The sequence below is a fragment of the Eutrigla gurnardus genome (assembly GCF_963514095.1).
Source record: "Eutrigla gurnardus genome assembly, chromosome: 6".
NCBI lineage: Eukaryota > Metazoa > Chordata > Actinopteri > Perciformes > Triglidae > Eutrigla > Eutrigla gurnardus.
Window position 1 is genome coordinate 19,408,523 of NC_139920.1, and position 57,876 is coordinate 19,466,398.

The 57,876-nt window shown below is 43.3% G+C and overlaps 3 protein-coding genes across 9 annotated transcripts; 2 read left to right on the plus strand and 1 right to left on the minus strand.

The window, feature by feature from the left end:
- The first annotated feature begins 1,823 nt into the window (after positions 1–1,823).
- Positions 1,824–24,031, plus strand: efna2b (ephrin-A2b). The gene is made up of 4 exons (XM_084012358.1): positions 1,824–2,561; positions 21,320–21,612; positions 22,549–22,614; positions 22,943–24,031. The coding sequence occupies exons 1-4, from the start codon at positions 2,365–2,367 to the stop codon at positions 23,080–23,082; spliced, it is 696 nt and encodes a 231-aa protein (XP_083868484.1). The 5' UTR covers positions 1,824–2,364; the 3' UTR covers positions 23,083–24,031.
- A 10,209-nt stretch (positions 24,032–34,240) lies between these two features.
- Positions 34,241–45,662, minus strand: LOC311014298 (uncharacterized protein). Its single transcript, XM_084010839.1, has 5 exons — positions 45,158–45,662; positions 38,977–39,073; positions 36,268–36,421; positions 35,923–36,074; positions 34,241–35,169 (listed from the first exon to the last, which is right to left on the minus strand). Coding segments are annotated over exons 1-5 (723 nt in total). The 5' UTR covers positions 45,476–45,662; the 3' UTR covers positions 34,241–35,167.
- Positions 45,663–53,985: 8,323 nt separating this feature from the next.
- LOC311015097 (uncharacterized protein) lies at positions 53,986–56,450 on the plus strand. Of its 7 annotated transcripts, XM_084012162.1 has the most exons (7): positions 54,055–54,148; positions 54,315–54,379; positions 54,522–54,658; positions 55,150–56,118; positions 56,173–56,209; positions 56,248–56,266; positions 56,394–56,450. In XM_084012162.1, the coding sequence occupies exons 2-4, from the start codon at positions 54,345–54,347 to the stop codon at positions 55,446–55,448; spliced, it is 471 nt and encodes a 156-aa protein (XP_083868288.1). In that variant the 5' UTR covers positions 54,055–54,148; positions 54,315–54,344; the 3' UTR covers positions 55,449–56,118; positions 56,173–56,209; positions 56,248–56,266; positions 56,394–56,450. The 7 variants fall into 7 exon arrangements, with proteins under 7 accessions (XP_083868290.1, XP_083868288.1, XP_083868284.1 ...); XM_084012164.1 differs by having other exon boundaries at positions 53,986–54,148; positions 55,204–56,099; positions 56,155–56,303; XM_084012158.1 differs by having other exon boundaries at positions 55,150–56,099; positions 56,155–56,303.
- The last annotated feature ends 1,426 nt before the right edge of the window (positions 56,451–57,876 follow it).

Here is a 57,876-nt window from a genome sequence, read left to right on the forward strand (position 1 = left end):
ATTAGTTTTAGTGGTAGTATAGTACTAGTAGTATAGGGGTAGTAGTAGAAGCAGCAGTTGTTGAAGCAGTACAATAGTACTACTAGTAGTAGTAGCATTACTAGTACAAGTAGTATAGTAGTAGTAGAAGTAACAGTATTAGTAGTAGTAACTGAACTAAAGTACTGATAGTCATTAACTGAAAACTAGTATCCAACAAGTAAAACTAGTAGTTAATAACGAAAGTACCTCTCCAGATGTGTGATGAGACCAGTTCCTGTTCCAGATGTTTCACCCAGATGATGTAATGTCCTCCCTCTCTCTCTCTCTCTCTCTCTCTCTCTCTCTCTCTCTCTCTCTCTCTCTCTCTCCCTCTCCATGGTCAGTGGATGTTGAACGCCCGGTGCTCTCTGCATTTATTCATAGAGCCACTGAAAGTTTAATAGAGCAGCTCCATTAATCCGGGAGGCTGTTTTAAAAGCAAGAATTAAAGATTCATCTGTCTCTCTCTCCTCTGTCTCTCTCCTCTGTCTCTCTTTCCTCTGTCTTTCTCTCCTCTCCTTCTGAAAGATTCATGATTCATGGGGGGGCTACTACTCTCTGTGGGATAGTGCTGTAGCTAAGTTTAAGGAGGAAGAGGAGGGGGAAGAAGGAAGAGGAGGAGACGAAGAAGAAGAGGAGGAGGAGGAAAGGAAGAAGGAGGAGGATGAGGAGGAGGGGGGGGAGGGGGAGAAAGAGGAGGAGAGGAAGAAGAAGGATGAGGAGGAGAGGAAGAAGAAGGATGAGGAAGAGAGGAAGAAGAAGGAGGAGGAAGAGGAGGAGAGGAGTAGGAGAGAAGGAGGAGGAAGAGGAGGAGGAGACTCATCGTCACACAGGAAGCTCTGTCCTGCCATTAAAGTTTAACTTACTGTTCTGAAACATGTCACATGATTCTTCAGAGTTCTTTCTTTCTTTAAATCACACTTAATTTAACACTTCCTGCTGAGATGTTTCACAATAAAAGCTTTCCAGAGAATATTACACTTTGATTCAAGTGATGTATTTCATGTTGTTCGAATGACAAAGAGACGTTTAGGCAACACAGTTGGTCAACTCTCCAAGTAAACGTGACTTCTCTTCTTATAGGCTTTTAATGTGAAACATCAGCAGGAAGTGATGCGTTTCACTGACAGCAGTAATTAAAACCATCAGGGTGTTGCGTCTGTGAGCCACCAGCAGGCGGCGCTCACTGACCTGCAGACTCACTGAGTCCACTCCTCTACATCAAACACCTAGTACAAGTACAAGTACAAGTACAACACCGGCAGCATCCTAGTACTGGTCCTCACTTTCTGTTTGAGGTTCTATGAAGAACAGAGTTCACTGATGTGGTTTACGAGGACCAGATTCATGAATGAGGGGTCCTCATGAAACCAGTCTAACTATCAGGAACCATTAATGGATCACTGGTTCATTTTGTTGGTTGAAGACCAGGTGAGACCTGGTCCCAGACTGCCAGATCGGCTCCAAGACAAGATGAGACCTGGTCCCAGACTGCCAGATCGGCTCCAAGACTAGATGAGACCTGGTCACAGACTGCAGTTTTACACATTTAAAATATTAATTGAGTCCATTATAGACTTTCCTGAAGGTTTGGTTTCTTATTTAATTATTGATGTATTATTATTGTGATAGAAGCTCGTTTACATGTTTGTCTTCAGTGATTTCAGTTCTAATTTCATGTTGAACTCAAGAGGGAGAGAGAGAGAGAGAGACAGGCAGAGAGACAGGCAGAGGGAGCCCCAGGAACGAAGCCCCGCCCCCGCCGCGAACCGGCAGCAGCAGTGAGGACGGAGCCGGTGACCGAGACGAACGCTCCTCCTGCAGCTCCTCCAACTTTCTGCTCCTTTGTCCTGGTCTCTGGTCCGGCTCGGTCCGGCTCGGTTCTGCAGAGAAAAGTTTGAGCCCTGGATCCGGGAGACCCGTTCCTGTCTGCGGGTCTGAAGTTCCGGAGCGGCGGGGAGACTCGCGGAACCCTGGCAGGGCTGCGGGTCTGAGTCCCCCAAAGAAGAGGAATCCTGAATGAGAGCCCCGGGACTCTGATCCGGACTGCGCCAGACCAAGTTTGGTTTAGCTGGACGCACATGGACGGACCGGGTCTTTGGGTGCACGCGGTCCCGCTGCGGGTCTGATCCGGTTCTGACTTAGCGAAAGCATGAAACTTTTGGACAGTTTGTCCCCCCGGAGGCGGATCCGGACCCGTTCTGCGCTCCCGACTCAGATGGATTATTGCCGCGGAGCCTCCTGGGAAATAACCCGTTAAATGAATCTAATCATCTGAATATTGATTATTGATCCAACGAGATTGATTCCACATTAGTGTCTGCGGGCGCCTCGGGGTCTTTCATGAGTTCTGGTCCTGGTCCCTGCGGGTCTCTGGTGTTCGGCGGGACGCCGCGCGCCGCGCCGCCGCACATGGGGCTCTCCGGGCGGCCGCTGCTGCTGCTGCTGCTCGGCCTGCTGATCCGGATCTGCGCCGCCGTCACCGACGACCGGCTCATCTCAGACCGGTACGGGGTCTACTGGAACAGCTCCAACCCCAGGTAAGACCCGGTCCCGGACCGGAGGCAGGGGAGACCGGGGAGACCGGGATCAGGTGGAACAGCTGAAACTTACGTTGTTGATGAAGATTCCACTGAACTCAGATCAGTTTCACCTTCAGACGCGTCACTTTAGTTAATCAAGATTTAAATAATCAAGACCACATAATCAATAAAGTTTATCAGGAAAAATACATCAGAATTAATATTGAGACACATAAATATTATTATTATTACTGTTAATATTATTATTCATATTTTTCATTATTATTATTATTGTTGTTGGATGTGAGATTATAATCCAAATCCAATGGTCACATCTTCCTGATATTTTATTAATATTAAAATATAAATGAAACTGTGAAAGATTTTAATTCTAGCTTTAAGAGGGTCGGACCCCTCTGGAACCCCTCTGGACTCTTCTAGACCCCCTCTGGGCCCCTCTGGACTCTTCTAGACCCCCATGTTATCAACAACATCAACCAAACAGTCCAGACGAAGCTGCAGATGCATTTAAAACAAGTGTTTGTGTTGAAACTGATCAGCTTGATTGATTACTGATTGATTATTGATCAGATCAGATTGGTCTTCCACCTGACCTCGGTCTCCCCTACTGTCCAGCTCCTGCTTTGACCTTTAACCTCCATGTCGGTGTTGTCTCTTCTTCTGTGGTTTTATCATATTTCAGTGTCCGTGCTGTTCTGCTCTCTGATTGGCTCTCTGCTGTCTGAACCGGCCAATAGGAGGCTGTTTGAAGGTTTCTGGTTTTATTTTGGAAGTTTTACAACAGGAAGCAAATAAATGAGAGAAATTAAAGTTAAAGCACAAACACATGTTTTATTCTTCAGTGTGTGTGTGTGTGTGTGTGTGTGTGTGTGTGTGTCTGTGTGTGTGTGTGTGTGTGTGTGGGGTCTTCCAGATGTGACTACAGCTGCATCATCGCAGTATTTTCAGCAGTATTTTCAGCAGTATTTCTATAGTATTTTCAGCAGTATTTCTACAGTATATTCAGCAGTAGTTCTATAGTATTTTCAGCAGTATTTCTACAGTATTTGCAGCAGTATTTCTATAGTATTTTCAACAGTATTTCTACAGTATTTCCAGCAGTATTTCTGTAGTATTTCCAGCAGTATTTCTATAGTATTTCCAGCAGTATTTCTGTAGTATTTTCAGCAGTATTTCTACAGTATTTTCAGCAGTATTTCTACAGTATTTTCAGCAGTATTTCTGTAGTATTTTCAGCAGGATTTTGAGTGTATTTTCAGCAGTGTTTCTGTAGTATTTTCAGCAGAATGTTGAGAGTATTTTCGGCCAGAAGAACCCCAAAGTTCCTGACGAGTTTCTGAAAACCAGAAGTGAGAATTTAAGAAAACATTTGTTCAAATACAACAAAGAATACGAACCGTGTATCAGTACTGCAGTCTCCTCGTAGTACCTCCCTCTGTGTGAAATGTTGTATTTGTACAGGGTTTCTCTGTCCCATCGACGCTGTGGGACAGAAACGTGATTAATATTATTAATATGAATATAATTCATATTAATCTGATGATTTAATGCACAAATAAAAACACAAAATAAATGAACAATTTAATTATCGTCACTCATTTCATCCAATAAAAACACAAATACTGTTTTATATTATGATGTAGTACAAATATAACATAAGTAAATATATAATATAACGATATATTATGATATATTGTTGGATTATATAAAATATAATAATATAAAACAAAATGAATATATATATATATATATATATATATATATATAATATATATTATATATTGATGTATTGTAAAATAATATAAAATATGATATAATAAAATATATAATATAACACAACAATAAATTCTATTATATCATGATATGTAATATATGATATAAGGTATCATATATATTATATAATAATGTGTAAAACAAAGAAGCGTTTCGTGATTCGACATCTTCGTGTTTTTATTCGTCGTTCTTCTGATTCCGTTCGATGCTTCAGGAACTTAAAACTGACCTCAGAGCAGAGCATTCAGAAAAGTTACTTCAGTACTTAATCAGATACTGTGTACTGTGATACTGTGTACTGTGTAGTTTCTGCTGCCGATGCCGTCGATGAGTAGATTAACAGAAGAAGCGACACAATTCAACATCAAACTACAAACATTTGTAGTTCGTTTGATTTTTTTTTAAATTATTTTTTATTATATATTTTTATTATATATATATATATATATATATATATATATATATATATATATATATATATATATATATTAATAAAGATTAATCACCATTTGTAAATATACCCTAAACATTCCCATTTCCTCTGTATATTGTTGTGAACAGAAAGATAAATGACAGAAGGCGTATACATATATATATATATATATATACACACATATATATATATATATATATATATATATATGTGTGTATATATATATGGAATGTGTACATATCAGATCTTGCCAATACCGAGTACCGATATGTACTTAATAATACCATTACAGCTCTAGCTTTGAAAACATCCAACCTTGTGTTTTACTGAAACAAACAGTAGAGATATTAATAATTAATGTTTAACCTGCCGTCAGTTACACAGATAAAATAAATAATAAAGATAAACCCTCAGAGACCCAGAGGAGCAGCTCATCACTTAGAGGAGAATAGTGCTGGTCCACCTTAAAGGTCAATCCGCCTTAAGTGTTGCTAACTACCGTGCGCAATCGTAACATACGCTAACGCTAACGCTAACATAACGTACGCTAATGTAAGGTACTCGGCAGCTAAATTAAGTGATGTGGTGGAGACTCAGGAGTATACATACATATATACAGTATATATGTATATATATATATGCATGTTGTGTTTCCTCCCATGATGCTGTGAGGAACTACTGCCTCCTCTGATTGATCGGCTGATTCACTGTGATGATCAGTGTATTGGTTTAAGCCTGAAACAGCTGTGAGCTTTGTGTTTTTTTGCTGTTTGGATGAGAAGCTTTTCTTCCTGGAAGTGTTCATCTTCACATGTGGTTCCTGTCGCCGTGACGGCACTGCTGCGAAACCACGGAGCCCCGCCTCCTCTTTGGGTCGGTGCTCTTAGCCAATGAGGTGTCAGCGTGGCGTCAGCAGGGAGACTCTGTCACAGCCTCCAGTTATTTATACTCTCTCTCCCCTCGTGTCTCAGCACTTCATCATGCTCTCTCTCCCCTCATGCATTTTAATGTGTGACCCACATTCACACACACAAACACACACACACACACACACACACACGCGCACACACCAGGAGACTTTGAAGTCCTGGCTAGAGCTCAGTGAGGAGGAGGAGGATGAGGAAGAGCTGCATTAGAACGAGTCGGTAGGTCGGAGCATGAGACGAGTAGAACGGCAATGCAGCAACCACTCAAGATTTTAGTGTTGCTCCTAGCTTAGTACAAAAAGCTTCGCACAATTAGCTTAGCATAAATAGCTTAACACAAATAGCTTAACACAAATAGCTTCGCACAAATAGCTTTGCACAAATAGCTTAGCACAAGTAGCTTAACACAAATAACTTCTCACAATTAGCTTAGCACAAGTAGCTTAGCACAAGTAGCTTAGCACAAGTAGCTTATCGCAAATAGCTTCGCACAAATAGCTTTACACAAATAAATTCACACAAATAGCTCAGAGCAAGTAGCTTAGCACAAATAGCTTAGCACAAGTAGCTTTGCACAAATAGCTTACAACAAAGAGCTTTGCACAACTAGCTTAGCACAAAAAGCTTACCACAAATAGCTTCGTACAACTAGCTTAACACAAATAGCTTATCACAAATAGCTTCGCACAAATAGCTTTGCACAAATAGCTTAGCACAAGTAGCTTAACACAAATAACTTCTCACAATTAGCTTAGCACAAGTAGCTTAGCACAAGTAGCTTATCGCAAATAGCTTCGCACAAATAGCTTTACACAAATAACTTCACACAAATAGCTCAGAGCAAGTAGCTTAGCACAAATAGCTTAGCACAAGTAGCTTTGCACAAATAGCTAACCCCAAATAGCTTTGCACAACTAGCTTAGCACAAAAAGCTTACCACAAATAGCTTCGTACAACTAGCTTAACACAAATAGCTTATCACAAATAGCTTCTTACAACTAGCTTAGCACAAGTAGCTTAGCACCAAGACTGAAACAGAGTCTAAATGTGTAAACAGATGTAAAATCATGTTAAGGATTCATACGAGAACATCAGCGAGTTCTCAAAGTAAAGCAGTGAAACTGACCTGAGACCAGGGAAATGTTCAACCGGCTACGTGTTTAAAGGTGATATTGACAACATTGATAACATCCAGCCACTAGATGTCTCACTTGCACTCCCCCCTTCCATTGCATCACGTCACAACACAGCTGTTGCTCGACAAGGTCATGTAACAGAGTGGAAGGAGGAAATACACTGTCAGTGTCAGTAACTGCTAGCTAGCTAGCTTTAACGATATCCTACCAGTCAAGAAGAAAAGTAGCCACCTTCGGTCGTTGAAACTCCTTCAGCTGACTCCGACGATCAAACACTGAACCAATGTTCACTCCTCCTTTTGTCACTTAGCACTTGGGACTGGTACCGAAATGCCGCCATTTTTATGTTTTTTCCACACTAACTGGCAACCCCAAAGACTCTTGACCCCTGACTACGCAGAGATACCACGTGATACCAACGTCATTATTCTATTGGCTGAGAACCCTTGCTAGAAGCTGCAGCCACACGTCACACATCTACACAGACGTAAACAAAACATTCATCTTGGACCCGTCAAATTTTTTTTAAATGATTAATTCACAATCAAAAAATTTTTCACTAGAAGTGATACTTTGATTCTGCACCTTTCTAAACGCTCTGTGGATGTATTTTTTTTAATTATTTGTTTCCATAAAAATGTTATCAATATGACCTTTCATGGAGTTCTGCAGAATGTTTTCACATCTTCAGTCAGTTTGTTGCTTCACATTATTATTTAGTTGGCCCGGGTTCCTTCTGTGTGGAGTTTGCATGTTCTCCCCGTGTAAGCGTGGGTTCTCTCCGGGTTCTCCGGCTACCTCCCACAGTCCAAAGACATGCAGGATGGGGATAGGTTCATTGATGACTCTAAATTGCCCGAAGGTGTGAATGTGAGTGTGAATGGTTGTTTGTCTCTACATGTTGGCCCTGTGATAGACTGGCGATCTGTCCAGGGTGTACCCCGCCTTCACCCAATGACAGCTGGGATCGGCTGAAGCCCCCCCGCGACCCTGAATACAGGATAAGCGGTAGACAATGGATGGATGGACATTATTATTTACTCTTAATGTTGTGAACAAAACAAACAAAGGACCAGAATAACACAGAAACATGTTTTATTAACAATAGTTCACAGTTAACAATAATATTTTATGATTTCAGAACTCAAACCTCCAAAACGAGACGTTTATTTTCCAGAATCCGATAAAAGCAGAGATAAAAAAATCATCGTTTATTTGTATGAACAAAACCAGCAGGTCTACACCAGGAGGTCTACACCAGGAAGAAGCTTTCTTCCCTCCTCCTCCTTTCATTCATCCACTAGCCTAACAGACACTAGATCGGCCTCCTCTCTTTCCCGGAGCCAGATCGGCAGCAGTGGCGTTGTAGTGGCATTGGTGTTGGCATTGTCGCGATGGCATTGCCGTGGCTTTGACGGTGACGTTGATGTGGTCACGTTGCTGTGGTGGCATTGCCGTGGTGGCATTGCCGTGGCGTCGGCATTGCCGTGGCAGTAGTGTTGCCATGGTGCCGTTGCCGTGGCGTTGCTGTGGTATTGTCGTTGTCATGATGGCGTTGTCGTGGCATTGCTGTGGCATTGTCATGGTGGCATTGTCGTGGTGCCGTTGTAGTGGTGGCGTTGCCGTGCTGGTGTTGACGTGGCATTGGCGGTGGCGTTGTGTGGTGGCGTTGCCGTTGCTTTGGCGGTGGCGTTGACGTGGTGGCGTTGCCGTTGCTTTGGTGGTGGCGTTGACGTGGCGGCGTTGCCGTGGCTTTGGCGGTGGCGTTAGCGGTTGCACCTCCACAGTTAATGGGATTATGTAGATGGCGGCACTCTAAAAGGCCGTTTCAAGTGTCGGTGGAGATTATGGAAATGGAGGATCGACTGAATGAAACAACGACACAAAGAGAAGAAAGGAGCAGCTGCTGAGACGGCCGTCTGTGATTGACAGCTCCATGCCTGGCTCTACGGCACTACGGCAGGCAGAGACGTGCTGCTGTTACATGGAGAAACTCTCTAACCTTCCTGCTGTTTCTCGAATCACAGACCTCCAAATCTGATCAACCTGATTAACCTGATCAATCTGATCAATCGATGAGCAATCGATGGTGACATGACGGATTTTACAGACAAACATCGTTTAATCTGAACCTCTTAGTTAGTTCGTGACTGAACAGTTCGGGACTTACGGTGTCCAAGTCCTGTTGGTGGACCCCCCCCCCACCATCACTAGTCTGAGCTGGCTGGAGTTTGATCCTGATTAACTTTATATTAACGTAGTTTTAGAGCTGAGACACTAAATGAACATGACATATTTTATAATATTAATATAATATATAAATAAGGAGCTGCTGTGAGAAACATTAGAGGGTTTCGTTCACATGTTATTTTTAACGTTACGTATTTTAGTTACGAGCTGCAACTCACATTCATGTTGTTGGTTAATGGTAGATCTCTTTATTAACATTTCCTCTTTAATATCGTGATATTTCTCCACACAGACAAACGAAGTATCCATTAAAGAGACTTAATAATTATAATATAATATAATAATATAATAATAATCATTCAAGGAGACAAGGAAAGGAGACAGGAGAGGTGTTTGGCCCCCGGTTACTGAGATCTCTGCTCTCTGATTGGCTGACTGTGTGGGGGCTCTGTGATTGGCTGACTGTCTGCCGACTGTCTCACAGCAGCCAGTAATAATTGATGGAGCGTGTGTGTCTGTTTTCCATCGTCTTTCTTTTTCTTTGTTTCCTTCCTTTTCTCTTCTCGTTCTTTCACACATTTCTGTTTATCTGGACTTTAAAGTCCCTTTAGTTGATTGATTTTCACTTTTATTTATTTTTTTTAATAATAAATAAAACATGAAGTGTCAAAGGAGAGGACATGTTTGAGCTGGTGATCTAAAGGTTTGATAAATGGCAAATATCCATCACTTATTAAATACAGCAACTTTGTATAATAATATAATATATTATTATAATATAATATAATCAATCATATCATCAACCAATACGATCACGACAATAACTTATCAATATAAAAAACAACATGCACAAAGGTTCAGCAGGAATGTAGTTTGAGAGTTTCTAAATATATTCACAAATGTTGTGATTCCATTTTAAGTTTTACCCATATTTTGATAATAATGATAATATCTGATTATTTTGGCAGTTTTATTGTGACATGAAAATCATTTTGATGCTTTGAGATTTTGGGCTGATGTAACTTTTAGTTTCCTGTTTCCTGTCCTGTGGGGATGTGGCGACTTCCTGCACAGAAAGATGTTCATGAGGAAAGCACCTCACCTGAACCGGCTCCTTGCGGGGTTAGCGTTAGCTGTCGCCATGGCGATGTCCTAGCCTGCTGCCGAGGCGATGAGCTGCAGACAGTTCAGGGTTCTTCCTCTGTGTTCCTTCTTTTTTCTCAAGGCCTGCCTTCTTCCTTCTCTGAGCCCTGAGGCACACTGGGAGCTGTAGTCCTCCTTCAGGGAGACGAGTCAGCAATGTGATGATGAGGGTTATCAGAACAGTTCCAAACAGAACAGTTCCACACAGAACAGTTCTCCAGGTTCTGAAAGGGTTAAGGGTTTATGTAACCACGGCTGTAACCGGAGAACTCTGAAAACCTTGACAATGGTTCTGAGGAGGTTCTGTCCTCCAACAAAGGAACTCTTAGTCCACTGACATGATGAGTTGAATCTATCAGGAGGTCTGTTTCTCCACAGATAAGCACAGAAACATCATTTAACATTGTGTTTAGCAGAGATGAGTTCATAAAGTCCTAAACATGGAAAAGCCTAAAAACAGGATCTTACTTGGTCTACAAATAGAAGACTGATAAGGCGACTAGTCGACTTAGAGGTGGCACCACAAGTTCTTGTCATGACGTGGGTTTTTGTTTAGTTTATTTCTTGTTTTATTTTGAAGTTCCCTGCCTCTTGTGTCCTTTGTTTGTATGAATTCATGTCTCCTTTTCTTCTTTTTTGCTCCCGTCAGCCTTGCTCTGCATATTTTGTGTCCACCAATCTGTTTCCTGTCTGCCCTCCTGCCTCTCCATGTCTTTCCTCCTGTCTACCCTCATGTCTGCCCTCATGTCTGCCCTCATGTCTTCCCTCCTGTCTGTCCTCATGTCTGCCCTCATGTCTGCCCTCATGTCTGCCCTCATGTCTTTCCTCCTGTCTGTCCTCATGTCTGCCCTCATGTCTGCCCTCATGTCTGTCCTCATGTCTGTCCTCATGTCTGCCCTCATGTCTGCCTCATGTCTGCTCTCATGTCTTTACTCCTGTCTGTATTCATGTCTGCCCTCATGTCTGCCCTCATGTCTGCCTTCATGTCTGCCCTCATGTCTGCCTCATGTCTGCTCTCATGTCTTTACTCCTGTCTGTCCTCATGTCTGTCCTCATTCTGCCCTCATGTCTGTCCTCATTCTGCTCTCATGTCTGCCCTCATGTCTGTCCTCATGTCTGCCCTCATGTCTGCCCTCATGTCTTTACTTCTGTCTGCTCTCATGTCTTTACTCCTGTCTGTCCTCATGTCTGCCGTCCTGTCCGTCTGCCTGTCTGTCTCATGTCTGCCCTCATGTCTGCCCTCATGTCTTTCCTCCTGTCTGTCCTCATGTCTGCCCTCATGTCTGCCCTCATGTCTGTCCTCATGTCTGCCCTCATGTCTGCCCTCATGTCTGCCCTCATGTCTTTCCTCCTGTCTGTCCTCATGTCTGCCCTCATGTCTGCCCTCATGTCTGTCCTCATGTCTGCCCTCATGTCTGCCCTCATGTCCTTCATTTCCATTATGTTAGGTTACGTAGTGAGATGATTTATAGTAAAGACATTATTTAATGTTAATGATGAACCACTTCTGTTTAAAAGTGATTCTCTGATCGTCTTCAGATCTGAAGTGTTGTTTATGCTGAGCCGACCAATGACAGTGAGCCTCTGGTCCCGGGTCTTCATCATTCAGCTGCATGTTTTATCAGGTTCCATGAATACGAATGGATCTCCTGTGATCCACATGAATATCAAACAAACAAACACTTTCTGTTTCTGTTCCCCGGTCGTCGTCGTCTTCTTCTTCTCTCAGCTGATTACTGCAGCAGGAGGCGGCCTGATGCTGCTCCTCTACCCATCATGCCCCTGGGGAAACGTTTACCATCACAGTGGTCATCGTGGTGGAGGAGCCGCTCACCACTGAAGGATGAGCTTGTTAGACTCCAGATAAGACGCACTCTCCTCTTCCTCTCTGAGAACCGGCATCGGCTACGCCCCGTCCTGTGTGACCTTCGCCCCGTTCTGTCCTGTGTGACCTACGCCCCGTCCTGTCCTGTATGACCTACGGCCAGTCCTGTCCTGTGTGACCTACGCCCCGTCCTGTCCTGTGTGACCTACGCCCCGTCCTGTGTCACCTACGCCCCGTCCTGTGTGACCTACCACCCGTCCTGTCCTGACCTATGCCCCGTCCTGTCCTGTGTGACCTACGCCCTGTCCTGTCCTGTATACCTAGGCCCAGTCCTGTCCTGTGTGACCTATGCCCCGTCCTGTGTCACCTACGCCCCGTCCTGTGTCACCTACGCCCAGTCCTGTCCTGTGTGACCTACCACCCGTCCTGTCCTGACCTATGCCCCGTCCTGTCCTGTATGACCTACGCCCGTCCTGTGTGACCCTGTAGTCCATATTGATCCGTATAATGTTTCACTTTTGAATACTTTGGTACATTGAAGCAGCTCAGACATCCCATCGTGTATCACCTCAGGACGGTGTGGGCGGAGTCATGTAGTCAGGTCAGAGCAAATCACTTCAGTCTTCAATGAATACATAAACAGCCCCCCATCTGCCCGCACTCTCTCTGTCCTCCCATGATGCCTTGCATCGCAGCATCCACTGTGTTTAAATGGAAGCGGCGCCCGCAGAGCTCATTTCCCCCCCCGCTGCATGCTGGGAACATACCTTCATCTTGTCAGTCATCAGCTGTCCTCTTCAAATGTTTGTCCTGTTTGTGTCATGTAGATGGGAGTCAGAGGCTCAGTGAGAATCAAACACTTGAGCTCTGATTCATGTCATCAGGTCCACATCAGGAAGGAGACTCAAAAGAAACCACTAAAAACGACATGACAAGGATCCTTCCGAGTCTGGTCTGGTCTGGTCTGGTCTGTGATATAAATAACTCACAAATCTGTTGCCCAACAATGAAAGTTGTGAAGAACTTATTAATGAAGTGAAGATTGTAATTTCTCACCTCCCATTTATTCCAAAAAGGAATTTGTTGGTGTTGAGTAGGGAAATCCTGCTGGTCCCAACACAAAGACATATGTGTGTATGTGTGTGTGTGTGTGTGTGTGTGTGTGTCTCTCTCTCTGTGGAGTCTCCGTTATTAATTGTCCATTAGGCCCCGCCCCCAAAACACACACACACACACACACACACACACACACACACACACACACAGCCAGGTGGGGCTGTAATCATCTGTCCCCGTCCTCCTCGCTAGCTCATCTTAATTAGTGCCATATTAATCACCGTCCTCTCGACCAATCACAGCCACTGTATTTCTTTTAGAATCACTACTTCATTTACAAGTTTAACTAATGAATTAACTGTAAACGCTGACAATCAGGTCGAAGTAACCGTGTTCCTGCTGCAGCGTCACATGATGATGATGTATTTACTGTGTACTCTCTGTGTACTATGTGTACTCTCTGTGTACTCTCTGTGTACTATGTGTACTCTCTGTGTACTCTCTGTGTAGTGTGTACTGTGTACTCTCCGTGTACTCTGTGTATACTGTGTGCACTGTGTACTTTCTCTGTTCTCTCTATGTACTGTGTGTACTCTCTGTGTACTGTGTGTAGTCTGTGTGTACTCTCCGTGTACTCTCTGTGTACTGTGTGTAGTCTTCTGTGTACTCTGGGTGTACTGTGTGTACTGTGCGTGTACTGAGTCCTCTGTATGTCCTTGGTGTGTGTCCTCATCTGCATCCCCTCCTCTTAATGCCCCCCCCCCCCTTGCTGCTCTTTGATTGGCTGCCGGAGACCCGCTGTGGTAAGACGCCACATTTAAACTAGACGGTCTCTGACAAACAGGAAGCAGCAGGGACGCTGAATCCAGATTAGTGTCTGAACCGGGAACCAGGACCGTCGGTCCCGTCCCCGTGTGGAGGCTCCGAACGCTGGACGAGGATTATGGGATGTCTTTTATTTATTGAGATGTCTTCTTATTTATTATGGGATGTCGGCATTTTATTGGTTCTCTTATTCAAAGTAAGAATCATAACTTAACTAACTCTGCTGCCGGATCACACTCCAGATCACTATCACTATCATTCATCACTATCATTCATCACTATCACTGATCACTATCATTCATCACCATCACTATCACTGATCACTATCATTGATCACCATCACTGATCACTATCAATCGTCACCATCACTATCACTGATCACTATCATTCATCACTATCACTGATCACTATCATTCATCACTATCATTCATCACTATCACTGATCACTATCATTGATCACCGTCACTGATCACTATCACTGATCACTGTCACTGATCACTATCATTGATCATTGATCACTATCACTGATCACTGATCACCATCATCACTGATCACTAAGATATTCATCACAATCACTGATCACTATCGTTTATCACCATCACTGATCACTATCATTGATCACTATCACTGATCATCGTTAGAATTAATGTGATATTCAAACACTTTCAAGTTTGTGTAAACTAGAGGTGTGGATTAATCGATGAATCGATTGTCAGTCCTATAGATTCTACTAAATCGATCTGCTAAAATAAATAAATAGAATGAATCGTTTTGGCTTCACCAATAATCGATATAAATGCATTTAATCGGATGAATCTTACTTATGATTAATGTCTTAATACGTTTAAGACACTCTCTCCCCTGCCAGCATGTAGTCTACTGAAAATGTTAAAAATAACTGAGCAATGTTTAATTACATTTTTGTATTCAGCATAAAATATTATGCAGGACTACTTTTTTATAGAATAAATATGTTATTTTTTCACCTTTCAGAAGAATACAGATAGTCTCACTTGCATTATTGCATGTACATTTAATAGATATAGAATTTTAGTTAAAGTTACTGAATCGAATCGTGGTTTACAGAATCGAATAGAATCGAATCGTTACAAATAAAACAAATCGTCCTTGAATCGAATCGCCAACTACTGTATCGTTAATCGAATCGAATCGCCAAAGATTCACACCCCTAGTGTAAACGTGATGTCTGGCAGCAGAGTTCTTCTCTCCTGGTCTCGGTGGTTTTGGTGGTTTCAGGTTCTCTGAGTTCCTCAGGCTCTCTGAGTTCTTCAAGTTCTCTGGGTTCTTCTGCTTCTCTGAGTTCTTCAGGTTCTCTGAGTTCTTCAGGCTCTCTGAGTTCTTCAGGTTCTCTGAGTTATTTTGGTTCTCTGAGTTCTTCAGGTTTTCTGAGTCCTTCAGGCTCTCTGAGTTCTTCAGGTTCTCTGAGTTCTTCTAGTTCTTTGAGTTCTTCTGCTTGTCTGAGTTCTTCTGATCTCTGATCAGTGTATGTTGATCCAGATAGAACCCACACCCTGATACAACCGGCACCCGGATAGATCCGGGACTCAGCTAGAACTGGAACGATGTCAGATTTGAACATAATGACAAAATTGACACAATTATCCTCGTCAAAATAATCCATCATTCCAATATTACTGCAATGTTTATAACAACGATTGAAAATAAAAAAGTGATAAATGGGAAGGATAATACAGTCTTGGTTCCAACTGTACCTGCCTGGAAAAAAGCAGCAAAACAAATGAGAAAAATAAATAAATCTTAAAGCTGTTTTGGTGTTTCTCTGAGGTTATTTAAGGTTATCTAAGTTTCTTTAATGTTCTTAAAGGTTCTGTAAGATTCTCTAAGTTTCTTTAAGTTTCTCTATGTTTTTTTAAGGTTCTCAAAGTTTCTTTACGGTTCTCACATTTTCTTTAAGGTTCTCTAAGGTTATTTAAGGTTCTCTTAGCAGCAGAGAACCAGATTCTCTCTGTTCTCTTAAACTGCAGCAGCTTCTAATTTCACGGAGGGCCAATGGTGTCCAATTAGAGCACAGAGAGAGCAGCACTGACCAATCGGAGCGTCTTTGTGGAGTCCAGTTGCTCACATCTGGATGTGATCACGTCGACTTCCTGCTTTATTACCAGAGAGAAGTTTGGCGTCATGTTGCAGCCATGTGTTTCTGGTTCTTGTCGATCTTGTGGTTCTTGTGGTCCTCCAGACTTCACTGATCCGGGTTTATAGTCAGAACCGGGAGGCGGAGCTGGAAGGGTTCAGATCTCAGAGTCAGCTGAGGACAGACTCGCCGTTAGAATTTCATTCATCCTGAACCTGAAACCAGTTTATGGTTTATAATGAAATCTAGATCTATATATTTAGGTTGAGACCATTTAACTACTTAGTTAGGTTGAGACTACTAAACTACATAGTAAGGTTGAGACCACTAAACTACATAGTTAGGTTGAGACCACTAAACTACATAGTTAGGTTGAGACTACTAAACTACATAGTAAGGTTGACCCACTAAACTACACAGTTAGGTTGAGACCACTAAATTAATGAGTTAGGTTGAGATGACTTAACTACATAGTTAGGTTGAGATGATTAAATTACATATAAGGTTGAGACCATTAAACTACTTAGTTAGGTTGAGACCACTAAACTACATATAGGTTGAGACCACTAAACCACGTAGTTAGGTTGAGACCAGCATCTCCTTTCGGCTCGGATCAAAGACCTCGTCCTGTTGGAGGATCTTTAGAGGAACATTTCTGTCCTCTCAGGGAATTCTGGGAATGATGGCAGCTATTGTGTGCTAGTGTGTGATTGGTGGAGCGTATCGACGGCTGACAGCCAGGACGGGGGGGGGGGGGTCAACCAAGTAGAACTAATCCCCCCTCGTCTCGGACCCTCTAAGACCCTCCAGACCCCCTCTGACCCCCCCAGTGGTTCTTCAGGGTCACAAAGACGAACTAAAACCAATATTTAAGATTATTTTCTTTACATTTCATCAGTAATTATGGAATTATCTGAGGTGTTTAAGCTCCGTCAAAAAACTGTGTAAACTTTACGTTTGTTTAAAACATTTTACTGAATTAAAAAATTAACTCTGGTTGGTTGGTAAATTCAGATTTTTCTCAACTCTAAATATTATAAATGCAGTCGTTTTTTTCTGTAATTATTTCTTCTTAATGAAAAACATTGTTAGCTCTCAACTTATATCGTTTCCATTTTTTAAATATTCCATTAAATTATTTGTAAGAATACTTTTTGTAATAATATTTTCTGAAATGATTGTAACATTAAGATAATAAAGATCTACATACATTTATGATTACAAATTGTAAATATTGTAATTAAGTATTTTAGTTTACGTATTTTTATTTGACTCTATTACTAAAATAAACATTTTGGTAATATTGTATTTTATAGCTGGTTTTAGTCGATTTGTGTGTGTTGAGGGTCAAATTCCTTCTGTGTTTACCCTTCCTCGGCCAATAAAGCTGATTCTGATTAGTATGATTATATTAGTATAATATAGTCATATTTACAAAATATATTGTCTATACAGAATATATACACAATATATGTAAATATATGTTGTATATACCAGATAAAAACCTTCACTCAGTTCAAATGGGTTAATAAAAAAACTGTTAATATTTGGAGGACTAAAATGTTTTTCTTTAAATTAAATCATAATTCAAGTAAATCATATATAAATATATGGTTTATTCAGCAGAAAACGTTGAAATATACTATTTAAATTTCTTTCTGTTTCACGTTAAATTCAATATTTTGTCATTTTTTTTATTTATTTCAGTGCTGAGGTGGCATAATCAATATATATAATAAATAATTTAAACAAAAATGTTCCTAAAGCTTCACATTCATTTAATAAGAGCTGTTAGTTATTTTCATCATCCATCGATCTGCTTTTTATTTATATTTTACAAACTGGAACCGGAACTTTTCTCTTCAACAAATATTGAATATTGTAGGTTTTGTGTCGAAGCAGCGAAGGAAATGGGATCTTCGTGCTAATTGGCATCCGCCGGCCTGAACGTGACCAAACAACTAGAATCTTTTCTCTATCCGTTGTTGAATTACAGTTTATTTTTCCTGTATTTATTTGATGGTGAAATCACTGCAGTCGAACCGTTGCATGTAAAAACGTACAAATGTTACACGGAGTCTGGTGAGGAAGACGAGGGGTTTCCTTCCTTCTGCACACGCACAGTGAGTCTCTGCAGAGCTGCGAGGTTTCAGGTTTCACGCTCCAGAGGGCAACAAATCAAACGCTGCTGACCTCTGACCTTTAACACCCCCCCACCCCCCTAATAATAATACTAATAATAACAACAATAGTACTTATAATAAGAATTAAAATAAAAACAATAGTAGTAATAATATTACTAATAATAACAATAGTACTAATAATAATGATAACAATAGTTATAATAATATTAACAATAGTAATGATAAAACTAATAATCACAATAGTAATAACAATAACAACAATAGTTATAATAACAACAATAACTTTCATCATGATTATATGGAGGCTTACTTGTAGTCTCGACAGCCGCGATGCATTTTGAGTTGGTCTCACAGATCCGTTCATAGAGGCCTTTTCTTCAGAATGCATCCAGACGGGAAAATGTCTTATTTCATCGTCGAAAACCTTGAAAAACATTTCAGAACCATAAAATAAAACAAACAATTATTAAAGAATAAATGATCAGAACTTTGAGGAGGTGAAGATGAGCGAGGAGCATTTATTGTTGTAATAATTATTATCAATATCAGTACTATTTTATTAAAGTAGTAATAATAGTAATAACAAAAATAATAAACGTAGTTATTGGAATAATAATAATAATAATAAGGTGAGTTTTAGTAGGATCCAGATCCAGATGGTCTCAGTGGGAACAGTGTGTCCTCTCAGTAGCCCCTCCCTCTGTATTGGGGCGGGGCCAAGATGCTCCTTGGGGCATTGATTGGTCACAGTTTTGCTAATGAGCCCCGAAATCAACTCACCTACGTGGTTCTGACAGGACCCCCGTCTCCTGGTTTCTGTGTTCTCTGACCCGTCTTCAATCCAGACGTGGACTTCTAGGACTCGTAGGGAAGAGAAACGTGAGCCACCACAGAACCCGTCTCCCTGCACCCTGATCCACGATGTGGTTCAGTTTTCTCTGCTTGGTGTCAACATCTGTCACCACTGTTGTAATATGAGCTGTGTGTGTGTGTGACCCTGATGAGGGTAGTGGGGGGGAGTGGGTGGGTTTAGATGGGTGTAGACAGTCTCTGGTTTCTCCACATAGTCTGGTCTGGTCTCTGGACTAATGTGAGCTACTATCGTAGACCTCTGGGGGACCACAGACCCGGGGAGGCAACATGTGGACAAAGTTGCTTTGTGTTTGTTGTGAACACAGAATTATAGCTGATCTTTGAAAATAATCTGCAGGCTGAACAGAGGTCATAGTGTGTGTGTGTGTGTGTGTGTGTGTGTCAGCAGCTCTGACCAACACAGATGGACTGTGACAGGTGAAGAGGTGCATCATGGGAGAGGAGGCCATGCTCCAGAAACCCGTCTCACACTCAGATCTGTGTTTGATTGACAGCTCTGGTAGTCTCGCTCTTGGTCGCCCCAGCGACCGTGTCCCGCTCTGTTAATCCGTCTCAATTGGTCGAATTTGCCTGCCAATCAAACACAGCGACCGTGGCCCCGCCCCCCCCGGGGACCTGCAGCCCAACATCTCTCCTTCTCTCGTTATTCTTCCCTCCTATGATCAACTTCCTGCCATTGTCTTCCTCCTCCTCCTCTTCGTCAGCTCTCTGAGCATTGCAGCTCATCGTTCCCACAGCGATGACCAGGTGCAATGAGGATGAGTGAACACAAACAAACACGCTGAGGAGGAGGAAGGAGGAGGAAGGAGGAGAGATGGCGAGGAAAGTGAATCAGATGTTTTGAGGGGAAACTCTGGGCTCATTAAGACTCTGTTAAGTTGTTAAGACTCAAGGGTTGCCACGGTGATCCAGGTGGAGGGGTCACATCAGAAGGTCAAAATGTCTTCAGAAAACACAGACGCTGCATTGATACCTCAGGGCTTCTGACTCGTCGTCCTCCTCCTCCTCCTCCTCCTCCTCCTCCTCCTCTCACTCCTCCTCCCCCTCCTTCTCCTCCTTCTCCTGCTCCTCCTGCTCCTCCTTGTTCCAGGGTTAGTTGACTGACAGGACTATAGATAAAGGACGGCCCTGCAGGGTCTGGGGGGCCACCAGGGGCCACATGAGACCAGGGTCACTGTGTTTGACAGGCTTCACCTCCCGGATCAGAAAAACAAAGCAGCTTCTTATTGTTTCTGAAGGGGGGGGGGGGTCAATGACATGGGAGGGGCGGGCTGGGTGGGGGCGAGGGGTGAGGGGGGGATGAGGGGGGCAGTTTGATTGACAGCTGGCAGATTTATTTTGTGTGTATGGCGTCTCTTCTAATACTTTAACCTGAACCTCAGACATTGATGCATTCTGGGTAATCATGCCGTCTGCCGGGTTCCCCAAAACAAGAAGGGTGATCAGTCACACACACACATGGACGCACACACACGCACACACTTAGACATACATACATACACACACACACTCACACTCACACACATGGACATGGACATGCCTGGTGTTGAGTTCACCATGGGTCGCCGCGGTAACCAGAGCAGTGTGTGTGTGTGTTTGTGTGTGTGTGTGTGTGTGTGTGTGTGAACATGATCCCATGTTCTCTGGCTCTTACATGCCTCAGGAATGTGTAGTCTCCATAAATCCTGTCAGTCCTGCAGTACTACTGTAATATTACAGTAGTAGTAATATTACAGTAGTACTATTACCTTAGATACTTGACGGGCAGAAACACACCTGGTTTTTTATTTCACATTAAGTTGTTCAGCTGTTATCATTTTCATAAAAACAATAAATGTGTTTTTGAACCTGCTCGAAGACGAAGAAATATCCTCCTTTTCTGTTCTTTTTTGTGTGTGTGTGTGTGTGTAGGTATGTGTGTGTTTCTGTGTGTGTGAGTGTGTGTGTGTGCGAGTGTGTGTGTGTGTGTGTGTGTGCGTGTAGGAGTGTTTTGTCTGGTATCTTGTATCTCCTTGTCTGACTCTGAAGGTAACACTGTGTGTATTGTAGCTCAGCCTGTCAGGACCGACTCAGGTTACATTAACACACAATGATCGTCTCCAGAGGACGTCGGTCATGTGACCGTGGGAACGAAGTTCATGTAGGAGCTTAAACACATTACAACATTAAATACAGTTAAAGCTGCTTTCAGGTTATGATGATGATGATGATGATGATGGCGATTCATATTTTACATGAGAAACAAAAACTGTGGGACTATCGTCAACAGGAAGCAGTTTGTAAAACAAACAGGAAATTACATCACTTCTCTTCCTCAGGTTCTTTCGGGGCGATTATACGGTGGAGGTGGCGATCAACGACTACCTGGACATCTACTGTCCACACTATGAGTGGGCGGAGTCAGCGGAGCGCATGGAGCACTATGTGTTGTACATGGTGAACTACGACGGCTACACTACCTGCGACCACCACAGGAAGGGCTTCAAACGCTGGGAGTGCAACAGGCCGCAGAGTGCCAGCGGACCGCTCAAGTTCTCCGAGAAGTTCCAGCTGTTCACGCCGTTCAGCCTGGGCTTCGAGTTCAGGCCGGGACACGAGTACTACTACATCTGTGAGTTCTTACTATACACAGATAGTTAAAAATGTTGCCGACTGGGACTTTAATACGACTAACGCAAATAAAGACTTATTACCTTTAGACCAATCGACTGTTTCATTCAGTTATACACATTAAGTCGGGCCGTAAATGTCTGCCACGACAACTGTCTCTACTTTGCTGCAGTTATGTTGCTCTGCTTTCTAAGGATGAGCTCGTTTTCTACATAAACACTCAGTAATATCTAATAACGCTCTCCTGGTTGCCATGGTGGATCGTAGTATCGGAGCTCCATTGATGATGGCTTTGTAGAGTCGGCAGGCACGCGCGTAACTCACGATTGTCATACTCAGAGTTGATTGAACTAACTCAGAACTGCTGTTCTGGAACCGAAAACTCAGAGTTGCCCATCTTAGAGTTGATTGATTCAGAGTTCAGGGTTAGGTTCAGAGTTTGTTGAACCTTTTTTTCCTGAACGGGCCCCTGTTGTCATGATTGTTGTTGTGATGGCTGTGATAGTTGTTGTGATTGATGTTGTGATTGTTGTTGTTGGAATTGTTGTTGTTGTCGTTCGCTACCTCAGGGCTTCCATCTGGCACATTAATAGATTGTGTCGCTGTATATCAGTAACTAACTTGTACTGGAGCTTTCTGTTTGTCACATGGTCTTCTTCAGCCTCTGGAGTCCAGCATGAGAGAGGTCCCTTTAGTGCTCAGAAAATGGACATTTGGTCATCTGCACCTCCATGACAACAGAGGGAGTCCATCTGCTGATGAAGACCATGTGGTGTGGTCAAAAGCTCAAGATTAGCATCTTGAAAATGTAGTCTGGTCTTTTAGTTGTTTACCCTAGCTTAGCACTAATTAATCAATTAGTGGATCCAGAGATTCTATTAAAAATGGCATGAGTACTTTTACTACAACATTATATCTCTGTCTGTTGTCTCTGCAGCGTCTCCACATCCAAACTTGGCTGGTAAACCCTGTCTGAAACTCAAGATCTACGTCAAACCAACCAGTGAGTACTTCTACTGTCCTTCCTCTGTTACACTAGTACTTTAGTAAAGTACTACCCTTTGACTTAAATTAATATGTTGACTTTTTTATTATTTTTTTTGACATTCTATACTATATATAGTATAGTAAAGTTATGACAAAAGTTGTAGTATAGTTTGTCGAAAAAAATCACAAAAAAGTCATAGTATAGTTTGTCAAAAAAAATCACAAAAAAGTTGCAGTTTAAGTATGTGAAAAAAAAAGTAAAAAAAGTAATAGCATAGTATATCGGAAAAAGTCACAGAGAGAGAGAATATATATATAATAAAGGTCTGTCTCTCCCCTCTTAGATGACTCGGTCTATGAGTCCCCCGAGCCGTTCCTGACTGACGATACGACCGGCGGCTGCAGCGTCGCCTTGCCCCGTCTCTCCCTGCTGTCGGCCATCTTGCTCGCTGTCCTCCTTATCCTGCTCCTCGCCTCGTCATAGCACCTCCTGCTCCTCCTCGTCCTCCTCCTCCTGCTGGAGCGAGCTCCACATCCCTGCCCTCTGAAGAGAAACCCTGAGAGAGGAAGCGCCATCCTCTCCTTGACTTCTGAACTTCACTTGAACGCCACTCAGCTCAGCCAATCAGACAAGGCTGAGGTCAGTGGTGGGAGGAGCCCAGAGCTGCATATTGAGTGACTCTTAGGATAATTTCCCCCCCACACACATGTAGGTGTGTGTGTGTGTGTGTGTGTGTGTGTGTGTGTGTTGTTTTACTGTCCATAAATCATCTTTCAGGTTGTTGTATGTTTTTTATTCTGCTGCCAAAATTACCTGAGTTTCAGTCCAGAAGCCAAAACGTTGTTCCATGTAACCGAGGAGCCGGACTTAAAGGGCCACAGTCTGACACATTGTAGCGGGTCGCTGTAGCTCTGCAGGTCTGCAACGTTGTCATGACGACCCTCACAAGCTGTCACTGTGTGCATGTACAGATTGCAGAGAAGAAGAACTGCCGCAGATGAGATCACGACCTCATGTCTGATACTATATGAAAGTTTGTGGAGATCCCAAAAAGTCCCAAAAAGTTGTTTTCTCAAAAAGATCTCGAACATAAGAGTTGATCAGAACGTTGAAGACTTTGTTGTCGTTGAAACTGCACCTGAATCGAAGAGATTCCATCCACTTAGACGCTACAGGGCTCTTAGTTGAAACAAACACAGGAAGTGTAGCAGCATGACACAGTAATTATAATATAATAATAATATACTTTTAAGTGAATGATGAATAAAGCCCCTGGATGATATTAATAGTATCAATATATACCACAGATGAGTCGTTGCCTCGGTCACTTCAATAAAAGATACATATTTCTGAGAATATGTATTTTCAGGACGTTAGCGGTTCTGTGATTTAGCAGCTAGAACATGCAATGGTGCTGATGAGACCTTCTGGAACCAGATCTCAGACCAGATCTCAGACTGAAACTGTGAATGAAGTTCAGATCAGACGGATCGATCAGGAACAAAGAAAATCACCTGATCAGTTAAGATATGACGGGAAGGAAAAGAGAAATATTATGATCACAGATTTGTACCAAATATTCCTCTGAAACACAGTCCAGCTTCATCCGGGTCCTCCTCTTTAAAGATCTGGTCCTCCTCTTTAAAGATCTGGTCCTCTTCATTAAAGTTCTGGTCCTCTTCATTAAAGATCTGGACTTCATCTTGTTCTTCATCATCTTCATCATCAGAACAGACTTTCAGTTTAGCAGCTCTCTGTTCTCCTGCAGCTAACGGGACAAGCTTACGGGATGAGCTAACGGGATGAGCTAACAGGACGTGCTAACGGGATGAGCTAATGTAGCTTCACAGACCTACGGTACAAGCTAACGGGACGAGTTAATGTAACTTTACAGACCTACGGTACAAGCTAAAGGGACAAGTTAACATAACTTCACAGACCTATGGGATGAGCTAACGGGATGAGTTAATGTAGCTTTGCAGACCTATGGGACGAGCTAACGGGACGAGTTAACGTAGCTTCACAGACCTAAGGGACAAGCTAACAGACCTACAGGACGAGCTAACAGGATGAGCTAACGGAACAAGCTAATGGAACAAGCTCACGGAACGAGCTAACGTAGCTTCACAGACCTATGGGACCAGCTAACGGGACAAGCTAATGGGACGTGCTAAAAGGACAAGCTACCATAGCTTCACAGACCTATGGGACGAGCTAACGGGACGAGCTTGCGTAGCTCCTAAGACCTACGGGACGAGCTAACGGGAAGAGCTAACTGGACGAGCTAACGTAGCTTCACAGACCTACGAGACGAGCTAACAGAATGAGCTAATGTAGCTTCATAGACCTAAGGGACGAGCTAACATAGCTTCAAAGACCAATGGGACGAGCTAATGGGAAGAGCTAACGACGAGCTTATGTAGCTTGAAAGACCTACAGGATGAGCTAACAGGAGGAGCTGACGTAGCTTCACAGACCTATGGGACGAGCTAACGGAACAAGCTAATGGAACGAGCTAACATAGCTTCACAGACCTACGGGACGAGCTAACTGGACAAGCTAACAATGAGCTTACGTAGCTTGACAGACTTACAGGACGAGCTAACAGGACGAGCTAACGTAGCTTCACAGACCTACGGGACGAGCTAACGACGGGCTAACGTAGCTTTACAGACCAAAGACGATAATGTTTTCTATTGGAGGGGAATACAGCAGTTACAGGGGTCACAGTGACCCCGCCCACTTCTGTAAAAGGGCGGGGTTATGTCAGGAGGAGTCACATACTTTTTTTTCTAAATGTCGTTTTGTCATAAAATTAAAAACGAATGTTAAAACAATAACGAACCAATGAAAATGGCCTTTCTCCCACCGGTGCTGACACGTTAGTGACCGACTTGTTCAGTGGGAACAAGGACAGGCGTGTGTGTGTGTGTGTGTATGTTTGTGCGTGCGTGCGTGTGTGTGTGGACGAGCAGCGGCATGCTGGGAAATGCAGTATAATAGGAATGCACTGTGATGAGGACAGAAGGAAACTGACTTTCACGTTTTAGTTTGATGTTTGTGCCATTTTTCTGTTAAAAAAAGAAAGTTCATATGAAACTTGAAGTTATGAAGGAGTCAGTCAGATGTTTGTTGTTGTTGCTGTTGTTGTTTTTCTCCTTTATGTTCCTGCTTACATCCCAATGCATTCTAGTATTTGTAGTCCTGTGCTTCCTGCTGGTTTCCGGTTCATCCTTCTCTTCTCGGCTCGTTTTCCTGCCAAAAGAAAAAAAAAGCTGAAAGAAAGAAAAGTTGTGATGTTTGTGAGGTGTGAGACCTCCGACCTTTCCCCCATCTCGGTTTACAGCATTTTCTACATCCATGTCTGCGTATTATATTCTGTGACAAATGAAAAAAAAAATCGTTTTTTGTATATTTTCTTATTGGATGCTTATGAAGTCCCATTAACAAATGCATTTATGTGATTGGCTGAAGAGCTGACGAGGGGTCAGAGGTCATGGCGCCTCATTGGGACTTTGTTTTTCTGCGCTGCATGAGCAGGAAAAATACATTTACGGACTCTGAAGATTTCACAGAGAAAATGTTAAGATGTGTTTGAATCTGTGTTTGATAAATTCACCAATAAAACATGTTCCACTAAGAGTTATTATTATTGTTATGATTATTATTATTATTATTGCTATTATTATTAACATTAATAATAATAATATACATTGTCTACCGTCCATCCATCCATCCATTGTCTTCCGCTTATCCGGGGCCGGGTCGCGGAGGCAGCTGCCTGAGCAGGGACGCCCAGACTTCTCTCTCCCTGGACACTTCCCCTAGCTCCTCCAGGAGGACCCCAAGGCGTTCCCAGGCCAGCCGGATGACATAGTCACTCCAGCGTGTCCTGGGTCTTCCTCTGGGTCTCCTCCCGGTGGGGCATGCCTGGAACACCTCCCGAGGGAGGCGTCCAGGGGGCATCCTGTACAGATGCCCCAGCCACCTCAACTGGCTCCTCTCGATGTGGAGGAGCAGCGGCTCTACTCTGAGCTCCTCCCGCGTGACGGAGCTCCTCACCCTATCTCTAAGGGAGCGCCCCGCCACCCTACGGAGGAAGCTCATTTCGGCCGCTTGTATCCGGGATCTTATTCTTTCGGTCACGACCCAAAGTTCATGACCATAGGTGAGGGTTGGAACGTAGATTGACCGGTAAATCGAGAGCTTCGCCTTTCGGCTCAGCTCTCTCTTTACCACGATGGACCGATACAGCGACCGCATTACTGCAGCCGCTGCACCGATCCACCTGTCAACCTTCCCTCACTCGTGAACAAGACCCCAAGATACTTAAACTCCTCCACTTGAGGCAGGAACTCTCCCCTGACCTGGAGGGAGCAAGCCACCTTTTTCCGGTCAAGAACCATGGCCTCAGATTTGGAGGTGCTGATCCCCATCCCAGCTGCTTCACACTCGGCTGCAAACCGCCCCAGGGCATGCTGCTCGAAGGAGCCAACAAGACCACATCATCTGCAAAGAGCAGGGATGAAATCCAGTGGCTCCCGAACCAGATCCCCTCCGGCCCACGGCTGCGCCTAGAAATCCTGTCCATAAAAATAATGAACAGAACCGGTGACAAAGGGCAGCCCTGCCGGAGTCCAACATGCACCTGGAACAGGTCTGACTTACTGCCGGCAATGCGAACCAAGCTCCTGCTCCGGTCGTACAGGGACCGAACGGCCCTTAGCAGAGGGCCCCCGACCCCGTACTCCCGAAGTAACTCCCACAGAATGCCACGAGGGACACAGTCGAATGCCTTCTCCAGGTCCACAAAACACATGTGGACTGGTTGGGCAAACTACCATGAACCCTCAAGCACCCTGCGGAGGGTATAGAGCTGGTCCAGTGTTCCACGGCCAGGACGGAAACCGCATTGTTCCTCCTGAATTCTCCTCTCCAGTACCCTGGAATAGACTTTCCCAGGGAGGCTGAGGAGTGTGATCCCCCGATAGTTGGAACACACCCTCCGGTCCCCCTTTTTGAATAGAGGGACCACCACCCCGGTCTGCCAGTCCAGAGGCACTGTCCCCGACTGCCACGCGATGTTGCAGATGTTGTCTACCACTTATCCTGTATTCAGGGTCGCGGGGGGGCTGGAGCCGATCCCAGCTGTCATTGGGTGAAGGCAGGGTACACCCTGGACAGGACACCAGTCTATCACAGGGCTGACATATTGAGACAAACAACCATTCACGCTGACATTCACACCTACGGGCAATTTAGAGTCATCAATAATAATATTATTATTAACATTATTAATAATAATAATAATATTATTATTATTTTTATTGTTCTGTTGAGACAAAAAACACCTGTTTATATTATTATTGATGAATTCAACATGATGTTATATTTGATTTACTTCATATTAGTTTTATTATCATCATGGTGTTTGTATAAAATATAAAACAGTCTTGTTGTTTTATAAAGTCGAGAAAATGGAAATACATAAAAAAAATTACACATATAGGTTTGTACAAGTACAGGACTTGACTACTTTCAACTTAAAAAAAAATGCAGAACTTCAAACTATCATTTTAATTTGGAATAAAAAGCTGGTTTCTATTAAAACAACTAAATGGTTTTTAAATGTTGGTTATATTTCTAAATATTGACGATCTATATGTTAAAACGATATCATACATTAATAATATACATATTGATACAAATTTTAAATATGGAAGCAAATACAGATGTTACTCTCCAAATTAACTGTAAATAATTAATAAGTAGTTAACTGAAACTATCAACACATCAAAACAGCTCAAATAGCGAGCAAATAAAAATCCTTGAATTTCTACTTTAGTTTGAATTTCCTCCGCGCATCTCATGACTGACCAGCGCCACCTCTTATTGGCTGCCGACCATCCCAGTTAACACTGGTTCCACTGGTTTTACTTTTTAGCATCTTCAACCCAAGAAGAGGTTTTCAAAAACTATTATTTGTTTGAATATCAATGAAAATATTATGTAAAGATGTAAATAAATATGAAAATATTTGTTAAATATTTACCTTGAGTCGAATAATCCACCAGATTCACACATACACCAATCAGAGGGCAGCAGATACTGATCACATCCAATCAGGAGGTTAACGAGCATAGAGCTGATTGAAAAGTAGTCATGACAATGAACAAGACTTTAGTACAAAAAGATTTTCTGTGAAATTTCAACATTTAACTATAGTTAGGCTGAAGGTTTCATCTGATAACATAATAACAATAATAATAATGAATATTATTATAGTAATAAAAACAATAATGATATTATAATACTAACAATAATAATACGAATAACAACAAAAATAATTATAGTAAGTACAATAATAATTGTTATTATATTAACAACAACAACAATAGTAATAACAATAATTATTATAGTTTTAACAACAACAATAATATTATTCTAGTAATAACAACAATAATAACAATAACAATATTAATAATGTGTCTCTCTGAACAGAATGAGAACATTTAAATGTTTCATGTTGAAATAGAGTTGACGCTATTTTGAAGGAGATTAATTAGTGAAGTCTGACCTCTTGTGGTTGAAACTGGAGCTGCAAGTTTCACTCATCCACCATATAAATAATATATATATATAATATAAAATATTATATTATATTTATTAACTCCTTAATTATATTATAACGTCATCACTTTATCTCGTTTTTATCGTTTAATTTAAAGTTATGCTATTTATTCAACTACATGTATGTAATTTTACTTCAAATACATGTATGTACTTTTACTTTTAATACATCTATGTACTTTTATTTTAAATACATGTATGTACTTTTACTTTAAATACGTTGTTGCCTGTAAAGTTGGAATATTCAGTTTTCAGACACAATCCTTTTTATGCCTATCATCATCAGATACAATGATGACATCACATTCACCCAGGTGAAATTAATTCATACATAAGATTTGTTTGGTGCTAAAAGACAAGACGTTTGCACATTATTTCAACTTTATGGGCGACACTGTACATTTACATGTACGCACTTTTATTTTAAATACATTGATGTACTTTTACTTCAAATACATTTATGTTATTTTACTTTGAATAAATGTATGCACTTTTACTTCAAATACATTTATGTTATTTTACTTCAAATACATTTACTTTAAATACATTATTATTATTATTATTATTATTATTATTATTATTATTATTATTATTATTATTATTATTATTATTATTATTATTATTATTATTATTATTATCACAGTCCAAAGATATTCAGGACGGGAATAGGTTAATTGATGACTCTAAATTGCCCGTAGGTGTGTGAATGTGAGTGTGAATGGTTGTCTGTCTCTACATGTTGGCCCTGTGATAGACTGGCGTCCTGTCCAAGGTGTACCCTGCCTTCGCCCAATGACAGCTGAGATCGGCTCCAGCCTCCCCGCGACCCTGAATACAGGAAGCGGTAGAAAATGGATGGATTATTATTATTACACAGGTGCCCTACGGTGTAGCAATAATAGCCTAAAGAACACAATATATGGTACTATTATTTTATCATTTCATTGTAATGCCTGAACATACAGTACATCTGGAAGTTAAGTCTATAATAATAATAATAATAATAATAATAATAATAATAATAATAATAATAATAATAATGATAATACATCAGTTATTAAAATTAGTTTTAATCATCTGAATCTGTAAAGTAACTTATGTAGTGAAAATGTTCCACCAGAAGTGATGAAGTACATACTCCATTACCGTTCTTCAGTAGCATTTTCAGGTATCAGTGGCCTGCCTTCTACTCATACTTATATTTTAAAAACAGACTCGTTACTTTTAATGCATTTGAGGAGAATTAATTATTCATTTTTATTATTTTTAATATGACGAGATTAGAGAACATTTCAGTACTTTGCATTTTTATTAAAGAAGTAGAATTAGTATTACTATACAAGTATTTGTACTTCTGCGGGTCGTGACGGAGGAGGAGACGCCGGAAAACACGACTGCTGCAGAGGGGAGGGGCCTTGTTGGTCCCTGCTGGTCCCCTGGGTGCTGCTTCCTGGGACCCCGGTCTGTCTGGGTTTAATGGGACAGCCATAATTACTGGGGTCGCCATGGAAACGAGGCGTCACGACACGCAAAGAGGGACGCGGCTTGCTATAAAAGAGACGGACCCTGATGCTCCGGAGCCCTGAGACCACCAGAGCTCCGAGACCACCGGAGCCCCAAGACCACGGGAGCCCTGAGATCACCAGAGCCCTGAGACCAGCAGAGTCCACCGGAGCTTGAGACCACCGGAGCCCCGTCCGTCTGCTGCCCAGGATCCGACTGAGTCCTCCTATGGCTGCACGAGACGCGCTGGACCTGAACACCTGTGCCAGGTGAGAAGATCACGTGCTACATCATAATAACAATAAAAATATGACAACGTTGTATTAGTTTCTCAGATAACAAAGAAAAACGCGATTAAGACTTTAATAATAATAATAATAATAATAATAAATAAATGTTAATAATAAATAAATAATGTGCAGAATATAGATATCACTTTTTAAAATCTAATCAGAATCTCTCTCTCTCTCTCTCTCTCTCTCTCTCTCTCTCTCTCTCTTCAGTGATCCCGAACGATTCCTGATGAGGAAACAAAGATGGCGTCCACATGAGATCAGAGGTGAGGTCATCTTTGATTTCTCTGATTGATGATTATTTAATATAACAGTGTCTGTATGAATTGAAGTTAGCAGCGGGTGCTCTGATTGGACGTCGGCGGTGTGGAGCACACTCCATAGAGAAAACCACTGATTTAAGCAGACACCAATCAGCTCTGGAGAAGCTGGTTTCTTATTCATGTGTTCCTCAGACCTGGTTCTCTGGACTCCAGCTGACACCCCTCCTCTCACCCCTCCCCCTTCAGGTTCTGGTCCCCATGTGGTCCACCGGGTCTCCACCAACCAGCGGGAACGTTGGCGTCAGCAGAACGTCAACGGGGCGTTCACGGAGCTGCGGAGTCTCATCCCCACGCACCCCCCCGACAGGAAGCTCAGCAAGAACGAGATCCTGCGCCTCGCACTCCGATACATCAACTTCCTGGACCAGGTGCTGACTGACCAGGACCTGAGCGGGGCCCCTCGGTGCCGGGCTGGGAGTGTGGAGCAGGAAGACCTGTCACCAAACTCAAGCTGTGGGGGTTCAGAGGATCCAGACTCAGACAGTCTGATGGAGGACCAGGACTGTGCTGGTCTTCTGCAGTACCTCCACCTGCCCACCATCTACTGATGAGACCAGACCGGATCCAGCAGAGACCAGTAGAAGTTTGTTGTTGGGATCTAGAACCCGTGTTGTTGTCTTCATGTGATATTCACATCAGAGCAGCCACCAAGAATTCTGTAAGAGAAGAAGAAGTTCTGCTGACTCAGCAGGAGGACCAGTAACCAGATTTAGGTCTTTTATTGTGAAAGGATCCTTTGGTGCTTTTATTCTTTGTGATGTCAAATGTTTCTGTAAGAAAACACATCAATAAATATGAATGTCTTTCTCAACTTGTTGTTGTTCAATGATGCGTTCGGGTGATCAATCACTCTATCAATCAATCACTCAGTCATATCAATGGGGTGGACTAAATCACTTCTAACATCCTGTTGGTTTCTGACTTGAACATGTTATTTAAATACTAAATAAATTCAGCAAATATTATTATTGTTATTATTATTGGGCCACATTTCAATACAGTAAGATTATAACAGAAATAATGATAAAACAAAAACAAATAAAGGTCTATATTTTCTTTAAATGTCATTTATGAGTCAGAGATAGGGTTGGGCCGATTCCTGGTTTCACCGGTCCGGTCCGGTTCGGTGTACAGGGCTAAACCGGTTTAATTTATGCAAACCAGTTGAACCGGCATTTGTCCTTATGACAGTTTCTGGGAAATTAAAAACATCAGCGACCTGTGCCGACGGCATCACAGAGCTAAATCCAACATGTCTTTCATTAGTAATAAGCTGCAATAATGATAAGTGATTAAAATTGTATTCTGATTATTTTTCGGCCAAAGCCTAGTCAGAGATGAACAAATCAAAAGGAGTTCCTAACAATGACAACAACAAATAGAAAAGTTTGTCTATTTTGCTGTCATACTGGATATTGAGTCTTTTTATTTGATTCTTTTCTAATTTAAAACATTGAAACATGATTTTTACGTTTGTTGTAAAAGTTCAAGTTATAAAGGAAGAGAAGAATCTTTGTTGTTTTGAGTTCAGCTGACTCCTGTTGTTTCTGTATAGCTAACAGGTGACACTGGGATATGTAGTCCAGCAGGGGACACTGGGATATGTAGTCCAGTTCAGAGCTATCTGGATCTGGTCATGTTGGCCAGATAAAACTCTTTGAAAAACCGGGTCCAGGAGACAGAGTGGGACCACAGAGTCCAGAGACCACCAGAGACCACCAGCCGGTGAAATGAAGCTGCAGAGTTTTGACCCAACGAGACAACAAGTGTCCATCAGAGCCATAAAGGGGGCGGAGCCTGATAAACATCTCAGCCAATGAGATGGCCCCGAGGGACAGCAACCGGTCCCCGAGGAGAGAGGGGGCGTGTTCCAATTAGTGAGAGTGTGTGTGTGTGTGTGTGTGTGTGTGTGTGTGTGTGTGTGTGTGTGTGTGTGTGTGAGATGATGCTCCAGTCTAAGTTCTCACCTCCGTCTCTCTTCATCAGTTTATCTGATCAGATTATTTAAAAGTGTGATTTTTGCTTTTTTAACTGAACTTACATACTTTACTTCAGGAAGGTTTTGAGTACTTTTACTTGTAGTGGAGTATTTCTAGTATGTACTAGTACACTGTGAAAATACTTCAGTACAAATGAAATTAGCAGGTATTTTAAATGAGTAACATGGAAGTACAAGTAGCAGAGAATGGAAGTACTCTAGTACCGCAGTGTGATAATTGATGAGTCTGTGTTGATCAGATAAACTGAGACAATGAAGAGACGGAGGTGAGAACTGGAGCATCATCTCACAAACACACACACACACACTCACTAATTGAAACACGCCCCCTCTCTCCTCTGGGACCGCTTGCTGTCCCTCGGGGCCATCTGACTGGCTGAGATATTTATCAGTCTACTCATCATTGGCTTGTTACAGCGACATGCCCCGCCCCCCATGACCTCAGAACCCTCCTGACAGACTGAACTGTGGGAAATCCCACCATGCTGACTCTCACAGGACGATGAATTGATCTGTGTTAGAATAACACTCCGAGGTGTTAGAATATATATATATATATATATATATATATATATATATATATAAAATAATAAAATAATATAGGTCTCGAAAATCTACTCAAGTAAAATGTCACAAAAGTACTCACAAGTAAAATTTACTGCGGGAAATGTAACGTGTTACTACCCACTTCTGTGTGTGTTTAGCCCTCCTCGGGGTCAGGGCCCTCTGAATCATGATTCTGAGACCAGGTTTAGAAGTAAATGTTCAGGCGTTGTAGTGCAGAGCAGCGTCCATGAGCTAACCAGTTGCGCTAAACGTGGTTATGTGAACATGGAGGAGCAGCTCTGATAACAACACACACAGAGGGAAACTGAATGAGGACAAAAAGCAGATTAGAAACTCTTCAGGTTTATTATGAAACATTCAAACATTCAAAACAGTCGAGTCGTTGCTTAAAACAGGAAAACTTACAGAATCCTTCACGCTTCACTGTAATAACTGACTCTGGATCAGAATACTGAAAAGTCTGCTCGTCGTCTACCTAATGAACGGATTCAACCACAGATCAGTGATCAGTTTCTCATTGACAAAGGAACAATTGATCATGAACATCACTAATCACCAGATTTAACCGTCGGGTACAAACAGGACACCAGCTTCACTTCCTCTTCCATCAGTCTGTAATCACATCTGCTCTTATTGTGAAGGGTCAGCTTCCGGTCTGGAATAAGAAGCCGTGGAGCTGCAGAGACACGCCTGCAGCATTCTGGGAAAAAATACTTTCATGATGATAAATACTTATGATTCATTAATTTATGTTTCTCTGTTCAGCAGCGGATTCTTAAATCTTGGACGTCCCTGAACGCACCAGCATTCAGAAGTACAGTAACGGAGTGCGTTTACTAGACAACTGAGGTACAATTTAGGGTACTTTTATTTTCCTGGAGTATTTCCATGCCCTACTGCTTCCTACCACGTTGTGTACTGTGTTCTGGTTACTGTGTTCTGATTGGATGAAAGTAAAGAGGGCGGGTGTATGTAAATGTAAAGCAGCAGCGGCGTGAAGTCAAAGCAACCGTTAAGCTTCATAAAGAATAAAGTTTAAAAGGAGACAGTGGTGAAGCAGCAGTCAGTCAAAGCAGAGTTTCTGTCCAATCAGCCATCGCGTCAGTGTCTCCATGGCGATCAGTCTGTTTGTTACGTCGACAGGAAGTAGTACAGCAGTCGTTTAGTCCGTCCAGGCTCTGCCTCCGAGGCTCGGCCTCCGACCTGGAGCTCAGTGGTGGTTGTCCTCCGACAGGTCGCCGCCTCGGAACAGCTCCTGTAACCACGGCAACACTGTTAGAACTACAACAGAGTAGAACTACAACAGAGTAGAGCTACAACTGAGCAGAACTACAAAAGAGTAGAAGTACAACAGAGTAGAAGCAGAACAGAGTAGAAGTACAACAGAGTAGAACTACAACCGAGTAGAAGTACAACAGAGTAGAACTAGAACAGAGTAGAAGTAGAACAGAGAAGAACTAGAACAGAGATCAGATCTTAATCCTAAAGAGATCAGATCTTAGTCCTTGAATTAAAATAATAAGAATAAGATAAGATAATATAACTGCAGTGAAAAAACCCACCAGCAGGTGGAGCTGCTCTCCTCTGCTGAGGAGCAAACCTGGTTCAGGTGAGACCTTGTTCAGGTCAAGCCTGAATGTTCAAAACATAATGTTCCCTTTGATGTCCTGTCCACTAATAAATGCAAATGTTTTAATCTGAAAACTTCTTTTCACTTATAATCTTTAATCTTTTGAAGTCCTGTCTTTACTTATTGCACACTAGTCTGTGAGACGGGTCACCACATTACGTGGTCTGGATGTGGATATTTGGATCTTTGGATCTTTAACCACTGAAATCAAAGTGTGATTCCCAAGTTGGAATATTAAAAATATAAACATTATTGGACCATTACAGAGTTTTACAGACTTGATAAAAAGCAGATTTTTACAGTGTAAATGATGCATTCGTGTGCAGTAGGAGTTTTGCGGTTTGTGTACGCGGGGCGTTCGAGGACGCCGGTACTCACAGGAGATCAGACGCAGAGTGCTGCAGACCAGCAGCGTCAGTGCAGGACCTCCAGAGAGGGCCGAGGTGGAGGAAGACGGGGGTTTGGGGGAGGAGGAGTCCTGCTGCTGCGTCTCCGGAGGACCTGCAGATTCCACGTCTTTACACTTCAGCCTGGGGATACAGAGAGACACCGTCAGACCTGTAGCCCCCATCACCACCCAGCCAGATCCGGGTCCTCTGGATCTCTACTCAGACTCCACTAAAATACTACTTCCATTAGTACCAGAGTACACAAGTCTGGACCAAATATCTGCACATAACTGGGACACAAATCTGGACTTGTGTACTAGATCTGTCCACTCACAGCTGTTTCTGCAGATACTGCTGCCTGGACTCGCAGGCCCTGGTCTGACTCTGGGCCGCCATCATCTGGCTCTCAGCAGCAGCCTGTAGACTGGAGCAGGACTCGGTCTGGTGTCCGGCCTCGGTCACGTTCTGCCTCAGGGCCTCGATAACATCTGGACGGAGATGGACAAAACCTTTTATATCTCGAAACACAAAAATTTGACTTATTGTTACGTTCACGTGGATTTTAATCTGCTTCAAATCCTTCTGGTTCCAGTCCCGGTCTCACCGGCTCCTTGTGCTACGAACTACAGGTGTGTTTTAAGACTACAGCTGCCAGGATGAATATGAAAAATGAGCAGGATTGAAGAATAAAACATTATTTTCATCAGTTTTATGAAGATGAACACATGATTCTGTTCGGTTCCTGTTTAGATATTATTGTTATTGACTAAAACACAGCTGATGATGTTTAAATCTGTGTGATTGATTGGTGTAGCATCATTAATATCATAAAGAGATGATAGATGAGGATTTAGAGTTTGTTCTGATTCATGATGACAGTTACAGCTTCTGCATCAGGCTTTAACTCTGATAGGAAAGGCACTTCCTGTCACTCCTCAACATTCAGAGGCAGCCGGTGGACGGACGCACAGAAAGACCTTCTTCCTGTCTATTATGGCATCATGTGACTTGTTGCCGGGAGACGGCGGTCGTAGAGGAGAGTCTTGTCCTGGATCTACCCTGCTGGTCCCGGGCTGGACCCCCTTTCGCCTTCATTTTTGGTGCCATAGATTCAACGAGCCGCTTGGTTGTGACATCATCAGATCTGTGACTCTCCTGATCCACCACCTCCCAAAGGAGTCCTGCTGGTCTGAGACCCTGATCCACCACCTCCCAAAGGGGCTCTGCTGGACTGAGACCTGGTGACTATGGGGGTCATGTGAGGTGGCGCTACAGGAAGCAGCATCATTAGGGGGTCCGCCTTGGTCCTGGAGGCTGCGTTAGGGGTGATCAGGTGTGGAGGACACCTGAGGAGGAGGACCAAGAGAGCAGGAGAGAGCCAGGAAGTGAAACCCCGGGGGCCACTGCTGCTCTACTGTGAGCAGCCTGACATAGTGATGCTGTTGACCCGGAGCGGTCCAACATAGCAACAGTAACTAAGGGAGGTCCCGGTGTACAATCACAGTCGAGTCTGGTGCTGTTTTGACTTATAAGGAGTCGCGGAGCGTTATCGCTGACTCACGTCACTCAGATATGTGAGGAATGACGGCGGCTGCCAGCTCTCATGGTTTTTGTTCATGAGCTGGTTCGGGACTAGATTCTGGATCAGGTTCAGCCAAAAAACCTGACTTTTAGAAACAGCGTCTGTCTCATTGTGTTTCTCATAACGAGAGAAACAATCTGACAGTTCTGTAAAATTTTGTTCTGACTAGCGAGGCTAAGCCCCGCCCCTTCCTGCCTCCAGCATGGCACCTTCCTTCAGAAAAAATATGGACGTCAGTCAACATCCATAAGGCGTTTTCCTTGTGAATATGATGAATGAACCCCGTCACCTTGGATGCAGGACTCTTCCAACAGAGTACTTGCTTGCAGTGACGGGTGTATAATATAATATAATATAATAATATATAATATAATAGGCGGTTATGTCTCATGTTTGTTCCATCAGCCTGATGTTTATCAGCCGCTCCAACACAATGCATCTCTCATATCTGCCTCATACAGGAACTCACACTTCCCTCCGACTATTCACAGCAGGAAGTCACCTCCACCAACGAGGCGCTGACTTCCTGTTTCTGCTGCTACTGGAAGGAACCTCTCTTCATTCCTTTAACCTTTAACAAACACTCTCACTGCCCCGGGACCTGCACCCAGCTAGTCCCGTCCCGGGTTCATCTCTCTGTCCAACCCGGGATGGGACTTCACCCAGCTGGTCCCGACCCGGATCCAACTCACTGTCCAACCCGTTCTCACTGTCACTTGTCACAATTACCTGCTGCATTGTGGGTAGAGCAACAGACATAGTCTAAAGACAGAGAGAGTCCAGACAGGGAGGAGGGAGGTGGACGGCGTCAAACAAACACAGGACTTTCACCCAGGACACAGCTGTCAGTGTCAAACTAAAAGGACACATTGACATCTTGTCACGTCATCGTTAGTGAGGAGACTGGTTAGTGCTAATGGTCATGTGACTTGTTAGTCAATTTAACTTCAACCAGCTCTTTTCCCAAACCTAAGTGGTTTGTTCTCTAAACCTAACTTCCTGTAAAGACGGACCTTTATTTTGAAAAGCGGTGATAAAGTGACACTAGAGGAGAACGTAGGGCGTCTTATTTCATATACTCTTACTCTCCTTCCTTCTTTATTTGATAATTTCTGTTTCCTCTCGCTGTCATGTACATGTATATATATATATATATACACACACATATACATATACATACATACACAGTATTCCTGCTGACAGTGGAGTTGGAATCAGGATCAGTTTTATATCTGTGGCTTCTGACTGATAATTAAAGAACAAGTTCTCTCTCATGGCAGAAAACACATTCCTGTATTTTTTTTTTCTTCAAACGGACCAATGGTGTGTATTTATTTACTGTGAGTCACCGGTTGCCATGGTGACAGTGGGGGAAAGTGCAGCTAAGAATACGGCGGGTGGCTGAGCTGAGAGTCTCCTTTCATGGCAGTGATGGAGGTTTTCCTACAGAGTGACGCTTACCTTCCTGCAGGCCGATCTGAGCCGTGAGGTTGGCCTCTGTCTGACGTAGCTGCTCCACCTCATCCTGCAGCACGCTGATGTTCCTGGTCAGGATGACCTGTAGCACAAAACAAGCACACCCACACCTTAACACACACCGGGACGGGTTCCTGGGGGGTTATAGTGGAGAGGAGGGGGAAGAGGAGCAAGAGGAGAAGGAAGAGGAGAAGGGGAGAAGGAAGAGGAGGAGAATGAGAAGGAGGAGAAGGAAGAGGAGGAGAAGGAGGAAGAGGAGAAAGGGGAGGAAGAGGAGGAGAAGGAAGAGGAGAAGAGGAGAAGGAGGAAGAGGAGAAGGGGAGAAGGAAGAGGAGAAGAAGGAAGAGGAGAAGGAGGACGAAGAGAAGGAGGAGGATGAGGACAAGGAGAAGGAGGATGACGAGGAAGAGGAGAAGGAGGAAAAGGAGAAGGAGAAGCATTTTAAAGCTGCTGATTAATCTCACGGTCGTCGTCCTCACGTTCAGATCTTTGTTTCTGGTCTCATAACAACTACATTCAATCTGTGTTTACGATCAAATCCTTGATTTGATGACGAAGACGTCGTCTGATCCATCACTGGATCAGGTCATTGTTTGATCGAGTCAGTGAATGATCGGGTCAGTGAATGATCGGGTCAGTGTTTGATCGAGTCAGTGTTTGATTGAGTCAGTGAATGATCGGGTCAGTGTTTGATCGAGTCAGTGTTTGATCGAGTCAGTGAATGATCGGGTCAGTATTTGATTGAGTCAGTGAATGATCGGGTCAGTGAATGATCGGGTCAGTGTTTGATCGAGTCAGTGAATGATCGGGTCAGTATTTGATCGAGTCAGTGATTGATCGGGTCAGTGTTTGATCGAGTCAGTGATTGATCGGGTCAGTGTTAGATCGGGTCAGTGTTTGATCGGGTCAGTGTTTGATCGAGTCAGTGTTTGATCGAGTCAGTGAATGATCGGGTCAGTGATTGATCGGGTCACTGTGACCTTGTGAGGACGGAGTGGAGAGGAAAGCTGTTTTTATGAATGTTTATAATACGGGTTGACTCAAGTCGTCCAGTAATGAAACAGAGATGAGTGTAAAGGCCTTAAGCAGGATTTATCATGTAAAACTCTAATTAAATGAATATTACAATCTTACATTATATGATATGAAATGACTTCTGCTGAATATACAGCTGAATATAAGTGAGTGTTTAAAGGAGAATCTAACCATGTGACCATGAGGAGCGTCTGTGTGAGTATAACTTCAGTGTCTTCATCGGTATAAACACGTTTACTGTTATTATTTAAACTCATCATGTAGTTCTGAAGTGAAGAGTCGGTTCAAGGATCTTAGGATGTCGAAGAACTGAGAGTCTGTCCATCTCCTTCACTGTTTGTTAAAGTTATCCACCATCAACCTGACGCTGCCCTGTAGGACCCTCTGTAGACCAGACCAGACCAGACCAGACCGTGCCAGGCTGCTGATTGAAAGCAGGACGGCTGAGAACGGCTTTTAGAAACATTCCTTTCCCTGAACGCAGCAGTTAAAGTTAGATCAGCTCTTTAAACAGTCCGCCACTTAAAGGAACAGTCCAAACAAATGGCTTCATCCTGAGAGGCTTCTGGACCCAAACAACCCACACTGTGCTAACGGGGCTAATGCTAACGGACCCATGGCAGAACATCGTCATCACCATCGTCATATACACCCTTAACAACCCCCAGGACCTCTCCAAGGACACCAGGAGTCTTCAAAGACCCCTGCCATACTTTCGACGACTTCCAGGACCCTCCTCAAGAACTACTAGAACCCAATCAAGGACCCATGTAACCTTTCCGCTGAAACCTCGTCAAGGACCCCTGGAATCTTCTCTAAAGCCGCTGTGGACGATCCCCAAGGACTCCTGAGACTTCTGAAAGAGCTGCGGAGCATCAAAAACCTCATCAAGAACCTCTGGGACCTCAGCAAGGACCTCTGGAACCGAATGAAGACCTATGGAACCTCATCAAGGACCTCTGGAACCTAATCAAGGACCTCTGGAACCTAATCAAGGACCTCTGGCACCTTATCAACAACATCCGGGACCTAATCAAGGACCCTGGAACCTAATCAAGGACATCCGGGACCTAATCAAGGACCCCTGGTACCTAATCAAGGACCTCTGGCACCTCCTGACCAATCAGAGCAGAGCTGTTTGAGGTCAGAATGTGAAGGTTAAAGGTGTTTTTAAGTGAACGTGTTGGTCGGAGACTCTCCTCTATGAAGAAGACGAGATGTGGCGGCATGGTAGAGTCAACAACAACAGAAAACGGCTGATATCTGGGCAATGCAATGTTCAATAGAAGCTGATGATCAACACCAGAAGACGAAAGTGTCCAAACACAAACAGGATGAGGAGACTAACTATGATAGAAGTAGACAATCCGGCGGATGCTTCTGTGGTTTGAGAGTCACAGGGAAGAGGACAGGAAGTGCTGCGGTGAGCCTTGTCTTAATGAAAATCATCACTACTAGAGACTAGGTTTCTGGTTCACTGGAACCAGAAACCTAGTCTCGATTCATCTTGATGTGACTGACCGATGAGAGCGAGCGAGCGAGCGAGCGAGCGAGCAGGGAAGCCCTGCCAACCAGAAGCTGATCAGAAACAAGCTGACTGTCCTCTAGCATCACGGCATCCTGTCTGACATCAAACAGCCCGTAGAATCAGACACGTATCAGACACGTAGAATCAGACATGTAGAATCAGACATGTAGAATCAGACACGTAGAATCAGACATGTAGAATCAGACATGTAGAATCAGACACGTAGAATCAGACATGTAGAATCAGACATGTAGAATCAGACATGTAGAATCAGACATTTAGAATCAGACATGTAGACTCAGACACGTAGAATCAGACATGTAGAATGTCTTGTGCTGATAAATATATCAATATAGACAGCGTTAAAAAAAGAGAAGTAACTTAAGTTAAGTCAGTATGTAGGAGGGAACGAGAGAGGGAACAAGGGAGGGAGGGAATGAAGGAAGGAAGGAAAGATGATGGAAGCGAGGATGATGGAGGGGAGGAGGGAAGGAAGGGAGGAAGGAAGGAGAGGATAGTAAGTGAAAGTAGACAGACAGACAGGTTGTCGGTCTCTAAGAGAAACTTGATTAACATCCAAAGGGAAACATGTGGCCTCATATGACAAACACACTAAAAACATTACAACACTAACACATTCAGAGTCAAGTAGTCAAAACCAAAACATCAGAAGAAGTTGATCACAGATCAATACAAGCAGACCAACCTGAGAGAAAGCATCAACCACTGAACCCACTCCCTCATATCACAGGGCTCCTTCAAATATCACATGTGGTTCACAGGTTTCACAGGAGCTCTTATCATCAGAGCTCAAATATCTAACCAGCATGCACTGGGGCATGCCTGAGGTCAGGAGATCAGCAGCTGGGTGTTCAGGAGGATTCAAAAAGTGACATGTGCAGACATACAAAGCTTTTATTTTGGAGGAATGCAGCAGAGTGAACACAAGCTGATCAGACTCAAAACCCGAATCTTTCTAGAAGCTTGATCGGGTACTCCGTTCACTACTACCTGCTCAGGTACTCTATTCACTACTACCTGCTCAGGTACTCTATTCACTACTACCTGCTCAGGTACTCCGTTCACTACTACCTGCTCAGGTCCGTTCACTACTACCTGCTCAGGTACTCTATTCACTACTACCTGCTCAGGTACTCCGTTCACTACTACCTGCTCAGGTCCGTTCACTACTACCTGCTCAGGTACTCTATTCACTACTACCTGCTCAGGTACTCCGTTCACTACTACATGCTCAGGTCCATTCACTACTACCTGCTCAGGTACTCCATTCACTGCTAGCTGCTCAGGTACTCCATTCACTACTACCTTCTCAGGTACTCCGTTCACTACTACCTGTTTGGGTACTCCGTTCACTACTACCTGTTTGGGTACTCCGTTCACTACTACCTTCTCAGGTACTCCGTTCATTACTACCTGTTTGGGTACTCCGTTCACTACTACCTTCTCAGGTACTCCGTTCAGTACTACCTGTTCGGGTATGTTCACTACTACATGCTCAGGTATGTTCACTACTACCTGCTCGGGTATGTTCACTACTACCTGCTCGGGTATGTTCACTACTACCTGCTCGGTTACTCCGTTCACTATGACCTGCTCGGTTACAGATAATGAAGACCAAGGTCATCGACTGAAAGGTCATTGACTGATTGTGTAATTGTGGACTTTATTGTGACAGATGATGTTTCACAACAATGTAGAACTGTTCATGATCACCATGTTTCTATCCTGTTTTCATAATGCAGTGTCACAGGGAACTCTGGGTATTGTAGTATAATTTAAACTTGTTACATCTCAGCAGGAAACAGTTTCTGCATTTGCACTCGTTCTGTTTCTATGAAATAAAGGGAATATTCCAGATCGTCCACAATCCTTAGTGATGAGTTTCCCTTCAGCAAATAAACAAGAGGGTCACCGAGGAGGAAGGCAGCAGAGTGAGGAAAACTAAGAGAGCAGGAAGGGAGGAGTGGACCAGAGGTGAAGTAAGGAGAGGAGGGAGGAGTCAGGAGGAGTCAGGAGGGGGGAGGGGGGCAAACACTCACTTTTTCCAACCAACAACTCTGAGAAAATGAAGCTGGAGATATTGGAAACAACTAAACTCTTCAGTTTAAAGACTCGGCATGCTGGGAGGGAAAACTATTCAAAGTCTTTACTAGAGGGAAAATATAAAGTCTCCAGAAATGGAAACAGTGGAGTAAAGAGGAGGAGGAGGAGGAGGAGGAGCAGGAGAATCAGTAAGAGAATACTCTTATAATAATAATAATAATAATAATAATAATAATAATAATAATAATAATAATAATAATAATAATAATAATAGATGAAGCGGTGGTGTCCAGGTTCTCTCTGTATGAAAGCATTGATCTGGGTGCGTTGGCGTCTCCAGACCAGATGGAAGCCGTTAGTGTTTCGGTGAGGTGGGTGTGGCTCTCCGCTGGCACTGCTTGCGCATTTTGGCAGTTAAACTGAATTAGAGTCTATTTTCAGTATCAGTTTGGTGGAGAGTTGGTAAGGAACTGGCTGTAAAAACAAGTCTTTGAGTGTCACACATCATCCACTTCAACATGAAAATGTGAGCCACTAGATACAGAGACCCTGGACACACCTGGACCAGGTCTAGGCTGCCTCGGCTCACCTTTATTCACAGTCAAACCAATCAATGGGATGAAACAAACAGCAGCTGGATCAGTGTTGTATTTTACAAGAACAGCAGATCTTCAGACCAAAACCATCAAATCCTCCACTATCAGACAATCGATTGGACATAAACATGCCAACAGTTTGGTGTTTCTCTCTTTGATATCTGAGAGTTCATAAATCAGAGTTCATAAACAAAACAATCAAGAGAACAAGTTCATACCAATAAGAAATCATTAGCAACAGCCCCAAATGCAATGCAATGCTGGGAAATGTGCCAAAAGCTTGATAATGTCTTTAAATTGACAGTGAGATTTCACAGGCTGGAGTGTTATCCCAGCATGCACTGGGTGAGTGAGCGAGCTCACCATCACAGCAGAGAACATTATGTTTGATGATCATCTTATTTTAGATTATTTCATTGTTTATCTCTTGTCTGTGACACGATGATAACAAATATATATATATTTTTTTCATTAATTGTAAAATGATTCTGGTTTGTTTTAAGGAGTTTGCAGCATATTTTGATGATTATCTGAACAATATTGTGAATAACGATTATTTTGATAATATCTGGTGTGATTGTATCTGAATGATTTGTTTTTTTAAATTCTCTTGCCAACATTAAAAGATTTCAAACTGCAATTAAAACAATGAACTTAAGTCAGTCTGGTTTTGGAACACATTAAGATGAATTAGATTGAATGATTCTCACTTGTAATAATAATAGTTAGTGAGTGATTTGTCAGAGGAAACGCAGACAGGAAGGAATGTAAACAGATTCATCTTTAACCTTGAACACACGTTTCCTCTGAGAAAGTAAAGATAACAGTTTGTCCTCCAGGAGGGAGTTATGTTTAGTGTAGTATGTAGTTGTGTGTGTAGTTGTGTGTGTAGCATGTAGTTGTGTGTGTAGTGTGTGTAGTGGTGCGAGGGAGTTGAACTCACGTTCTCCTGCCGGCTCTCCTCCAGCGTGATGTTGGTGGCGTTGAGGTGTCCCTGCAGCAGCAGGAGATGGGCTCTCTGGCGGTCCTGCTCCTCCCTCGCCTCCTCCACCTGCTCCTCCAGAGCCACCTTGTTCTTGTTCCAGACAACCTTGGCCCCCTCCAGCTTCTCCATCACGTCCTGCAGCTCGGCGCGGCACTGGGCCGAGCTCTTCAGGTCCGGGGACGTGGCCCACACCACGATGACTATCAGCGAGACGATGGACCAGAGCGCCAGCAGGGCGATCACCACGCTCCTCGCCGTCTGGGAGGAGGCTGCCATGAGGAGGAAGGAGGTGAAGACGATGAAAAGGAGTCGTGGAGCTGCTGCTCTCCGTGAGTCTCTCAGGTCAAGTGAGCTGTAGTTTCCCTTCAGGCTGGGCAGGAACACGGGGAGGGACTCCCTCACGGGGCCATGGCAAGCCTCGGCCACACCCCCGCCTCACCCGCTCAACCTCCTGCTCCACCTCCCCTTCTGCCTCCCCACCCTAAACCTCACCCTCACCCCCTCCCTGTCGGTGTCATCACGCCCAGAGAGCACGATCAACAGGAAAGACACACATGGAGCAAACTTTCCATGTGTGACTGAGGCTTTCTGTTTCACTTTAAGCCTCACGGCATCGAACTGCCGGGAACTCTGGAACGCCAAGTATGTGATGTTTGGCTGCAGGACGAGAAACGAAACTCAGAAAGACAGGAGGAGAGGCAGACAGGAGGAGAGGAAGACAGGAGAAGAGGCAGACAGGAGGAGAGGAAGACAGGAGAAGAGGCAGACAGGAGGAGAGGAAGATGGTAGGAGAGGAAGACAGGTGGAGAGGAAGACAGGAGGAGAGGAAGACAGGAAGAGAGGCAGTCAGGAGGAGAGGAAGACAGGAGGAGAGGAAGACAGGAGAAGAGGCAAACTGGAGGAGAGGAAGACAGGAGGAGAGGAAGACAGGAGGAGAGGCAGACAGGAGGAGAGAAAGACAGGAGGGAGAGGAAGACAGGAGGAGAGGAAGACAGGAGAAGAAGCAAACAGGAGGAGAGGAAGACAGTAGGAGAGGCAGACAGGAGGAGAGGAAGACAGGAGGAGAGGAAGACAGGAGGAGAGGCAGACAGGAGGAGAGGAAGACAGGAGGAGAGGAAGATGGGAGGAGAGGCAGACAGGAGTAGAGGAAGACAGGCGGAGAGGAAGACAAGCAGAGGCAGACAGGAGGAGAGGCAGACAGGAGGAGAGAAAGACAGGCGGAGAGGAAGACAGGCAGAGGCAGACAGGAGGAGAGGCAGACAGGAGGAGAGGAAGACAGGCGGAGAGGAAGACAGGCAGAGGCAGACAGAAGGAGAGGCAGACAGGACGAGAAACGAAACGCAGACAGGCAGGAGGAGAGGCAGACAGGACGAGAAACGAAACGCAGACAGGCAGGAGGAGAGGCATACAGGACGAGAAACGAAACTCAGACAGGCAGAAGGAGAGGCAGACAGGAGGAGAGGCAGACAGGACGAGAAACGAAACTTAGACAGGCAGAAGGAGAGGCAGACAGGAGGAGAGGCAGACAGGACGAGAAACGAAACTCAGACAGGCAGGAGGAGAGGCAGACAGGAGGAGAGGCAGACAGCAGGAGAGGCAGACAGGTGGAGAGTGAGACCTCATTCCTCTCCAGCAGCAACCCTCACTCTTTCCTGATTTCCTGCCAGCAGCTGCCAGAGGCCTCGCCACTCTGCTGAGCTGTGATTGGCTCTCTGCTGGTCCAATCTTTGGACTCCTGGAAACAGCCAACAACATGTGGATAAACATCAGTTAGTCCTGCAGGAACCAGGAGTCTCCGGGCCCCGGGAGTTTCCGGGCCTCACCCAGGCTGAAGACCCCCAGCTCTTTAGGGCCACACCCCAGTTATTACTGTTTCATAATAACAGACAGAAGGAAAGCAGCAGCCATGTGATCCAAAACATGTCACTGGTTTCATCCACTGCTGGGCTGGTTACATGGAAACCAACCAGAGTCATGTGACCCCAGATATCACAAGGCGTGTTCAGAGCTGCTGCAGAAACAAACAGGAAACTGTTCCTCAGCATCATCACATCACATCAACACAGGAGATGAAAGCTCTGACATAAAACACCCTGTAGACAGCGTGGACGTAGAGAGTACATGTTTACAGATGACCTCTGACCCCGTTCCATCCTCCAAACACAGCAAGTGGCTAGTCAGCTAGGTGGCTAGCTACTTAGTAGTAATACTAAGAAACTTAGTAACTTGATAACTAGATACTTAGTAGTAATAATACTGTATTAATACAGTACTTCTAGCAGTAGTATTAATACAGTACTTGTAGTAGTAGCATTAATACAGTACTTGTAGTAGTAGTACTATATTGATGGTTCTTCTGGAGGATGAATAAAGAGAAAGAAATAGTTTTATACAAACATCTGCAGACAAACGTTTGGTACGGTAGACACATTCAGATACCAAATGCTCCTAGAGATGTGCTAAGAACGATAAAACAACCCAGCCAGTATTAACATGTGTACACTCTAGAACATATCTGAACACATCATATTAGATTTTTCTCCAACAGTACTTCTAGTAGTACAATACTTCAAGTAGTAGAACTACCACAGTACTTCTAGTAGTAATGGAACTACCACAGTGCTATTAGTAGTAGTAGCAGTACCACAGTACCTCAAGTAGTAGTACTACCACCACAGTAATTCTAGTAGTAGTACTACCACAGTACTTCTAGTAGTAGTACTACCACAGTACTTCTAGTAGTAGAACTACCACAGTACTTCTAGTAGTAGAACTATCGCAGTACTTCTAGTAGTAGAACTACCACAGTACTTCTAGTAGTAGAACTATCGCAGTACTTCTAGTAGTAGAACTACCACAGTACTTCTAGTAGTAGAACTATCGCAGTACTTCTAGTAGTAGAACTACCACAGTACTTCGAGTAGTGGTACTACCACAGTACCTCTGTTGCGGTCTGAGGATTTCTATCGTTCCTCCATACATCCACAGCTACTCCTACCTGGAGTCTCTGCAGCGCCCCCATGAGGCTGTAACGGTTCATTACACCTCATCACATCATCAGACTGACATCAGAGCAGAGAGGAGTTCTGAATGGAGACGGAGTGTACCACCGCCACCTGCTGGTACAACACAGACAGACAGGCAGGGACAGAGAGACAGGCAGAGGGACAGAGAGACAGAGAGAAAGAGACAGGCAGAGAGACAGACAGAGACAGGCAGAGGGACAGATAGAGACAGACAGACGGAGATAGACGGAGACAGAGAGACAGAGATGAGTTAATCTGCAATATGTTAAGTTTCAGTTTGCTGGTCAGCAAGACATCATATATAAAAACAAATATGATAGCATTTAAACAAACAGTTTCTGGTTTCTCAAATGAGACAAACGTCTTCTTTTCACTGAATAAACACGTTGGTTTGATAAAGACATCACCAACAGAACAATTGTTACAGAACAGCAACACCACGCTTCCAAATGGAACAGTCCAAACATTTAACTGACAAATCTATTTTTAAATACAATAAAATAAAATGAGTTAAACAGTTAATAATGTATTAAATAGTTGTGTAAATATGTATGAATATAATAAGCTTAGTGACTGAGGGGGAGAGGGGGAGAAATAATAAATCAGTTCTAGGATTCATCGCGATGCTTTGTTGAGTGAAGTCTATTATCGACTATTCATTTTAATTTCAATTAAAAAAATAAAATGCAGCACATCAACTGTATCAAACAAATATGAAACGGTTTGAAAGATTTGAAGGAAGATTCTCATTCAATTTAAATCCAAACAGAGATGCATGGAGAACGGTTTAATAATGGATTAACACTGCCGAGGTTCTCCGTTAGAACGGTTTAATAAAGGTTTAACACTGCCGAGGTTCTCCGTTAGAACGGTTTAATAACGGTTTAACACTGCCGAGGTTCTCCGTTAGAACGGTTTAATAACGGTTTAACACTGCCGAGGTTCTCCGTTAGAACGGTTTAATAACGGTTTAATAACGGTTTAATAATGGTTTAACACTGCCGAGGTTCTTCGTTAGAACGGTTTAATAATGGATTAACACTGCTGAGGTTCTCCGTTAGAACGGTTTAATAATGGTTTAACACTGCCGAGGTTCTCCGTTAGAATGGTTTAATAACGGTTTAACACTGCCGAGGTTCTCCGTTAGAACGTGCTGCAGGTGTTGTGTGGTTCCATCGGTTTAAAACAAACACACTGAACCTCATGGGGGTAAAACAGGAAGTGTAACATATGAATGATAACAGAGTGAGCTAATCTGGGAGCTGCCTGCGGACAGAAACCTGGTTTCTTGTTTGACTCTCGTCTTTTATCAGCTCTCAAACACCTTAAATAAGACCTTCAAGTTCCTGCAGAAAACGGGGTTTTCACCACCTTTTCCATGGTCAAATTCAAGCACTTTCCAAGCATTTCAAGGTGCATTTATATGCTTTTCCAGCACCTTCCAGCTGTGATAAACTACATATTTGTATACAATAAAATCCTCAATATTCAGTATACTTATTATGTCATCACAAAGAACATACATTTCAAGCTCTTTCAAGCACTTTTCAAACTTTGAAAATACTACACTAAAATTCAAGTGTTTTCAAGGACTTCCAGCACCCAGACCAACCCTGCATATGAACACATCATTATGCTGATGATGGATTATTGAGTGTTGTTATTCCTCCACCAGCTGAGAGGAAACTTCTGTCCACCACGGGAACTGAAACGCTCCGTCGGTTTAAAGAAGAAGAACAACAGACTTCATCAGTCAGTGATGATGAAGTCTGTGGTGGTCTCTCTGGTCCTCCTGTCCCTCAGCAGTGAGTCCCTTCTATTTGTATTATATTATTAATATCCTAAAAGAAATGCATGTCTAAACTGTTTATTTATATTATTAACTCACTTTTAAATGCACACTTCTGCTCATAAAATGCACCAGCTGTCAACAGTCCGGAGAGCTTTTTGACATTCTAGGACAATTTAGGGAATTTTATGCTGAAAATCCCTTAACATGAAAGCTTCCTGTCTGACGGATTAGAAGAATAATCAGTGAGACTTCTGACGGAGTCTCTAAATATGTGAAGCTGCAGGCTGAAGGGTTCATATATTTAAGCTGCAGTCAGTCAAATTAAAGAAAATGAATCCACATTCATCTCATGATTTTCACTATTTTCCACAATAATTTACAATTTAGTAACTGGTCATTTGGAGCATCTTCATCGTTTAAATTATCGTACGTAACTCTAACTGAACTGAGCTTTGTAGGTTTTATTGTTGGTGTCTGAATAAATCAGGGTTCCTCCACCTTCTCCAAATTCAAATTCAAGCACTTTCTAAGCATTTCAAGGTGCATTTCCATGCTTTTCCAGCACCTTCCAGCTGTGGTAAACTCCATATTTTTATCAATACAATCCTCAGTATTCAGTCTACTTATTATTGCACTTGTTGATCACATTGAAAGAGATGTCCACAGAAATATAATCACCAACTATTTTCATCATCTGTTCATCATCAAAAGTCATTTTTCATGCAGAAATGTCAGAAAATGCTGTTTTCAGTCTCTCAAACATGGATCTCTGTGTAATATATGTCATCACACATAGAACATACATTTCAAGCACTTTCAAGCACTTTATTCTAAATCCAAGCACTTTTCAAACCTTGAAAACGCCACACTAAAATTCAAGTGTTTTCAAGGATTTCCAGCATCCATACCAATCCTGATAAGTCTTTATGTATTATTGTGAACATTCTATTTCTAACAACATTTCCCTGCAGGTCTCCCGTGGGAGCAGCACACCGCCGCCCTGCCGGCCTCCACCCTGCCGGCCTCCACCCTGCCAGCCTCCGCCTCTGCCCCCCTGCCAGCCTCCACCCCCGCCCCCCTGCCAGCCTCCTCCACCCTGCCAGCCTCCACCCTGCCAGCCTCCACCCTGCCAGCCTCCGCACTGCCAGCCTCCACCCTGCCAGCCTCCGCACTGCCAGCCTCCGCCCCCGCCCCCCTGCCAGCCTCCTCCATCCTGCCAGTCTCCGCACTGCCAGCCTCCACCCTGCCAGCCTCCTCCACCCTGCCAGCCTCTGCACTGCCAGCCTCCGCCCCCCTGCCAGCCTCCTCCACCCTGCCAGCCTCCGCACTGCCAGCCTCCACCCTGCCAGCCTCCGCCCCCGCCCCCCTGCCAGCCTCCTCCACCCTGCCAGCCTCCGCACTGCCAGCCTCCACCCTGCCAGCCTCCACCCTGCCAGCCTCCACACTGCCAGCCTCCACACTGCCAGCCTCCGCCCCCGCCTCCCTGCCAGCCTCCTCCACCCTGCCAGTCTCCGCACTGCCAGCCTCCACCCTGCCAGCCTCCTCCACCCTGCCGGCCTCCGCACTGCCAGCCTCCTCCACCCTGCCAGCCTCTGCACTGCCAGCCTCCGCCCCCGCACCCCTGCCGGCCTCCGCCCTGCTGGTCTCCACCGTTCAGGTGAGGGCCGGGCAGGACGCCACGCTGCAGTGCCCCCTGCTGGACGCCTCCAGTGACCCCACCACTAGGACCTCCTCCACCCTGAGCTGGTACAGGAAGGCGGCGGGACGGAGGCCGGAGCTGCTGCTGACGTTCAGGTCTACAGACGCCCCCCATGTGAAGTACGGTGCCGGGGTCAGTCCTGATAAAGTCTCGGCTGCAGCCGACGGCTCGCTGCTGCTGCGCCGCTCCACGCAGAGCGACTCAGCAGTTTATTACTGCGGCATGACTCGGGGAGAAGAGCTGAACAAGGAACCAGCGTCTGTGAAACATGGGACCGTCTTTTAAAGAAAGGTGTAACACAATCTGATTTTCATCATGATGGTTCACAACCTGGTCACGGAATTATTTTGGCATCGATGAATCTGTTTATTTGTTGTTTATAAACAAAGGTTTGCTCTTCTACTGTGTTGTTGTGTCAAACCGACAGTCTGTTTTCTGAGCTTTGAATCAGAGAAACTGACACAGACATGTTTTCAATATTTTTGCTTGAAAAATGACCGAAACAATAAAAAGCAGTTGTTTTTTTTTCTGTTCACCACTCAGCTCGTTGTTTCTATGTATTATTATTATTATTATTATTATTATTATTATTATTATTATTATTATTATTATTATTATTATTATTATTTTTTACTATTATTATAAAACTAGCTAGCAGTAGGGACAGGGATTAAAATTAGCCTCCACAGGTAGATTAATAAATACTACTCAGACAGACAGACAGACAAGGTTGTATGACTCACCTTGTGTGACGTCAGGTCTCTTAACGGTCCAGTCAAATAATCCCGCCGAAAAATAAATAAATAAAAAAATTAAATCCCACCGAGCTTGTTGCTGCGACGCCATTTTGTTATCTGACGCCGTTGGCTAACAGCGTTAAATACACCAGAAATGAGCTAACTGCCACTGTCCGTGGGGGTCACTTTAGTGTCTTCTCCAAAGCCCCGCCCACCTTCACAGGATCACATTGTATTATATAATAATAAGAATAGTGTTGATAATACTTCGAAACAGATTCTCTCTGATCCGACTGTTCCAGAGTTCAGAGTGCAGTAACCTCCCTGACCATTACTAGTAAACCACTACAGTCGAGGGGGCGCTGTTGAGCAGATATAAAGAGACTTCCATCAGCTCTCTCTCTCTAGAGTCTGTACAGTTATACAGACTGTAGGATTAATACTGATCATTATTTAAAAACATGAAATAAAAACAGAAATATCTGTTATTTCACAGAGAATTAACAAGACAAACATTTTACTTTTACTAACCCTATACTGAAATAAAAGTATAATCAATAGGAGGCAGTATTTCTGTTATCAACTTTGTGTTATCAATGTTATGTTTCTGTTTCTAAGGAAACAAGTGGATACAAACATCTCTAAAATAAATCCCCCATCCATCCATACCGCTTATCCTGTATTCAGGGTCGCGGGGGGAGGAGCCGATCCCAGCTGTCATTGGGCGAAGGCGGGGTACACCCTGGACAGGATGCCAGTCTTCTTAAAAAATAATGTAATCTTTGTTATATTTAAAGGAGCATTTAAACCATTGTGATTGATAAAAATTGTGATAGCGTATGAATATAAAGGCTGTATGTTTATATTTATGGCTCAGATGAAACAAAGAGGCAGCGGTTATTAATAACAAGCAACAGAAGATCTCTCCATGTTACATTTAGGTCATTTAGCAGACGCTTTTGTCCAAAGCGACTTACAATAAGTACATTTGTCAAAAGCCAGAAAGAAAGAAACCACAACATATCATTGCCATTAAAGTAAGAGCTAAAAATAGAAGAATGTCACCATAATAATGCACAATAATCATATATCTGTTTTAAAAAGAGAAATGTTTAACTTTGTTATTATATCACAATAATATAGTCACGTAGACTTTAGACTCACTTATTTATTTTTATTAGCACAAATATATTAAAAATATGTACAAATTAATATAGTCAAATTTACTGTAATGTGTTTAATGTTCCTTAATTTCCTATTTTATTTTGTTTGTTTTCATTCATATTTCATTCGTCACATAACAATTTTGTTAAAATCTTTCTCCTGTAACATAAATATCCGTCAATGATATTTTTTTCCCCTTATTTTACTGACAAGGAAACTTCTTGTGATACAATAAGCTTTTTAATCTAATATCTGCCTTTACAGAACAATCATGGAAACATGTTAGAAGTTTGATCTGTTGTCTTCAGAAATGTTCTGTATTTAATAAATGAATAAACACCGTTTGTGACAGTTTGATTTGAGGAAAATTTCCTGTTTTTCTGTCTTTGACCAACTGTCAGTCTGATCCCAGAGTAGCTCGTCCTCTGGAGACGGCTGTGTTCTGCTCTGGCGGTCTTCAGAGTCGGATGATTAACTGACAGCAGATCAGACTTCAGACGCCTGCAGCTGCAGCCACGAGGAGGATTACAGGTAGAAACAGCAGCTATTATTGATTATATGGACTTGTTGATGTAAAAACCATCAGGTGGACTTTCTGTTTGACTGAATCTGTATGAAAAACTAACTTAATTTAGAATAAAGTGAGGTATTATTGAGACGGTGAAGAACTTGATAAGTGTGTGTTTTTTATTTGCAGTATAATTCCTCCTGTTGGAGAAACAAGAGGATGGACATCAGGGTCACCTTCATCCTCCTGCTGAGGTGGGTCAGAAACCAGCAGTTGGATCAGAAACCAGGAGCTGGGTCAGAAACCAGGAGTTGGGTCAGAAACCAGGAGCTGGATCAGAAACCAGCAGCTTCTCCTCTGACAGCATTCAACTGTCATCATGTCCTTGTTTTGTAGATGCTGGTGCGTTGGCTCATTACCCAGCAGGCACTCTGTCTCCTTCTCGATGGCGTTCAGTGGTGGGACTCAGCTGCTGGTGGACGATAAGGAAGAAGCCGACTGTGATGAAGATCACAGTGGAGACAAGACAGCAGGTAGTCTCGAATGTCTAGGATAAAATGAGATGATCAAACTGATTCAATCTAATAAAAATAGTTAAGAAGCTAAAAATGTGTTTTACATCTCTTTGATTTTTGTGTCTTTAGGTGTCTTTTTTGTTTTTCTTTGTAGTTTCTTTTAAGTCTTTTAATCTGTTTTCCATATTTGTTAGTTTGTTGCTTTGTCTCTTTGAAGTTGTTTTGTGTCTCTTTGAAGTTGTGTATGTCTTTGAAGTAGTTTGTGTGTCTTTGAAGTTGTTTTGTGTCTCTTTGAAGTTGTTCGTGCGTCTTTGAAGTTGTTTTGTGTCTCTTTGAAGTTGTGTATGTCTTTGAAGTAGTTTATGTCTCTTTGAAGTTGTTTTGTGTCTCTTTGAAGTTATGTGTGTCTTTGAAGTGGTTTGTGTGTCTTGTAAGTTATGCGCCTCTACCTGACAACATTAAATAGTGACAGACGTTCGTACAGACTTCCTGTCCATTTCTGTCCGCAGGTTCTGGTCTGTCGGTCCAGATTTTATCATCCGTCCCATTTTCTCTGGATCCAGGATCTCCTCACCTGCTGGTCTGTGTTCTCACCGGATTAAACTCACCTCTGCAGGAAGTCCTGTGGTGGGTCAATGACATGCCAGTGACATCATCAGAGGTGATGAGGTCAGAGAGGGGTGGAGCCTACAGCGCCACCTCAGTGTGGGAGGTGCCTGCAGCTGACTGGAGGTTCAGATCCACATTCTGGTGTGGGACAATCCAGAACGGACAAGTTTACAGACGAAAGCTCTGCTCACAGGACTGATGGTGACTCGGACGTCACAGGCTCGAGTCCCAGGCGGGACACGAACACGCGACTGTAAACAGAGGGATGGAGGACTCAAACTGTAGTGACGGGAAACTAAATGTACAGAAAGTAAAACCGTCGAATAAATAAAATAATCAAGTCTTACTTTTAGTTTGGTCTCGTCATCCCTATAGAAAGAATCACAGGAGCCACAGCTGATATCTATCAACTATCTTTACTGTACATGTGATGTAAAATCCTCATTTCATCTCAGTCAGACTGAACTCAGATCAGCTGCAGGATTGAAAGAGTCTCTGGTCTTTAATCTGATATGAGAACAGAAAGTAAATAATACATGCAGAGATTCACATCATGTAACAGCTGATACTTTCTATGTTATCCTTAAAAAAGCTACGAGTTCACTCAGCAAACACAAAACAAACACCATGTACAGTTTAGCCCCACCCACCTCCACCCGCTGCCCACCTCCACCTGCCGCCCTCAGAGGGCCAGATAAATAGAAGCAAAATATCCATGTTTTATATAATAGAGTAAAGATGTAAATCAAATATACAGAGTTCATGCTTTCTACCGTGACAGAAAGATACAGAGACATCCATTTGGCAAGAAGTTAGAAACACCCGTGGACAAGTGAACACCCGTGGACAGGTAAAACACCCATAGACAGGTAAACACCCGTGGACAGGTAAAACCCCATAGACAGGTAAACACCCGTGGACAGGTAAAACACCCATAGACAGGTAAACACCCGTGGACAGGTAAAACACCCATAGACAGGTAAAACACCCGTGGACAGGTAAAACACCCGTGGACAAGTGAACACCCGTGGACAGGTAAAACACCCATAGACAGGTAAACACCCGTGGACAAGTGAACACCCGTGGACAGGTAAACACCCATAGACAGGTAAACACCCGTGGACAAGTGAACACCCGTGGACAGGTAAACACCTTGAAAATTCGTATTTAGCAGATTATTTAAAGAGGAACCAAACATGAAAAGCTGTAGGACTTTGTTGACGTTGGAACCGACCAATCACAGAGCTTCTTGTTCAGTCTTGGACTAGAGTGGCGAAGTCCCGCCTTTCTATTTCCGGTACATGGGACCTCAATATGAATTTCTGATGCATGTGTTCCTATGACTAGATCGAAATTATTTTATAGTCCCGTTTGAATTGTACCATGAATTTCACATATGTTGTTTGTGGTTTTTAAAGATCATTTTTCATACAAAAAACGATTTTTTGATAATGGTAGGTTTTGTGTGAGGCCCCTTTGTGAACTACAGCTCTTCGCTGCTCTCAACGCGAATGATACTTGTATATGTCACCACCCGCACTTGGTACGCTGGAGGTACAGACATGGCCATTTCTCTGCTCCACAAGCGAAAGAATGAACAGCTGTACCTGCTGGAATGGGAACATTCAGGAACAAAACACACCGGCATCTGCGTTTGATAGGCACTGAATCGCTGTGAGAAAGGGTGATGATGTGACGTCACATACGCGACATAGTCTTTCTCATTGTGTTTTCTCTACAGCCTTAAACTGAACAATTGCACAATGAACGGTCAAACTCTTGATGTGAAAAATTATATTTTAAATCCACAAACAACATATTTCTAATTCGGGGCATATAGCGACCGGGACCAGCAAATAATTATATTATCTACATTGAGACCCATACATTTTTTACGATCTCAGAGGTCCCATTGGGGTCTAGCGGAAGGTCTGAGTGGACCAGCAGGACCACAGGCCAGTAAGGAGAGGGATTCTTCGCATTTGATTGGACGCTTAAAAAGTGGGCGGAGTTAGAACAGTAAGATTGATGTATGTCATGATGTCATTGGAACGTTCATACTTTCCTCTAGAGGGGATATTTGTTTGTAAAGTTGACGTTTACTTCTCCGATGGCAACAACAACGTAGTTGTTGGTTTGATTCCTCTTTAAAGAGATGTCCAGGTTCTACGGTGGCTGAGACGGAACAAAAAGCAGCTCTTTTACAAACACAGATGTATCGGTTATTAAACATCTCATAGATAATAAGAGGAAATAATACGACAGTTATTTAACGTCCTGCTCTCATGAACAGGAAACTCCTCGGGTTCTATGTGCTCAGGTAAATACTACAGTATCGTAGTATCATGTATATAAATACGTGTTCCTTTCCTTATTAACGTTGTCACTGAACCAGCTGATCTGTCCAGGCCACCGTAGCATTGTTGGTTTCCCCCGTTGGATCTTATCCTGGGTCTGGGCTCCAGACGTTGGTGTCAGAGCCCCGTACAAAGAGAGGTAGAGTGTGTGGTTTCATCCAAGGTCAAAGATCAAATTTGGTATTTTTTTCGGGGGGGGGGGGGGGGGGGGGGGGGGGGGCTCTGTGAAGATGACAATAATAATCTAAAACCAAACTATGTACAGACCAT

Coding starts and splice junctions, on each gene's coding strand:
- LOC311015097 (XM_084012162.1), top strand. CDS start 54,345: ATGGACATCAGGGTCACCTTCATCCTCCTGCTGAG. Junction 54,380..54,521: donor ACCTTCATCCTCCTGCTGAG/GTGGGTCAGAAA, acceptor CTTGTTTTGTAG/ATGCTGGTGCGTTGGCTCAT. Junction 54,659..55,149: donor CAGTGGAGACAAGACAGCAG/GTAGTCTCGAAT, acceptor TTCTGTCCGCAG/GTTCTGGTCTGTCGGTCCAG.
- efna2b (XM_084012358.1), top strand. CDS start 2,365: ATGAGTTCTGGTCCTGGTCCCTGCGGGTCTCTGGTGTTCGGCGGGACG. Junction 21,613..22,548: donor ACACGAGTACTACTACATCT/GTGAGTTCTTAC, acceptor TTGTCTCTGCAG/CGTCTCCACATCCAAACTTG. Junction 22,615..22,942: donor GATCTACGTCAAACCAACCA/GTGAGTACTTCT, acceptor CTCCCCTCTTAG/ATGACTCGGTCTATGAGTCC.
- LOC311014298 (XM_084010839.1), bottom strand. CDS start 45,475: ATGGCAGCCTCCTCCCAGACGGCGAGGAGCGTGGTGATCGCCCTGCTG. Junction 39,074..45,157: donor AGGAGAGCCGGCAGGAGAAC/GTGAGTTCAACT, acceptor TTTGTGCTACAG/GTCATCCTGACCAGGAACAT. Junction 36,422..38,976: donor TCAGATCGGCCTGCAGGAAG/GTAAGCGTCACT, acceptor ATCTCCGTCCAG/ATGTTATCGAGGCCCTGAGG.